Raw genomic sequence first — 72,089 nt, 5'->3', positions numbered from 1 at the left:
ACTTGGAGCATACATAAGGCTTTCCGAAGATGATCTCGGCCGTCATTTCTTCCATTTGATCAGTATCAGGATTGTATGCTTCTGTCTCCATACTAGCCATTTGTTGAACTTTATTACGCCTGAAATTTTGGTCTTTTCTCTGAAGAGAGATTCTAAACATCCAGCCTTGGATGCGAGACTTTCCAGATCTTCTACGTCATGTGTAGTAAGTGCCTCTCTTAACCGTACGTGCATATTGCGGACCACTAAATTGGTTATCTCCTTCTCATTAATCATTGTGGGACATCGCCCTTTCATCAAACACACTCTCTCGATAAACTGCGTAGCTGATTCTTCTGGAACTTGCTTCATTTCCAACAAATCGGTAAGAGAGACTGTTGGTAAAGGGTTGAAGAATCTAGCGTGGAACGCCATCTCCAAACCTTCCCAGGTTTGTATTTGTCCCGGTGGTAAATTGACAAACCACGAAAAAGCTGTCCTAGTAAGAGACAAACCGAACAGTTGCAGTTTATAGAAAGGATTATTACCGATTTCTCATAATTATGCCATGAAACGACCCACATGTTCTATGGTGGAAGATCCATCTTCTCATGAGAAAGCATACAAATCGGGTGGTCGATAATTCCTTAGGAGAGGGTAATCATTGATGATCCTCTCTGGAAAAGGTATTTGGTAAGCGGGGCGGTTAGCCACGTAGGGATTCATGCCGAAATGAACCTTCAGGACATGCGCAATTTCTTCAGGATCCAGACGAGGGTGTTGATGATCAGGAATATGAATAGGCTCATGTATATGTCCTCCTTGCCTATCTTCCCTCACGATGTTCGGCTGAGTATTATCGACTCTTGGCCCCAAAGGAACATTATTTGGGAAAGTTAGAGGGGTCTTTCCCTTATCTGCTCGGTTGGGAGCAGTGGCACTAGGAATTGTACTATCGACGTATGATGGCCCTGCAAATATTGGTCCCGGAAAATTTGCCTGAAAACGAGAGGGTGACAATGCTGGGGGCGTGCTTGAATGCAATGTGACCCTAGACAATGCCTGATCCAGCATGTTCTGTATCAAATTCTGTTGATCCTGCAACATTGCTTGTATGGTAGTCATCTGTTGGTTGTTCATTTACTGAACATAAGTCAACCATTCAGGCTGTACTTGAGATGTCCCTCATGTGGTAGGAACAACTGTAGTTGGATTTGACGTCACCGCAGAAACTCCGACACCGGTGGTGTTGGTTTGAGATTGGCTGCCTGCCATAGTATTTCTATTAATAATCCGCTCGGAACGCAAACGTATGAAGTCGTTGTTGAAAATAGGATTAGCTATCTTGCTTTCACTCCCACTGTGGTCGCTAATTTGTTGAATGGATTTTTCAAGAATACAAAGTAAAATCCGAAAATATTCGAACTTGAATAAATAATTTTTTTGTAGAACAAAGTAGTAAATGCATGAAAATAAAGGTGACCTCAAACAAGAAAATTCTCAATTAATTCTTGTCTGATTGAAGATTCCTGTATCTGAATTTCCCTGAATCATTAAATAATCCCTAAGGAAACGTCTCAAAACGTTACTTGGTCGGTTACCGCAACTGCCCTCAACCGCCCCACGCATTAATCCCCTACTGACACGTGTCTTAACCGTCCCACCAATCGTTCCTGTCAGTTATCAAATTCAACTGCCCAACTGATCATTTCCGTTGGCTAACTTCCACCACCACCTGCCTTCTTAAGACGGACGGCTGACCAACCGACCGCTTTGCTTCCGAACCTTCCGCCCAAAGAAACCCTTGGCCACCTGATGGACCCAATGACGGGCCCACTCTTCCTTCTATTTTGGGCCATTACCTTAATTTATAAATTTTATACTCAACATATATATATATTTTGATAATGTGAGAATTCATAGTAGTCATTAGTCGAACAATTTATGACAGATGGACCTGAAGCGTTTAATTTTGAATCTATAACCTTACGATGACAAATTCACTCTTCACGCTACCAAGCTATTCCTTACGGAACGAAGTGAATATATATTTCAGATAAAAAGATGGAGTATAAAATTTTGAAGAATTTTCATAATATATATATATATATACACGCATATGCTAAGATGAACTCTTTTTTTTTTTTTTTTTTAAGTTAAATAAATGAAAAGAAATCAATATAAAAATAAAACACAGCTTTACAGTAGAATAACATAAAGCCGAGGAGAAAGAAGTAAAATAGAAATGAAAATACGATTTCTACTGTTCCACACGGAGGAGTAAGATAGAAATTAAATGAAAAGACAAATTTCAAGATAATTGATAAAATAATAGTAAATAAATAAATAGGAAAAAGAAAAGGAAAGAAAGTTGAATTGAATCTGGACCGTTTATTTCCTACTCAATCAATCAATCACGAGAAACTTCCGCACACCTTCCCCATTTCTTTCTTAACACGTATATAAATAATTCTTAATCTAAATAAATAAATAAATGATAGTATCGGTTTTGTCTTCTTAATTGACAAACAAGATATATTATTAAATAATAAATATTATTTTATTTGATAACACATATTCAATTTTTTGACGCGCTATATTTTTTAATGGAATAATTTTTTATAAATATATATTTTTTTATCGTTTATTGTAATCATAAAAATTTAAGCGAGATATAATTAATAAATAATAAAGAATATATTAATAAAAATAATTATTGTATAATAAAAATTATTTTATATTAAAATTAATATAACTAATTAATATAATTAAAATAAAAAATTTAAATAAAAAAATTTAAAATAATATTAAATTGTATAATTTTTTTCTAAAAAAATAACAAAATAAGTAAGACATGTGAAAATAAAAAACCGATATAGTAAGTGAGGCAGAGGAAATAATAAAAGAAATACAAATATATACACATTAATATAATAATATATTATACATTCATAAAAAGTCAACCATTCAATATAAAATATTAATTTTTTTATATTATCAGCACAATTTTTCTATAAAACAAAAAATTAATTCATCTAAAAACACTAAGTAAATAGACGGTCTATTAATAATTATATGTGTATTATATATACATATTATTGTCATCGTGATGGATTATCCGGATTATTAAAAAAACAGGATTCTCCAGTTTACTAAAAAAAAAACATTTGGACTTAATCCCACATTTGAAATCAAAGAAGTGATGAAAATTATGCAGGAATTTAAGAAGAAAAGCAAGAAAAAATAAATTATATATATATATAAAGTGTAGGATTTTTTTATGTTGCTATAATTCTACGATGTTGCTGCTCATTTGTAGGATTTTTTATGTTGCTATAATTCTACGATGTTGCTGCTCATTTGTAGAATAAGGATCTTATCCTTATTTTTTCTTAACAATATGATTCAATTCCAATTTTGAATAATTTATATTTTTCTTGAATCAATCAATTTTTATTTCAATCATCATTTATCAAAATATAATAGTTAGGTAAAAATGCGAAGAAGCAATCTCATAATTCTCTTCAACAATTTTAGTGCACCTTTGTCCTAATTACTTGGGCCTCAATTCCAGCGGTATCGATGAATATTCTTTTGAGTTTGCTTTTGAGGCTACAATCTCTAATTTGTGGGTTGCAACATGTTAGACTTTTCTTAGGTCATATTTGCTCTTGAGTTAACCGCTAGTCCTTGGAACTTCACTATTAAGTTGAGCATCGATTCTCCTTCATCGCGTCGGGTTTTGTCATGTAAGGTCTTATTGATTCGAACTGTTTCGAGACGAGGTAACAAATGTCCTCTTAAAAAATGTCGGAGGGATTGAATTCTTCAAGAACATCTGATATTTTTTTATAAGTGGTGTGCCTCCATCAATTCTAAGATTTTTCGTCGTGGTGAAGCACTTGCTCTTTAAGCCGTAAGTTGGCCGTAGCTCGCATCTCGAACTTTTAGATTGTTCGGTTGCCTTTCGGACCATGTCCTAATGTGACACCCCGGTCTGCAAAGCACACAATGTCGGGCATGTCGAGATCGTAAACTAGGCCCACAGGTCAACACGAGTCATTCCAACACGCTTCTGTCTTCACTCACGCGCACCATGGGAGATTTTCCAAGGGGTCACCAATCCTCAAATTACTCTAAAAGAAGCACACTTAACTCAGAGTTCTTCAAGCAGGGTTTTCGAAAAGGAATATTCACATTATTGACATGAGTAATCTATTCAATCCATTTAATCTCTAATAACTCTTGGATGACCTAGCTCCGGCTCATCCATACACGAGAAGTGGTCAAGCAACGGCCCAACTCCGGGGGCATTAAGCCTAAATTCTTGTAGCATCATTAACGGTAGAAACACATTCGGAGAGGCCGTGCATATGCCCTCGTCGTCGAAAAATATCACAAGGTTGACCTCTTTCGCCACAACATCAACTTACGAAATCTATGACTGGTTGTGTAAGGTTAGAGATTCCTTTGATAAAAATCCAATCATATTGACTGTAACATTGCCTAAATATTTCTAGGCTCCAAATCTTGATAGCACACAACGATATTGAGGCCGACTTTGGACAACTTATCATCTTTAAGGATGCGTTCTTCATTTCATGTGTTTGAATTACTTTCCATGTGCAGCTAATCCATGCATCCCCATTACTCCTCGTAATTGTTAATTTTTTTTCATATTTTATAGCCTATATTTATTGAATTAATTATTTATTTTTGATATTATTTATATTAATTTATTCTAATAATTGTATTTATTGTTATTATATGTAAAATAATTAATTTATTAATTTTTAGATATAATTTATAATCATTTTGGTATCTAAAATAAATTTATTGATGTATTTTTTGAATTATATTTTTAGGCATTATTTATGTGTTATTTAAGTATTTAAATTTGATTAAGTTAAATAATTAATATTTATAAGTTAGTATTTTATGTAAATGATTATTTATTGAATGTTTACTTTTCCTTGTAGGTGAATTAATGATTAATAACTTGTTTGGGAGTACAAAATTGGCTTAAAAAAAAAAATGATTTCAGAAGCAAAAATTGGCCGTTGTTGCAAAAGTCAACAAAAGGTTAACGATCAATGGTCAACATGAGCGACAAAAGTCAATGCCAACAACGGCTGTACAAACACCACCGGGCATAGAATCTATGAGTGGACTAGAAATTCCTACATAGTGGTGAACGAAGAGGCGGCTGCATTAATAAGCGCAAAATTCTAGCGGCAGCTGCGCAGAAAGTTAGAGGAAATTAACTTTGGAAGTTTTCAAGCGGCGTACAACTAATTTTGTCTCAATTTCAGAAACAACACATTAAATGAGCGGCAGCTGCACGTAATTCAGCGGTTGTCATTAATCATGCATCAGTTTAAGTAAAACAGCTGCAAATAAACTTTGTCCAGAATTCAACGACACATTTATTTCTCGTTGTATTTATGAGCGCGGAATTCCAGAGGCGTATGAATAGAAAATCAGCGAGCATTCATAGCCAGCTGCCGTATTAAATCAGAGCGTAAAGCCAGCAAACGCGGCAACTTGAGTGAGCGGAATTCTCTATGCGTCATTTACTTCCGCTGGTTTTTACTTCAATCAGCGCATTTACTGTGCCAGCCATCATTGATCCTGCACAAAAAACTCATTCTGCATTTATTTTCTCTAGCTAGCAGCATTAACTCTCTGGCGGCTGCATTCATTCCAACACAAAATTTCTTGCTGACCTGCATTAAATCCGCCCTGCTTCTCCCCCAACTACTGCATTTATTGCCAGATTTTTCCTAGCTGCCTCATTTAATGTCCTGCATTATACTTAAGCCAATTTTTGGTTGTTTTATATATTTTATTCTTGAATCTTCTAGAAGATAGATAGTTTTTAGTAAATTGTAAGTAGTTATTTTAGAGGTAGCTATTTATGAGTGTTGTAACCATCAAGCTTCTAGAAGCTTTCTTCCACTATAAATACCCCCTATTGTATAATGTATATAACCATACACACAGTCTATCATTTTATACACTTTATTTTCTCTATTTCTTCTTCTCCATATTTTTATCTAGTTTAATAAAATGAGATTTTCAATTTTTATTCACGAGCAAGCTGATTTTCTCCCCCCTATTTCTTTTAATTCCTGCATTTATTTTAGCTTATAAAAATTTCTATCATACTTCTCCACCTCACCTTCACCCTAAAATTCCATATTCGTATTTGAGTTGTTGAAGCTATATTTTCGATAAGGTTGTGGAAGGGCATAGAAAGGTTAACTATCCATGCCTATGATCGCATTGTATTCATTAACAAAGATTAGGCAGTTCATAGCAGTTAAGTACGCGGGAGTCTTGTCAACCTGCTTAGTTGTGAGCTGAATTTAACCCCGATTAAAGAGAGGTATCAGAGGGGTAGAACCACTAGCGAAACGGTTGAAAGAATAATTCATTGGACATAGGTGTTTGTCTATCGGGTCACAGAAATATCCGATGACAACGATTTTTCTAGCAAATAATGGTCTTCGCCGGGTGTCGCTGAAGCCTCGTTGTAAATCTCCTAAGGTCAAGTACCAACTGAGTCGAGAATTGGGCTTAAGCGAGCAAATATGATCACAACCTTCCTCCGAATCGCCCCACAATTATACATATATTATCCGCTACCACACCATCATTATCCCCGCTTATTTCATCCACGTAAATCTAGCCATTAAGGAACGCACAAGTCACACACAAACGCCTCATTCTATCATCTCTGATATATACATATATTTTTATCATTTTTTAGTTAGCACCGTGCCACGTCCATAAATCTTGACAATTGAACCATCGTCAAATTTTACTGACCCGATGACACTTGTGTCCAACTCCGCAAAATGATCTTTGTTCCCGGTCATGTGGTTGCTAGCACCTGTATCCATTTCTGATCTTTGTTCACTGCAATACTTTCCTTCACTCCTGAGATTGACTTGGGCACGTGATTCATCGAGCTCCATAGAAATGAGTTGTGGTGTATCATTGTCTTCAGTGATAGAGCATGCCTGCGCCATCAGCAATGTCGGTTCCTCATCATCTTCCTTGATGAGGTGTGCTGCTCTCGCCGTGGCTACCAACAATTTCTTGCCCAATGGCTCAACTTCCCACAATTCGAGCACTTGTCCTTACTGATGTCGCGTTCACGCCTATTATTGTAACCACTATTGGTCTTGGGTGGTCTTTAACCACCTTTCCCACCGCTTATAAAACGGCCACCATTATTTCCTGATGCCTGCTTGGTGCTCTATTTTTCTCTATGGCGAGCCAACCATTCATCATCAGTTAGTAAAAGCTTACCCTCTATGGTTGTAGTTGGTGACAATAGATGTGAAAAATCGATCTTCAACACATTTGAGACGACCAGTGACTTCCTAGATGGACAGGGTGAAGAGGTCAAGCATGGTCTCTATAGTGTAGACGACATGGCCGAACTTTGGTGAGGCAACACATAGGTACTTCTCAACAACCCACCCTTTTTTTGTTGACGGGCTCACTATACTCCGCAAGTTGTCCAACCAAATCGCTTAAGCAAAGTGCGAAATCTTTCGGATCTTTGCCTTCCTTGAATAAGATCACTCAAACTCGGCACATAGTTTATGCAACTTGGCCCGATGTATGTGATCGAATCCAACTCGCACGGACTTTAATATAGTCCCAAGCCTCCTTAGCCGTCTTCTTGCGGACGATTAAAACGCAAAATTTTCTTTGGTACCGCCTTGATGAGTTCTTCAAATGCTGTACGGTCTTCTTGTAGATCGGCATCCCCGTACTTGATGGCATCCCATAGCCACCTTGCTTGGAGCATCACCTTCATCACAAGCGACCAATCAGTGTAGTTGTCATATTCAAGCATTGGATAGGACACCCCTCCAACTTTCCGCAGCATCTTTTGGTACACCATATTACGACCAATAACACGGCACGACAAGGGATTCTCGGTGAGATGGATCATTGTCGGCCACAACCTTGATCCTCATGGTTTTGATAACCGGCTTCCGCAGATATCGACATATTCCAACCAAGCTCTGATACCAGATTGAAGTCAAAACCCAAAAACTCAACAAGAAAGCAAACAAGAAGATACAACTAGAGAATAACTCAAAAGGACTTTGTATTGCTATGTTTTTTTCAAGTGATAATATAAACAATGAAATAGAACCTATATATACACAACCAAAAGAGCTAAGAAAGGAAAAAAACAAGAATTAATCTTAAACTAATGCTAGCCCAAGTCAAGGCATGAAAAGTGCCTAAGGATTATGCCTAACATAGTTTTTGGCCTTAATTTGAATGAAATATGCTTTAATTATTAATTATTTTAACAATGGATTAAACTATCAAAAATCACCAAACACTTTCCAAAAGGTTTAGCTTCTTTACTATAGAGCAGCAACTGTGAATGGCAGCAGCAGTCCAATTTGTGCGACGTCGCAGCGGCAGCTGTGTTTTTCTTTCTTGATCTCATGGTTGCACTCCTTCTATTTTCTTATAATATAATTTTGTGTTTATATATATACATATATATATTTATGCAATACAATTAGGATTAATTATGAACTTTTATTTTTAAATCTAAATGAGTTTAATATTAAGCCACAAAATAATAAATTTTCATATTGGCTTGAAATTATCAAATTTCAAAAAGAAAGAATTTCATAATACTGTTTTTTCCAATGTCCTACTCGGGGAACTAACATATTTTATGAACTAATCAAGTTTATGTAATGTCTGAATTTGAATATCACCAATTAGCTTGCATATCTACCGGATTATCTATATTAGGGAACTTTTCAAAATTTTATGTTATAGTCAAAGAAAAAAAAGATATGATCTCCAATCCTATAAGGTGGATTTATCTGTATCCTCTCTCTGTGAATGAAGGTACTCTGATACTGTTATTCTTGTGAGACACTTGCATGATCAACAAGTTTAATTTGAGTGAAACATGTAATCTTACTGTCAATAATCTGAATTGAAGAACCTTTTTGTACATTTTATAAAACTTATATCTCTAACTTCACCTTCTCACTTACACCATAATTTTGCATATACCATTTTTTCTATCAAACTCTTTCTTTGGATGAAATATAGATTTTTCATCAATGTTGACATTTCTATTGATAAAAAATTTAGGTGAATCAAGCTCAATGTACCAAAATTTGTAACCTTTCACCCTATGTACATAGTTTACATATTTTGTGACTGACGCTCGAGCTTTCCAATATCTATATGAACATTCGAAGGACAACCAAACACTTCTAAGTAGAATTGTCAGCCAGAGTTTTAGACCAACCTCAGTAAGAGTATTCAAATCAATAGAAATTAAAGAAGATTTTTTCACTAGGTAGCAACCCAAATTAATGGCTTCAACCTATTAAACCAGCATTAACAATCATGCAATGAGCTCTATTCCAAAGAGCCTTATTAATCAATTAAATACTTCATTATACCGTGGGATTTCCTCATTGTGTTCTTCGTGTTGTGAATAGAAATTCTAAACCTTACTGAGCGTTGCTTTGAATAGACACAATACTCACATAAATCAAGCTTCCCAATTTTTAGACCTCCAAACAAGTTTGTTTGTTCAAAATAGATATACTTGCCGCACTCATATGTCTAAAATGCATATGCCACAAACAAGCATTATTTGAATTAGAATTTGATGAAAAATATGTAGAAATTGATGCAAAACCTATAATACTGCTACCCTAAAATAAATAGAAACTACTTACCAATTTTTCACAAATCACAAATGGAGAAACTCATAAAACTTCACCTGTACAAGTGTACTTATAGCCAAGTAAATCAAACGTACATAAAGAAATAAGTTTTATTATTATTATTATTATTATTATTATTATTATTATTATTATTATTATTATTATTCAACTTTAGTACATGTCGAACATTAGTCAAAATCCTTACAATACTATCATGCATCTTAATTTAAATCGTTCTTATTTCAAACACCTTACAAAAGATGTTGTTCCTCATCAACACAACTCCACCGTTAATTTAAGGATATGGGGAGAATCAATCTCTCTATTAGAATACATATGGTGGGAGCAATGTGAATAAAGTACCCAATTGTTACCAAGTGACCCATCTAATTCTGCAAGAACTTCTGCATTATCTATTTTTTTTTTTCGAAAAATCTAATAGAATCATTAGCAGTTGAGAAGTCAGTAACATTCTTCTTTCCCTTGAGTTTTAGACATTTATCTTTTCAATAACCTTCTTCTCTGTAATAAACATATTTCTAAATTTATTTAGATCTACTCTATTCTTTTTGGAACTTCTATTTTTTGTTCTACCTTAAGCAATCAAAGCATTAGCTTGATAATTAATAAAGTTTCCATACACCTTATGCTTTAACTTTTAGAATTCAATGATATTTTTACATCCCCGAAGAAATAGTGTACAATTATATAATAGTGTAAAAAAATTTCTGAAACAAATGAGGTAAAGAATACAATAAAATCAATATTTGATCTTTATCATCAATCTTGACATCAACATTCTTCAAAGATATCATAATCCTATTAAAATCAAATAGATGACTCTTGATAGGTTTTCTTCATATGAAGAATGTAGAGTTGCTAACTCAAATAAAGTCGAATAGTCAAAAACTTCATATTATATATTGTTTCCATTTTGGTCCAAAAATCTACCAGCAATGTTTTATCTGCAATAACATGTAAAACATCATCAGTCAAGGACAAACAAAGAATTGAGAGCACATGCTAAGAAGTTCATGTCTTCATATGATATGTCTTTTAAAAATGTCTCTCTGCCCTTCGGTGCATTTACAAATCCTTGTTGAACCAATGAAACACACATATTAATTCATCATAATTCGAAATTATTCTTGCAATTAAATTTATCAATCTCGTATTTTGACATACAATCAGAAGCCCGAACAAATATTTCTAATACAATTTCTTTTTGTAAAATATACATACAAAATACGACAAATCTTCAATTATAAAAGAAAAATTGCAAAAAATGTTCTGTATGTAAGTCTACTTTCACAATTTAGGATATTATGTGTACTCTAGGCATTATTTTGTCCTCCGGCGTCGGAAAAACGCACGTGACCGTCATGTGTGCCTTCGTAGAATTGCCGGCGCATACGTAGACGTCGCCGTTGCTGTGTTGTCTTCCGCGTGGTCGTCGGATAGGTTACGTGGAATCAATTTTTTTTAAAAAAAATTGGCAAAATCTTTGCAGCATTTTATATTCTTTTCGTATTCGAGACGGAATTTGCAAAATTTCTACAACTTTGATGTTTTTTTTTTTTTTTTTGTATCCAGGAAAGCACTTCAGTAAGAGATTTCCTTGGACAAAATTTTTGCAGCTCGTGTTGATAAGAGTGGTAAATGAGCCGAAGTGAGCTGAGCTGGTCATGTTAAGAAATTCGAGTTGAAATTTTTGTTTGAGCTCGGCTTGGTTAGCAATTTTTTTGTTTGTGTTCGACTCGGTTCGTTAAGAGAATTTTATTTAATTTATTTAATTTTTAAAAAATTTAAATTAAACTAAAAATAATTATAATTTTTATTAATAAATTTAAATAAAAATAGAATTAAATATATATTTATAAAAATATTATATCCTTATTAAATATAAAAATATTAATTTAATTTTTTAAATAAATATTGTTGAACGTTCGCGAATAAGCTTGAACTCATTCGTGAACATAAGAGCCAAAATACATATTTATATTTGGCTCATTAAATTAACGAACAAGCTCTTGACTAGTTCAAACGAGTCGAACCAAAAGAAACTTATAAATTGTTTATTTATCTTATCACTTGTGTTTATGATATCTAGTCAAAATATATACTAATATTTAATATAATATATACATGTGGATAGTTATATATATATAAAAGAGAACGGTGTGGGGTTCATCCCTTCAATTTTTTTTTCTATTTTTCTGATTTGTTAAATAAAATAAATACGTGTTAAATATTATTAACTATGTCATAATTAATAAAATTATAATTAATATATTTTCAAAGATAACAAAATACTTCATTTAATTTATAATTAAAATAAATTATAATATAATTTTATGTTCATTCATACCCCTAATTATCCTAATTAAGAGTAGTGAAAATTTAATAATTTTGAAATGTAATTTTTATTATTTTTATAATTAAAATAATTTTATTGATAATCAATAAAATTAAAAATACCTAATTATATTTTGTAATCCTAATATATATATAAAATTTCACAAAATTTCATAATTTTATAATTTTCTTTTTATTTTTAATTCTTAAAATTAATTTTTTGAAAATTTTTTTAATTTTTATTTATACCAGTAATTAATGAATAATAGAATTTTACTAAATTTTCAATTAATTGATATTAAATAATTATATAATTAATATAGTTATAATCGATATAATTAATGAAATTATAATTAATAAATATATTTATTAAAAAAATAAAAATAATAATAATAATAATAATAATAATAATTATTATTATTATTATTATATAGCTATATATATATAAGAGATCGGTGTAGGGTCCATTCCACCAAATATTTTTCTTCATTTTTTCTGATTTTTTAATAAAATGATATGTGTTAAATATTATTAAGTAAGTCATAATTAATAAAATTATAATGAATACATTTGATAACAAAATTTATTTAATTTTATAATTAAAGTAAATTATAATATAATTTTATATTCATTTATACTCAAATTAAGATTAATTAAAATTTAATAATTTTGAAATATAATTTTTATTATTATCTATATATAAAACATATTAATAGACCTGCATAACTATTTTTTTTAATAAATTAAATTTAAATTAAATACTCCCAATTAATAAAATTATAATTAACATACTTCATAATAACATAACTAATACAATTAATAAATATTTTGACAATTAAAGAATTGATAATATTATTAAAACTATTGTATAATACTATATAATAATTCTTTATTTATTTTAAAACTAAATAAAATATTTTAATTTATTTTACAAATGTATATTCTATTATACAGATATATTTATATAAAATTATATAATTATTATTAAGTAATTTTTAATGTATAACTATTATATTATAATTATATATTAACTAGAGAATTTTAAGAGAATTTTGATATTTTTAAATAAAAATAATTATTAATAATATATTTTACATAAAATATTATTGAAATGTTAATTTGGCAATATTATTTGAATAAATTTTTAATTATTAAAATTAAATAAAACTATAATAATTATTATAATATTAATTGCTATAATTAATATATTACCATTAATATTATATAATTATAGTCAATATAATTAATGCAATCATAATTAATAAATATATTTATTAAAATTTAAATTTACAATACTTATAAATAGGGAAAAAATAAATTTTGGTCCAAATATAACCAAAATTTATTAATTTTGGTCCCAATATAAAAAACTCATCAATTTTGGTCCCAATATAAACAATTTCAATCAATTTTTGTCCAATTATAAACAATTTTTATCAATTTTGGTCTCACCGTTAAAAAACTAACGGAAATTGCTGACGTGGACATGACGGAGGTGACGTGGCAGTTGACCTGGAAAGTACACGGCCATATACAATTATACACGGCCATGTTGTTACATGACCATGTATATTTCAGTGTATAATTATACCTGGTCATATTGTTACACGGCCATGTACAATTATACACGACCATGTTGTTACAGGGCCATGTATATTTCAGTGTATAATTATACATGGCCATATTGTTACACGACCATGTATAATTATATACAGCCATGTTGTTACATGACCATGTATATTTCAGTGTATAATTATACATGACCATGTTGTTACACGGCCGTGTATCTTTCTGTTTCGGTCTAAAATTATAACTTTTTGTTATATTTTTAATTTTTTTTTTAATTTAGAATAGTTGATATAGTTAAAATGGAAAATAATAATAATAATAATCATAATATAATTAAAATATATCAATTTTAGTTCAAATATAAGTATTTATTGAGTATGTTCTTTTGGAAGATTTTGTCTAAAATTCTACTATTTAGCAAAAAAATTTCTCTTACAAACATCCAATTAATATATTGAAATTTTTGCTAGTATAATTTTCTCTTATAATTATATATTAACTAGATAATTTTAAGAGAATTTTGATATTTTTAAATAAAAATAATTATTAATAATTTATTTTACATAAAAATTATTGAAATGTTAATTTGGCAATATTATTTGAATAAATTTTTAATTATTACAATTAAATAAAACTATAATAATTATTATAATATTAATTTCTATAATTAATATATTACCATTAATATTATATAATTATAGTCAATATAATTAGTGCAATCATAATTAATAAATATATTTATTAAAATTTAAAATTTACGATACTTATAAATATTATATATTTGTCACATTACTCTATTTTATATTTTTAATTTATTTAATACAATTAATAAATATTCTTAAAGATAAAAATTTTGATATACTTATTAAATCAATATATTATAATATTACTTTTTTTTTCCTTTTTAAAATTAAATAATATGTTTTAATTAAAAAAATCTATTTAAATATAAATAAATTTTAATTATTATGAATGATATAAATTTAAACATTTATGGAAGGAGGTTACCGAATATTAAATATGTGATTACGCTTAATTAACATCGGTATTAATACGAATTTGATGACAAATCTCATTTCAATTGCCTATAAAAAAGGCTTTCTAGACAATCATTTTATACGCACTATGAGCATTTTTTTCCCTCATATTCCTTTATTCTTTTTTTCTCCCTTTTCGGTATTATTTCCGGCAAGTCTCCGGTTGATATTCCGGCAACTCTCACCTCTTGCAATACTCGTTCCCCTTTTACTTCGTCTAAGTTCTAGAATATTGGAATAGCATATAATTTGAAGACGATAAGTTACTATATCTTTGGAATCATTGTGCCACTAATTGAAGATATTACAGAGCATATTTGTTATGTACATTTCGTGGTATTTGATTGATACTAAGATGTTAATTTTTTATTAATAATAATTATATATTCTAAAATTCCATTTTATATGAAATATACATGATTTTTTATTTTTATTTCTAATAGTTTTTGGTCGATTATGGTATTTATCGTATTATTATTAATAGATTTGTTTGATTTTGTGATTGCTTTCGAACATGAACATACTTTTTTTATATGTATATTTTTATAGACTTCAATTTCATATTAATTTTATTTATTTTTCTCTAAATGTATTATTTATGTATTGTACTGTATTGAAAGAATATCCATTAAAAAATCACAGTCTTAAGCTCTTAGAGTTGTGCAAGTTATGATTTTTTTTTTTATTATTTATCGTCTTCTCCACAAATTTAAAATAATTATAAAAATATTTCATACTAATCATTCATATATATATATAATTCATTTATATATAAATTTATTTATATTTTCTGAAGTATATATGAATAATTTTATTTATATTTTTTTTATCTAGATTTTTTAAAAATATAATTATGGAATAATAATCGACTTAAATAGTAGATAATAATAAAGATTAAGTTAAATATAATTATATATAAAATAATGGCTTAATTAAGAAAATATAAAATTTAATTACATAAAAATTATTACTTAAAGGTATTGGATGTTATATACATTAAATAAATTGTGATAAATTAACTAATAAATTCAATTAACGTAAATTATGGAATAATAATCAGATAAATAGTAGTAGATGACAATATAAATTTAAATTAAATATAATTATATAAAAATAGGTTACTTAATAAAAAATCTATAAATATAAAAATATCTTAATACAATTTTATTACATTTATCATGAAAACTGAAAAGTTTTATTTAAAATATGTAGTTACTTAGATAAATATTGATGTCAACGATGACAATATTATTATTCCAAGTACGTTTCGTAGTATATTTTACAACCACGATGAATGGAATGAATTGTGTAAATGAAAGTACATTCAACCTTTAATAGAATGTGTTTATATATCTAAACTATCAATTATCTATTCATGGCAACAAAAATAAATAAATAAGTAATAATCATATAGTACATTTATATATAATGTCATCTATTAAATATTATATTATTTTATTACACATTGATCGTTAATTCGTGTAAAAAAATAAAAATGAAAGAGAACGTACTTATATAATATTTTGTAGTTATGATTGACTTATTCAAAATATATTTGTATTTTTTAATATTTTTTTTATAATAAATTATTTATACGATATAAATTTAATAATTTATAAAATTTGTGCAACGCACGGGTCAACAGAATATATATATATATATATATATATACAAACAAACCCACACATTTCTTCGAGCAAAAGCAGAGAAGTGCAGGAAGAAAAGAGGAGGAAGAAAGAAAGAGAAAAGAAAGGAAAAGATTTAGCCGTTCGATTTTAAATTCGACTTTGGTATTATATTCTTTACTATACGTAGAGTTTAATTATAGATTTTAATATGAATTTAGATATTTGAGATATTAAATTAAAAAATTTTCAAAAATTCATAACTGGCTATTTGGTTATTTAATCGACTAATTTCTTTAGCTAATAGTCTATTCGTAGTCCTAATGTTATATTTTGAGAATTTTGTATCAATCCAAGTCGGGTTGAAAATGACAGCGTATTGCACTTGTCTGTTAATTCATATCTTAAAGTATTTTTATTTAATAATCAGACGATATAAACATTATGAGATATAAGAGTTTTATAGCTAAAATATTGTATTCTACTAAATATAAAGGTTTGAAGCCCTATGAGCTAATTATAAAAATTAACTTTTGAATAAGCAGGTAGCTCCTATGAATAAGCATATAGCTTATTTGTTTTGAGTAAATAATGGGGCATGTGTACATTGGAGGAGATCTGTGTACGATTGCAAAAGCTAGGAAGTGTCGATAAGAGATAAGCAGTAGGGAATTAAATCTAATTTTAAGAAATTAGATATAATGTTGCATGCGATTATGATTAATATGTTAATGTGATATTATGTGAATCATTTTGTCAGTGCATGTTTATATATATGTGTGTGTATGCATGTGGGAGACTTCATGGTTTATGATATTTGATATACGTATTTGATCGCGTTGGTGAATTTATGAAAAGGTAGATAGGTGAGCCGTTTCACCAGTCATTTTCGATAAATTCAGTTATTTGACATACTGCACACATATTGCACGGTTTATCGGTTATGTTTTATGAATCTATCGTTTAGTTGTCATGTGTGGTAGTGCTAGGCGAGGGCATCATCTGGGGTTAGGATATTCGACCCCAATGTACTGTAATACTTTGACGATAGTGGATGATAGTAGTTGGACAACTGGGTGACTTAATCGCACGGTCATTAAGGATTAGACTCATTGTAATTGAGACGTATTTGGTCTAATTATTCGTGTTAGGTGTTGTTCCACTAATAAGGCTGGCCACTAGTGAGGTCAACCAGTTTAGGATCGTATGTCAAACTCCAAACGTGATCCCGTTAGGGCGCACGAGATAGCGACAAACTATGGGGCGTTTTGTGGGGGTTCTGTCTTCGCTATCACAAACTATGGGGCGTTTTGTAATTAATAGCGACAACGTTCGGCTATCCATGTATTGATTGTGGGAGTCGTATGGTGAATATATGAAAGTGACCGGAAGACCGTTATATTATTATGGGTTTATTAGGTCCTTCATTGAGTCGATAATTTTCTGGCTATTGATGATAGTTTAGTGAGCTTGTTATTATGGGGTCGAGGTTATTTCGGTTGCTCACTTAAATAGATGCAGTGAGCCTGTGGAGCCGAGGTTTTTCCGGTTGCTCACTTCGACGGATGTATATATATGTGCATGTACGTTGTTGTCGAGTTTAATATCTTTGTTGCATCATTTCACTATTGGCATGACATGACGTGACACCTATTTAATGATTGACGGATGTTAGACTTTATTTGAAAAAATATGACATAACATATTTTACGTTAGTTCTTAAAATAAATTTAATTTCTAGATTGCTTTTAAGAAAAATATTTGGTTCAGATATGCATGCCCCCTCCGGGACAGGGGACATCACGGGATATAGAAAAATGGACTGAGTGAGTGAACTTACATCTATTGTATTATATGTAATTTTTTAACCAGAAAAACATCTTGTTTAGAAATGTGTTTTACAAATATTTGTAATCAAATTTTGTTATATAATAATGCGCTTTTATAGTTGATTTTAGTTTTAACACTGTATTGTGGGACGGGTCATAATAGTGTGACGGTAACATTTCCAGTACGAGTCAATTGGGGGTGTTACATTTGGTTAGAGACAAAATATTTTAAATAGTGTAGATTATAACTTACTAATAATAAGTTATGATATTATTTTATTACTTTTTTATATGAGTAGTGTTATTTTAAATATTTTTAGGATTATATCTCAATAAAATATATACAATATGAATATTATTTTGTAAATAATAAAATTTTTATATAATACAAGTAAGTTTATTTGTTTATTATAAAATATTTATTTGTTTATTATAAAAAAATAAGATTTAAATATAGATAAAAAATATTTACTTATTTAAGAGAGATATAAATGGTGTGTTTGTTTGAGGGTTTGGATTTTGAGTTTGGATTTGAATAGTTAAAATTTTGAATTTAAATAATTGTATGATGTGATATAAATAGGTGTTGACGTGATATTTTGAATGTAAAATTGATTTTTAGTATTATAAAAAATAAAAAATAATTGTTTAATTTGATAGTTTTTTAAAAAAAAAGAGAAATGAATAGTGTATTATATTCAATCCAATCCCTCAAACAAACCCACACGAAGTATAAATTCTGTATGTAAAAAAATTGAAAATTTGATTAAATTGATTTATATTTATGTTGTGAAATTTATTAAAGATCATAAATTTATTAAAAATTAAACAAATTATCATTTATTAAATAAAAAAAGTGATAATTAAATAAATAATAAATAAAATAGTATTTAAAATGAGACGGAGAGAGAAGTAGCATGACTATTCGTTATTTATAAGGTAGCTCGGAATTGCGGTCCACGGTCAGCGAGTATTACGTTGAAAATTGAAAGGAGTCTTCATTCAACGGGACTGTGGGTCCATGGACTGGCGGCCACGCGGCTACCCGGAGCAGATCATTTACCTGCCCTAATAAAAATAAAAATAATTAAAATGAAAATTCTCCCAACCATCCAAATTAAATCTCTATTCATATTACAAAATAATAACAATCCACTGAAAATCTAATAATAAAATTAAAATTACGATGAAAAAATAAAACGTGATTCGTCCTATTTAATTCGAGGTTAGGTGAATTGAATTGCGATTTTGCGGTTTTTATGACTTCAGTACATATAATTGCAAAATGGTAAGGCCGTGTTTGGTTGTGAAAAAAAAATTGAAAACCCACATTTGGGATTACTCTGTAATACTTTCCTTATAAAAGGGGCATCGGCGCTCATGCATTTCTCGCTCACACAGTTCATTCAGGCGCCGCGAACACGCCGGAACCCTAGCTTCGCTCCGTCGCCGCCGTCTTTGTCGGTTTCATTTCTTCTCGTTCGTTCTCTTTTGTTTTTTCTGCGATCTGCATGGTAGGTTTCGTTCTCGCGGTTTAGAGTTGTGTCCGATTCGAATTCTCCGGCGGTTGCGCGTTTTCCCGTCGCGGTCGATTTCTCGCTTCTTCTGAGGGGTAGGCGTGGGGATTTCGGTGTGCTGTAAGAGTGGGTCAAGCTACCGTGTTGTCGTGACCTAGATCTTCGTTTGCTTCGTTTGAGGGGGTAGCCGGGGCTCCGGCCTCGGCGGGTTCTAAAGCCCCCATCTGATACAACCGTCGCTCAATTACGATTGTTAGAACTAATCCTGGATTTGTAGGTTTCGATTCTTTGATTCTTTTTGTTTCAATTTTTTTCGCGACTCAATCGGAGCGTAACAGAGGAGATCCGTGTTAGATCGGAGAAGCAGGAATCAGAGATGCCTGCCATAGCCTGTTGCGTGGACGCTGCCCTAACCGCCTCTCCCTACGCTTTCTCCAACTGGAATAGCACGCTCCCCGAGCCTCAACCGGCGGTGGCGGCGGCTATGGCGGATTGGTCCCCCGCCCACTCGTCAGTGCTGTACCGCGTCGATGGCTGGGGCGCTTCTTACTTCACTGTAAACCCTAGCGGCAACATCTCCGTCCGTCCCCACGGCGTCAGTACCTTTCCCCACCAGGAAATCGATCTTCTCAAGGTCGTGAAGAAGGCCACCGATCCGAAGCATTCCGGTGGCCTTGGGCTTCCCCTTCCCCTCATTGTTCGTTTCCCCGACGTCCTGAAAAACCGCCTCGAAACTCTCCAGGCTTCCTTCGATTTCGCGATTCAATCGCAAGGCTACGAGGCGCATTACCAAGGCGTTTATCCTGTAAAATGCAATCAGGATAAGTTTGTGGTGGAAGATATCGTCAAATTCGGATCAGGTTTCCGATTTGGTCTTGAAGCAGGGTCCAAACCAGAGCTTCTCCTGGCTATGAGCTGCCTCTGCCGTGGAAGCTCCGAGGCCTTTCTGGTCTGCAATGGCTTCAAGGATATGGAGTACATATCCCTTGCTTTACTTGCTCGTAAGCTGCACTTGAATACTGTTATTGTTCTCGAGCAAGAGGAGGAATTGGATATCGTGATTGAAGCTAGTAAGAGCCTCGGCGTCCGTCCTGTCATCGGCGTCCGTGCTAAGCTGAGGACTAAGCACTCCGGCCATTTTGGCTCCACCTCCGGCGAGAAAGGGAAATTCGGTCTTACAACGACGCAAATCCTTCACGTCGTTAAGAAGTTACAGCAACACGAGATGCTGGATTGCCTGCAGCTGCTGCATTTCCACATTGGATCTCAGATCCCCACAACTGATCTACTTGCCGATGGCGTGAGTGAAGCTGCTCAGATTTTCTGTGAACTTGCTCGATTCGGAGCTTCCATGAGGGTTATTGATGTAGGTGGAGGCCTCGGAATCGACTACGACGGTTCCAAGTCTCAGGATTCCGACATCTCTGTCGGATACAGTCTCCAAGAGTATGCTGCTGCGGTTGTCAAAGCAATTCAGTCTGTCTGCGATGCCAAGATGGTGAAGCATCCTGTGATCTGTAGTGAAAGTGGCCGTGCCATTGTTTCTCACCACTCTGTTTTAGTGTTCGAAGCTGTTTCGGCGACTCCTTATGAATCCCAGCCGCAAGTTTCGGCCCTGGGGCAGCAGTATTTGGCAGAGCGATTGACCGATGATGATGCGATTTCTGATTACAGGAACTTATCGGCTGCTGCACTTCGATGCGATTACGATGCTTGTTTGCTGTATGCCGAGCAGCTGAAACAGAGATGTGTCGATCAATTCAAAGACGGGTCTTTGGGCATGGAACAGCTTGCTGCAGTCGATGGCATATGCGAGTTATTGTCGAAAGCTGTTGGTGTTTCAGATCCCGTCCGCACTTACCATGTCAACCTTTCGGTTTTCACTTCAGTCCCCGATTTCTGGGCCATTGGTCAGCTCTTCCCGATCATTCCGATCCATAAGCTCGACGAGAAGCCTTCAGTCAGGGGAATACTGTCGGACCTGACCTGTGACAGTGATGGAAAGATCGATAAGTTCATTGGAGGCGAATCGAGCCTACCTTTGCATGAATTGGCAGGCGATCGTGCCCCGTACTATCTCGGCATGTTTCTAAGTGGCGCATACCAGGAGTCTCTTGGCGGGCTTCACAACCTTTTCGGCGGGCCGAGTGTGGTGCGCATTTCCCAGAGTGACGGGCCTCATGGCTTTGCTGTGACGTGCGCCATGCCGGGACCTTCTTGTGGGGACGTGCTGCGTATGATGCAGTACGAGCCCGAGCTAATGTTCGAGACCCTTAAGCACCGTCTCGAGGAGTACATCGATGTTGGCAGCGATGCACTTGTCAACGGTCTGACTTGCTCTTTCAACAACATGCCTTATTTGGCTCCGGCCACCTCTTGCAGCCTCACGGCTGCTTCGGGCAACACTGGTTATTACTATTGCAGCGATGAAACTGGTTTTGCTGCTGTGAGTGATTCTGTTGGTGGTGCCGAAGACGAGCCGTGGTCGTACTGCGTTGCTTGAGGTTTGGTTTCTCTTGAAGCTCAAATGGTGTGGTTTGGTGCTTGTTTCATCTACTCGAGATCCTTCTTATTATTGCTCCCTACTGCTGCTATGTGGTTTTTATTATAGTCTTTGCAGAAACTACTTGCTCCTTGTTATTATGATTATGATTATTATTATTATTATTATTATGGTTACGTTGCTGTTCATTGCCATTTTCTAGTTTGTGTTGATGAACGAACGAATATGCTTAGTAAAAGGAGCTGATCTGATCATTACTATGTAATAAATTGGTGATTGATATGCCTGCCTATTTGCTGTCCTTGTGCTCTCCATCTTATCTTATCTAGTAATGTAATGTGTTACTCATGTCTTGGATTTCAATGTGCTGACTGGCTGCTACTCTCATCTATTGTTTGGGTTCTTGAATTTGGATTTTCTTTACCCATATATATCCCTTGGATGTTAGGGTCTTGATTAAAGTTACTCAAGATATGGTAATATTGCAAACAGCACATTATATGATTGATTGATTTCAACAGATGTTATATGTTAATACAGCAATTGGACAACAGGGTTTTGAGTTTTTGTTAAGAGTATGTTGATTTGGTTGCATAAAGTACAATACAATAGATGATTACATTACATAATTGTTGTCATCTCATATCATATGGTAATGTCGTGTTAGTCTGTTGATTAAGGTTAATTGGCACATGATAATGTTGAATACACAATAATAAATCTCATATGATATATACTAATTCCAACTTTGTTCTGGGTGCAATGTTATCATGTGCTAAACAACACTCTGATCAGTCCTTGTAGTAAATACATGTATGTATGTGTGTATGTCTATGCGTATTCGAGTGTTTGGTAGTGAGCTGTTGGCCATAATATAGATATATGTATATATTATTGGAAAGAAATGTGGTGGTCCAATGTGGGGGCAAATAATATCGATGATTCATGCACATGTGTGTTGTGTTCTCCGGTGGGAAAAGCAAAGTGTCTCAAGGCAATTGGGAATTTGGGATATGCATTATTTATTATTGCCTTGTTTGTTGTTCTTTTGTTATTTGTTTTTGCATACAAGAGATGAGTTAATGTGATTGGTGGGCAGTTTGGAAATTAGTTAGTTTAGCAGTGGCCCTTGAATTAATTTGGCTGACATCAAATTGGTTCGTATTAGTGGCAGCCTTATCTCGAAAGTAGACAAAGAATGGTGATAGTGATAGGAGGATAGCTGTGTCTTTGACATGGTCTTGCTTTGTGTGCCATACCACTATTATTGGATTCTGCTCTAACCTCATTTTATTTCTTTATTTTTTAATAATGTTATCTTGAATTCTCATTCTCTTCTATACTTGCAAGATAGTAGAAGCATTAAAATCACCACCAATACACATCTTTCCGCTCTCTCTATTTCTCTATTCGACTTCATTTAGGGGCAAATGTGAGAAGTAAATGTTTTATGCATGAAGGGCATGCTTGTTATCAGCCATGATTGAGTTTGAAGGTTTGATGTTTGTTTATTTATTTATTTTAATAATATTTTCTGAGAAGAGAAAAATGAATGTTTTTAATTAGCGTTTCAATTTAGGTTTGCAATATGCTTTCAGTTTTCTCTCTTATATTATACCTTTGTTTGGACTATATATTTTGAAGGGTTTTGGAGTTTTGAAATAATAAAAAATTAGTAATTTTTGTGAACTAAAAATATTTTGATGATGTTTTTAAAAATGGATAATGGCAAATAAATATATTAATATACATTCAATTTTTTGTACATACGAGATCTATTGAAAATTCTCTATATATTTATAAAATTCATTTATATTATTTATTTATTTATATTTTATTAAAATATAATATCTAAAATATTTAAATACATATTTCAAGTTTGTTTAACTCTCTATATTACACTATAAATTAAATATTAATTAGATGTATTATTTTCAATCAAACTTTCATCTTTAAAATCAACTACACTCTATGTTGCGAATAAAATGTGGAATACAATACTTTTGTTTCAATAGATTTGTTCACACACATTTATCTATAATACAATATATACATTCATTTGTATAACATATACATTATATCCCCTTAAAAATATCAATTTTCAACATAATATATATATATATATATTTCTTAATATGAACAACACTATTGATTAGATAACATAGAACTGATATTGAAATCTGGAGTGTAATGCAAGTGAGTAGAATCTAATTATTCAGAGTATTGGCTTACAATAAAACTTATTATGTGAAAAGTAGTGTGTATATATATATATATATATATATAGTGGAAATACAATCCAAGCATCGGATGCAATAATTAGTTACTCACACTCACGAAGAAACGATCGATCTAAGAGCATCTTTGACGTATACATATTTGAAGGGAAATCCTAATTCCTTAGCCTTATTAGGAACCACTCTTTGCCCTTCAAGAACCTGTAATAAAACCAACTATCATCATCCATTATCGATCACTACACTTGAGCCAAAAAATCTCCAATGTATGTCTTACCACAGTGGCACCTTCTCCCAAGACAGCTTTGAGAGCCATGTCCGGGACAGGCAGCCACGACGGCCGCCCCAAAACAGCTCCCAAATGATCGCACATCTCCGATAGCCTCACAGGGTTAGGCGCCGTCCCATTGATCACCCCTATTAAGAAATTTGTGCATTTAGTGAGAGAGGTAAAAGACTATGGATGGGTAGAATCTCCCAAATTACAATCACCTTCGTACGAGGGGTTTGATAGAGCTTCGTAGATCAAGTTCACCAAATCATCCACATGAATCCACGAAAACCTGTTACATTAACATAAGCCTCGACCGTAAAAACTCTTTTACTCTTGAATAGTATTTGAAAGCTCTAGCTAGTGGTACCATTGTCTTCCCGATCCCAAAGGACCACCCGCAAACAACTTGAAGAGGGGTATCATTTTAGCTGGAAGATAAAAATTGAGTCTTGTTAAATCAATAGAAATAGTGCGCCCCGATTTTCGCTACAAAATATTATGTGACCTAATTCAGATATATTGTGCGAGGAGATAAATGTATTTTTACTCTCATACGTGGATCAACTATCATTTTAGTCACTTAATAAAACAAAGGTCTATATAGAAAATCATAGTACTGAATATTCTCACATATGCTGATACGATGCTTTCGGAGTCAACATGGACTAGCTGCAACAATTTTTAATATCAAATATTGATGTAAATTCAATTCGTTAAGTAGATATACACGTCAATATCTAATATTATGCATTATTACATGACTAATCTATATAAATTTTACTTAAATAACCAAAATGATAATTGATGCCACATAAGGGAGTAAAAAATACATTTATCACTCATGGAGTAATCTAGGTTTGAAGAAAATTGCCCTATCAAGCATGGGTATACGTATGCCCCGAGTATTTAACTAGTGAGGCAATTGAACCTTGTCATATTATAGATAAGCGGCACATATTTCCCGTATAGCTGAAGCTCAACAACAAGATGAACACCAACATGGACAAAAGAATTATACCGTACCCAAAGCACCACCCTCTTTTCCAAGGACAATCCCGATGCGAATTAGCGCAAGTCTCACATCTTTATCGACTCTTGAAGCGGTCGCTTCCCAATCTCTACACACCTGAGAAAAACCATTTTTTTTTTTTTCAAACGATCCTAACAGTGATTTCTGATGACAAGAATAATGCATGTATTTAATTTATTCGGAGCTATTAGAGCGGGATCTACTTTTTGAGGAGGAATATGAGTGGAACAAATAACAATAGTATTTCTAACAGAACATTTTTCAAGGAGATGGTTCACTAATAGACCAAGGGATATGTAATTTGACTCATTTACTTCACCTCTGCAAGGTAATCGTTTCCAGATGGACTTTGCTCATCAAAAACACGCGTTTCACTAGTCCCTGTATCAATAAGTGGTAACAAAGCTTGTGTTAATCAGGCCGAATGACCTATGACACAGATCAATCATTAAAGGAACACAATCGTATCGAGATAATAGAATTGATTCTTGTTTACATAATACATAGATAGAAAAGAATAACTACAGCTATAAGAAAAACTATGGGTATGTTTGTTCTTTTGATCTTGTTTTCACCTTGCATAGTTTATACTATTGTTTTTCCTGACAAAAAGTCCCGCTACCTATTTTCCATACAAAATTTCATAGCTAGCAGCTCTTTTCATTAACTATTTTTTATTAAAAAATATTTCAAATTAAAAATATCAAAATAATCCAAACCACGAAGACACGCCTTTGTTTGCTGTAATTATGCTTCCAAAAGTAGTAATAATAATAATAATAACAAAACAATTTTATATAACTATAAATCATTTCAAGTAAAACAATATATTTCTATTATAAACACATCTTCCCGCCATTATAAACAGAGCCATATTGAGTTTGTTTGGTTTGAGTTCTGTTAGCTGTATGGGAATGTGTAGTATAATTAACGATGTAGATGTTTCCTAGAGACAATGTAAATTGCAGGGAATATTAACTAGCATATAAGGAGAGCTCTAGACTATTCTACTATGAAGTGTATATATATATATATATATGTATGTAATGTAATCTGATACCATGTAGATTGATATAATGGATGAATATTAGTTTATAATTAACAAAGTATCAAAGCATTAGGGCTAAAGACAGCATAATCAGATCCTAAGCTTGGAATTCAAACTCAGTTTTAGGCCGAATCCCATCACACTTCTGGCGAGTGGGGGTCCGATGGTGTCAGGCAACCTCCATGGCAACGGTCTAGTGAGATTCCAGTGAATGTGAGTCACAGCAGTGTGGGTTTTCGTCCAAATTCATGCGTCAGGTGTTCCGGTCGGTGCGGCTGGGAGCGGGTTCTGCTCCGGTAATACTTTGGTGCCCATCTTTGTCTTTGAAATTGCCCAAGTTACATCCAAGATTATCGAGTACAAACTCAATGGATCGAACTATCTAGAATAGAGCAAAACTGTAAAACTATACATACTGAGTATTGAGAAGGACGATAATTTGGAAGAGGACCCCCTATTGATGATAAATAGAGGAGGGCATGGTTCGGAATGACGTCAGATTATTCCTGCAAATTAGAAATTCGATTGACGTTGACATCTACAGATTGGTGAGTTACTACAACACTCAAATAATTGATTCAATTTTTGGAGTTCTTATACTCGGGTAAAGGGAACGTTACCCGAATATATGATGATCGCAAAGCCTTTTATCGGGAACAACTTAATTAACTCATGCACTTTAGCATTGATGTTAGAGAACAGCAAAAATAGCGGGAATAGATGACTATCATGAGTTCTCTTAGCTGGATTGCGAACCAGTAAAATCTCATATACCGAGGAGCTCTGAAATTACTTCTCTATGGGATATGGTCTCTAGAGTCTTTCAAGCCGACGGATCACATCCGGTCTCTTCCAATGGAGCCTTGTTGAGCAAGGAGACAAGTCATTCAGAGGTGAAAATCGACAAAGAGCATATAAGAATAAAGCGGACATCATATGTCACTATTGCAAGAAGCTAGGACATTAAGAAATACTATAGACTTTGCAGAATGATCCATTCGCACGTGTAGCATCTTTCGAAGGTCAGAAAACTTAGTTGTCCATGTCTCAAGAGGACCAAAAACATTCATCTACTACTATCTTGGCTTTGGTCACCCCAGGTATTTCCAGAACATGTCTTGTCACATCCTCCGGTTATTGGGTCATTAATTCAGGAGTCACCAACCATATGGTAAGTGATATTTTCTTGGCTTATCAGTCACATTGTTCCCAATCCCCTAGTTTCGCTTGGAGATGAATCCACTACCTAAGTTGTTAGTCAAGAACTGTAGATATTACACCAATCATTTCGTTATCCACAATTTTGAACCTGCCTAATTTTTCATTTGATTTAATTTATGTTAGCAAAATCACCCATGCTTTATACAATCATTTCAAGACCAAAAACTTGGGACCACTACGGTACTTTTTAGGAATTAAGATTGCCCAATCTAAGAATGATGTTATCCTATCTCAAAGAAAGTATGTTCTTGATATGTTGGAAGAAACATGTATGAATGAATGTAAGGTTGTGGATTCCCCTACGGATCAAAATACAAAATTGCTTCCAAGATAGGGGAGCCATTGATTGATATTGATGTTGGACGATATAAAAGGCTGGTTAGAAAACTTAATTATCTCACTATCACCCGACCAGATATATCATTTCAAGTAGGTGTAGTGAGCCAATTCATGCAGTCTCCATGTGACTCTCATTGGAAGGCACTTATGCGTATTTTGCGGTATATTAGAGGGTCCCCGGAAAAGGATTACTTTACACAAATCATAGCCATTCTGAAATCGTTGGATATTCAGGTGCTGATTGGGCGGGGTCTCCAATTTTTAGGCATTCTACCTCTGGTTATTGCGTGTTTATTTGAGGCAATTTGATATCTTGGAAAAGTAAGAAACAAGATGCGGTTGCGCGCTCTAGTGCTGAGGCTTAATATTGTGCTATAACTTTAGCTATATATGAGCTTCTCTGGATTAAACAATTGCTTTGTGAACTCAAGTTCTGTGATGTGACGAAAATGAAGTTATGAAGTGATAACCAAGCAGCACTACACATTTGTTTTATGAACGAACAAAGCATATCGAAATAGATTGTCACTTCATCAGAGAGAAAGTGTTGTATGTATCTATATATACGAAATGTGTCCTCAAATGATCAACTTGCAGACATATTTACAAAAGCTCTTAGAGATCCTAGATCCAAGTCCATCTGCAACAAGCTTAGATCGTTTGACTTGCACGCTCCAGCTTGAGGGGAAGTGTTAGATTTGATAGATTCATATCCACATCTATATCTATATCCATATTCATATCCATATCCATATCCATATCCATATCCATATCCATCATATCATATCATATCATATCATATCATATTTATGATTTAATTTTTTGGATAATTGAAGTTGGGAGCAAAACCTTGCAATACTCCCATGGTTCCGAACATTCAATTGACAGAGGAGGGAAAACTGTTCAAAGACCCTTAGCGATATAAGAGGGTAGTTGGGAAGTTAAACTATCTTACGGTGACTCGACCAGATAGAATATTCAACAGATGCCGACTAGGCAGGTTCTAAAGAAGATGGAAGGTCCACATGCAGTTATTGCATATTTATGGAGGGAATCTGATTTACTGGAAAAGTAAAAAGGCAAGGCATAGTTTCCCGTTCCACTGCAAAATTTGAATATTGTGTCATGGCTCAAGGTACATGTGGAATAATGTGGATCATCAAACTCTTTAAGTCAAAATGGAGGCTACAACTCCCACTAAGATATATTCTGATAGTCAGGCTACCATGCACATTGCCTTTAACCTTGTTTTCCATGAGCACACAAGACACGTTGACATCGACTATCATTTCGTGAGAGAAAAGATACAACAAAACTTAATTACTATATAGTTTGTTCAGAAAAAAGATCAACTAGTGGATCTCTTCATCAAACCACTACATTGTTCTCGAGTTAATCACTATTGTAGCAAGTTAGGCATAACTAACATCTATGCACCAACTTAAAAGGGAGTGTTAGTTGTAAGGGAAGGTGTAGTATAATCAAGGATGTGAATGTTCCCTAGAGATATTGTAAATTGTAGGGAATAATAACTAGCATTTAAGGAGCGCTCTAGATTATTCTACTATGATGCATATATATGTAGGGTGTGTTTGTTTGGGGGTTTGAAATTTGAGTTCAGATTTGAATAGTAAAGTTTTTTGAATTGAAATAGTTATATGATGTCATATAAATAGGTGTTGATGTGATATTTCGAATGTAAAATTGATTTTTAATATAATATAAAAAATAAAAAATAGGTATTTGATTGGATATTTTTGAGAATTTTTTTTAATGAATAGTAGAAAATCCATCAAAATCTACCAAATGAACACACCAGTAATGTAATCTGATCACATGTAGATTGAGATAATAGATGAATAACGGTTTATAATTAACAAGTTCAAACCAAAATTTTTACTATTCAACCCATAAGCTTCTCAATAAATATACAATAACATTCTTCTTTCAAAATATTACTTTATAAACCAAAATTTAATAAACTCTCAAATATGAACCAAACAAACCCATTCTTTTTTGTAATTAAGATTAAAAATGCTTTTACATAAAATTTGGTGGTGAAGGCTTTATTCCAAGCATTCCAACAATTATTGATAAAATTAAGCTCGGTTTATTTCGAGATTTTCTTAATGCAATCATCACAATTTTCTAGGAAAATACATTATTTCATTTCACATAATAGCAAGAGCCAAACTATGATTCAAACTAAAACCAAAACTATAGAAAATCAACAAGTAAACACAAGTGTAATGTTTCCTATACTTTTTTCAATCTAGGTAACCTATTGTAGTAAAAATGCACAAAACACCATTTGTTTTATTTGTTGCATAAAACTCCTTTGTGTTTAATTAAAATATGCACAAAACACCATCTTCGTCCAAAGCTGATGTTTAGTTGTAAATACGCACCTAACAATGAAAGTTTTATACAAATAAAAGAGGTCAAATATCTTATATAGTCTTATTTGAAAAAAGTAATAATAATAAATAATTGATCAATCTTTCATTTGATAGTTTTTTTAAAATAAAAATTAAGTAACCGTTTGTTTTTAAAAAAAAAAAAACTATTAAATGAATGGTTGATAAATTATGTATTTGTTTTTTTTTTATTAAAAAAACGTCATTTAAAATATTTTATATTTTTTATTTGTATAAAAATTGCATAATTAGGTGCATGTTGACAACCAAATATCAGTGTTAGACGAAAATGATGTTTTGTGCGTACTTTAATTTAACACAAGGAAGTTTCATGCAATAATTAAAATACTAAGTGTTTTGTGTATTTTTACTAAAACGTAAGGAGATATCATATAATTTACCTCTATAAAAGAAAATATAATTTCATTTTCATCACCTAAACTTTGTACAAAACATCACATTCAAATAATTATTTTATACTTCAAAAAACTCAATCCAAAACAACCCAAAACTCTGAAAACATTCCAAAACACAAGTAAGCAAAAGTGTATTAAAATGGAAAAGCAAGGAAAATGCATACCATAATAACCAACAGCTGTGGCACTGACCAAAACCTTGGGGCGAAGTTCATCCGGGGAGTTGTTTATTAAATCTACAACCTAATGAGTTGCATAGAAAACCAACAGTTACTATAGGGGTGGAACACCACCATGGTTTCATCAGAAACAGCTTGCCCTGCAACTAGAGAAGAAACTCGAGTTTCAGTGTGTGCATTTATGATCAAAGGAAACCTTTGAAGTGACTTTGATTCTGCTATCCTTGATCTCTTTCTTGATCTGCAAAATTGTAGTGACAGTTCACACACACACACACATATATATATATATAAAATTAAACAAAGCAGCAAGACATGGAAGCCCTTATACGATGCAAAAGCCGGTATGAGCAGGACAGAGATGATATGATACATACATCGGAAGACCATCTTGTGCTTATGGGCAATCCAGCCAAATTTACGACTGCTGTTGAACCTTGAATGCAATTTCGCCAATCTTGCTCCTCCGCAACCACAAGTCTCGGAAAGTCCCTCCCTACTCGCGGCAATATGTTCCGATTGAACAGAAAGTGAATGATGAAGGTGTTCAATGAAGAAGAGAAGGAATGTGATAGTGAAAGAATTATTATATAAAGTGCTGTTGTTTATTCACATGAAACTAGTGAGAAATGATTGAAGGCCCCATTTGGTTGGAGTAATTTGGGTTAAGATATTTAAAATGAACAATGGATTTCAAAGTCATCTCCTTTAATATTTTAAATACTCTCTAATCTCTAACACTGTTTCATTTCAATTAGAAAAGATTTTAATTGTAAAGTAATTCACATTCGTTCATTTAATATCTATTTTCAAATCTAAATCCATCAAACCAAACAAGCCTAAAGGAATTTTATTAATTAAGGAGGGAGAAAAACATGAGCAAGTTGAGCCATCAATTAACTCCATCATAAAACTTAAAGCATAGTTATATGATGAAAGATAAATATGAAACTCTAGCTTCATTACCTTCTTACCCGGAAAAATTGACAGGGCTTTTGATCTCGACCTTGTCAACACTCGAACACGGTGATTATCTACATTGTACAGGAAAAACAAAGAGCAAAAACCCTCAGCAATTCTTCTATAACTTACACTCTGTTTGCTTATGTTTCAAATTTATTTTCGTACTACTCACCAAAAATAGTACATAAAAAACCTATTCTTCATTCTTATCACATCCAACGTCTATTTATATTTACATCAGAACTATATTTTTTTTCTACTTCTGTTACTATTTTTAAAGCAATCCAAAACTTTGAAACACTTCTAAAATATATCTAAGCCCACTCGTTAACCTCCTTTAATCAGGAACAGAGAATCTGAAGTTCTGAACGCTTATCAAGTTACTGATCGTAAACAAGGATTAACATAAAGTGTGCATACCGGCATGTAACCTCTCGACCAACCTTTTCCCGATGAACCCTGTGGCCCCAGTAATTGAAACAACCATTTCATCTGGCTGACATACAAGAAGAGAACAAGTGACAATGAAACAAAACAGACAGAGACAATCATGCGAGTGAGACATACAACATCATTAATATTACCACTCATGCTCACATATAAACATGCTTGGTAAGCGACGATTCTATTACCATACAGTTAAAAGCTGCAAATAACAATTTATATTCATGTGATGTTGCAACATTAGAAAAAAAAAAAAAAAAAACCATTCAAGATCTATAATCAATAGAATTCTTTTCATTTGGAATGAAATAACAACAGAATGGAATCTGAATAAAAACTTACCAACATTGCCCAAATTTATCCTTGGAACAGCTAAGAAATAAGACCACAAGTTAGCATTCAGGTCTTTTAGGTTACAAGTTGACACTATGCTCCCAATTTTTTTCATCTCAACTATTTATGCAATTCTTTTGGATAACATCTCCTATTTCTATCTCCCTTCTAAATAAACAAATATATATACATTTAAAATTATCCATCATTTACTAAATATATGTTAATTATGTATAACTATATATATATATATATTGTTTGGATTATATAAAATTTTGTTTTCTACAAAATAATATCAATATTGAATATATGTTTTTAAAACCTTCAAAACATAATTTTTTTTAAATCAAATATATATTACATCACAACTAACTTACAACCAAACGACGTCTCATTACTCATAAATACAACCGAATATCGAATATACCTCTCAACTTGCAAATAGGCTCACCCTGATATCTAGCCTACCAATAACAACACAAAATCTAACAACCTCATGGCACCAATCCACACAACATCTGCTGCATTCTTTACTTACGCTTTGTTCACTTGTGTTTTCACGTCCTTTTGTACTATACAATACTATCAATTTTTCCTTTCCTGCCCAATATCATCAATATACAGACTGTGCACAACATTACATCCAACCACATCAAAACAACTTAAATCACCAACAACATTCCACAACACAAGAAAACACACCCTTTGTGATTCTCTTGGAAGCTCCATGAAATTCCAGAAAAAAAAAGGAACAACGAAGCATAATTATATATATATATATATATATATACCTTCTGCCCTGGCCCCGAATTACTGCTGCCATTGCTAACACAGAATGCCTTCATCCTCCTAAACCTCCAAACCTACAAAACAAAACAAAGAGACGACCCCAAGTCAACTTGGAGACACAATTGCAATAGAATTGGTGAAATGGATAATGCATTACAGTGAAGGTTTGGTGAAAACTGATAGTGTGAGAAATAGACTTTCCCCAAGAGAGAGATGGCACTCCACAGAGCTCCATCAAGATTAGTCTTTCTGGAATTCTTTCTTTGTTTCCTTTCCTCTTTTGACTTGATAAAAACACTATCTAAAGTTTATTAGAATCAAGAAACCGAAAGCAATGTGTGAAAATTTGAAGAAAAAAGAAAACAACAGCAAAGCATAAAAGGTTTGATCTTTTTTTCTTTTCTTTTATTTTTATTTTTATTTTTTTGTTGGGCTACAATGAGTCATGTGATTGTGTGAGGTGGAGCCACACATACCACAGCTGAATATCCATCACTAATCTCCCAAATACTCTTTCCCCGTATTCTCCATCACTAATATATTATATATATACGAATTTATGTAAGTAATGATTCTGAAACAATAATAATAGATTACGGGGATAATAGAAGTGAGTGCGAGTGTTTACGTCCTCTAAACCCTAATTCGAGGGTTGTAAAAGAGAATGCGATTCCAAAAAGTAGAAATTAATTAATACGAATATGACAATCACTTCAACTTAGCGTACCTTAGCTGGGTAGGTCGTGTGCATCGATCAATTAAGCATCGTCTCCGTGTTGATTTCGTTGGGTAAGATGAAGATGGAGGAATCACGAACACTGTGTTTGGTCGTCACTTTGTCGTAAACTTTAGGATTTTTTTTTTTTTTTTTTATTTCTTTTTCGCAAAAACCATTTTGGCCTCAATCAATATCATAAATATTAATTATCAATTTTGTACCATTAAAAATTCGTTTTATTAATTTAAATTTTATTTAAATAAAAATTTATCAATTCACTATTGAACACAATAGTGTTGGCTTATTGGCTCAACATAGCATGAACATGTTCATGCCATGGTGATGACCTCATTATGACCGTATTCCATGTTGTAAACTTTGTCATATTTTGCTCATATCTATGTTTTTAATATGGTTATGATCATGATTATATTTTTGAATATAATCCTATGTATTATTATTTTACTTTTTTATTCAAATGATTTGATATATATATATATTTATAATTTATTTATTTTTAATTATTTAATATTATAAAAAATAATCATATTTTAATATTTTAAAAAATAATTGTAAAAATATTATAAATATAATAGTATATTACTATATATTTTTAATAATCGTAATTATAAATATTTTTACAAAATTTATAGTAAAATTTTTAAAATAAATTTAATTTATAATTTTAAAAATTTAAATATAAAATAATTTAGTTTATAATTTAAAATAAAAATTATAAATATCATTTTAAAAAATTATAATATTTTAATTAAAAAATTCTAAAACAAGATCAATAATTTATATAATTAATGCATAACTATAGTTATTTTAGTCAAAATAAATATTTTTAAATTATTTTTTATTCTTAAAATTATAAATTTAAAAATTGTTTTAAAAAAATTTACTATAAATTATAAAAAATATATATAATTATGATTATTAAAAATATATATTAATATTATATTATTTTAATAATTTTTTTGCAATTATTTCTTAGCATATTAAAATTTGATTATTTAAATATTATTAAATAATTATATAAAAAATAATTGTTAAATTATAAAGATAAATCAAATAATTTAAAAAAAGGTAAAAATAATAATGCATATGACCTAAAATATTGATTAACATGACTTTGAGCATAGTCATCTTAAAAATAGAATAGTAAACATAAGAACATGAACACGAATATGAACACGGATAAGAACACAATCGTATTTAAAATATGGCTGTCAACAGGGACATGAATACGGTCATGTTCAAATCAGGGTAATCACACGGTCACGGCCGTATTGATTGTACCGAGCGCCCAATCACTCTTTTAAATCATCAAATACGATTGTGTTCAGTCTTTGTCAACTATGAGATTAAAATAGATAAATTTTTTATTTGAATATGACAAAAATTAATAAAAAAATATTCAATGGAATCGAAATTAATAATTAGGATATTGAAATATTTTAATACATATTTTAAATTTTTTTAATTACATATATTATAAAATTGTGAACCACGTAGGTTAAACTTGATTATATATATTAAATCCATTTTTTTATGTGATTTTGAAGGAATTGTGCTTTCAACTTAATATTTTTTTAACATCATTCCCAATATATATATTATATATTTTATTATTTCACAAATAATTAATATTTAATTTAAAATATTATTTTTATAACAATTATCTATATTTTAAATAAAAAATAAACTCCAAACCAAAATGCTAAACAAACACCCAGTTATCTATATTTTAAATAAAAAATAAACCCAAACCAAAACACTAAACAAACACCCCAAGTATTTAACTAATTAAAAATATAATTAATAGATAGAGAAATTATATTGTAATAGAATGAAATGTGCAGAAATTAAAGCAACCTTCACAAATTATATAGGTGAGGGCTATGGATTTCATTGAAAATATATTTTCAAAAGTTTGTCCTTCATCTTCATTAAATAAAAACAATATTTTATAAAACAATACCAATTTTTTTTTTCGTAAATTCTTTTTTCTTTTTATAAACAAAAATTTTATGTCTAACTTTTTTTTTTTTTTTTTTTTTTTTTAAGTAATGCTTACATTTGGTTCACTACCGAATCTATGGTTTCAAATCAAATCGTTCTTTCTTATAAATCGATCAATGGTGGACCAAATTCATTTTAATAATCTTTCATGTAATGCAAGGCTCGAATATAGTGATTTCTGCCATCTTATTTTTCATATTTTAATTTTCCTAACAACCTTAAAGCAAACTCTTACTGATACTTTGAGATGACTGATGAAATATGGAGATCCGCATCTGAATCGAGAGTGCCTAGATTGTGCCTGAAAATGCTACCATAATTGAGACTATTCATAATGGGGTTGATAGAAAAGCAAAGATGGTGTTCAGATTGCTGCTAAACATAGATGCGGCCAAAAGGGTTGTTGCAAAAAAGGATGCGAAACAAGTCTACGAAAAAGTCTTCAAAGCCGCAATGGATGAGGCACAGCCAGTTGCTGCAACCTTCAACCAGCCTGTTGCTGGACACAAAAATGACATCATATTGATGCCAACATAAGATAACATCTCGTTGTTCTGCCTTATCCACAACATGTGCTTGTAGGACTTCCACAAGGTCTTGTTGTGTCCGCTGGACAACAGTTAGATAAATTGGATCGTTTACAATTTGTTGTTGTTACAAGCCATGTAATGCAACATGTTGTTACTACTTTCAGGCAACTTGTTGCTGCATCGCCTAAGAAATTAGAAAATTTCAATAGACAAAATTTTAAGATGTGGCAGCAGAAAATGTTGTTCTATCTAACAATTTTGAGTTAGAAGGATTGGTTGATTGTGGACACACCTACTGTGCTTGAAAGATCATCGGAAGATTTAAAAGATACAAATTTTCAAAGCTTACAAACGCTCAAATTTTACATGCAAAAAGTATATATTGAACGACTTAAGTGACTCCTTGTATGGTGTTTACCGGCATGATGAAATAACTAAGGAGTTGTGGAAAACATTGATGAAAAAATACTTGACCAAAGATGTTGGTGCAACAAAATCACAGCGGAATGGTATTGAAATTTCAAGATGGTGAATGTGAGGAGTGTTAGAAAATAATTTGATGATTTTCATCTGATTTTGCATGAAATCCAAATTGATGGAATTATGTTGAATAAAGGGCTCCAAGTGGTGAGGATTATTGAAAATTTACCGACTAATTTGGATGATTTCAAGATCTACTTGAAATGAAAACGGAAAAGAAATAGATTTAACAAGACTGATCAGTCGTCTTCAAATCAAATAGAAGCATAGATCAAACTTCACAGGTTGGAAACATCTGATTCTTGAAAGCAAGACTGAATATAAACGTCAAGATTCTCGTTCCAAAATTGCTTAAAGAAACAATGGAAAGCTTGGAAAATCCCGGAAGCCCATAGAAAAAGAAAATTAGAAACTAAAGCTATTTAGACGAATTGATAAAGCGAAATCAACAAGCAACTTCAAGGGAAATTGCTTCAATTGCGGGAAGTTGGAACACTATTCAAAACACTGCAAGGTACCGAGGAGAAATAAAGGGGAGAACCTGGAAAACCTCATTATTGGAGAGGGGGTGTTGTTTGATTTAAAGTGCGTCGTCTCTGAGAAAAATATGGTATAATCAAACAAGAAAAAATTGTGGCACGACACAAGAGCGACACGCCATATCTGCATAGATAAGAACCAATTCTTCATGTTCGAGCATGTCGAAGGAGAAACAATATATATGGAAAATGTTGTTCCGACTAAAATGAAATGAAAGGTAAAATGCTCCTGAACATGACGTCCAAAAGAATTGTGATGCTGACCAATATTCTTTATGTTTTGTTAATGACAAAGAACTTAGTCTCAATGACGCTTCTGATGAAACATGGCTTCAACATCAATGTGAGTGGAGATAATTTTGTAGTGTTTAAATCGGGAATGTATATAAGAAATGGGTATGTAAAGGATAGACTTAAAAAAACTGTATTATGATTCTGATTTAGAATAATAAAAATAAGGCAAAAATACTTATAACTCAAATGTGATTTGAAAAGTATGCATCATTCTCTCTCATATTTTATAAATTGCATTGCTTATATTTTTAAAATATTGAACAAAATCCCCTAATATTTTCAAAAATAAAAAGGAGTTTCATGTAACTTCAAGGAACTTCGTACAATATTTTCTAAAATACGGGATACTCTCATGAAAATTTTAAACCATAAAAGAGAATGGTGCAAAATTTTCAAATCGCAAGTAAGTTATAATCAATTTTACCTAAAAATAATTTTGTTCTTTATATTGCTAAGTCCTCTACTTTATGACATAATTGATTGAGTCATATTAGTTATGATTCAAGACGTCGATTAATAAACCTGAACCACATTCCAATATTTCAAGTACATAAATATAAATGTGAGATTTATGTTGAAGCAAAACAAATTCGATCGTTATTCCAAACAATTTTGTTGGGGAAAAGGTGTTGCACCAAAACTCCTTCGAACATCTAAACAAGGGCCAACTCTCGAAGCGTAGTTATATCACAGTTATAACACCCTACTACCAACCGATTGCATTTAGAAATACAAAGGAGTAAATGAGACAAAGTTTTGTTTACCCGGTTTGGATATAAACAATTCTATATCCGGGGGATACCAATCCAGGAGAAGTTCACTAATCAGTGCTGATTAAAAAAAAGACAATCAAAACTTCTTCAACTCAACCTCCTATCATGGCTTACCTTGAAAATTCCCTCAACAGGTATTAGTTGTCACAAACTCGTGCAGACAATGACCACGGAGCAGAGCTGCTCAGAATTTGGACGTCTCCCCTGATTGAAACTCCGATTTCTCCTTCCTTCAATGAGGACTCCGGTGGATAAAAGTGACAAACACTCACTCAAATATGGAGAAAAGAAGGGTTGGGGTTAAAAGGATTAAATACACTTTCTCTCACTAAAATAATTCTCAAAACCCTTTTAACAACCACACTCTCAATCACAGTAAATAAGATAGCCACTATGCAGGCCATGCAAGACAAACATAATTAAAACCCATTGCACCTAAATGGAATGATGTATCTTTGTATGAAATCTGATATAAGTTGACTAACCTAAAGTATCCATCCTTTTTGTCTTCTAAAGCTACCAACCAAGAGATAAGACAAAACAGGTTGATGTCAGCTTGTTATAGCAACCATACAAGACAAATTACTCGAAAAGGAAATATGTGAAAGAGAGCAGCAGGAAGGAATGGAAGACCCATATGCCAAAATAGGTGAGGGGATTTCTTGTTCCAACATTCTTCCTTTTTTGGCATATGAGACTTCGCCCAATGTGCAGGAGTGAATCCTCCCACACCCAATCAAACAAACCAACAATTCAAACAATAAATTCATCAATTTGTTACAGGCCAAAAAGAGCACAGGCTACTGGCAACCTTTTAAATAAAATGGTTGTGATAGCATCAATCCAACAAACCACTTCACATATAATCAAAACACAAAAACAAGTAACAAATAGCAGCAGCAAAAACAACATAACATACCCTTCCTTAATTTGCACATATATCCCTCTTGAGGAGCAAATGCCAAAAAGGTGAACGAAAGAACGGACTAGAAAACGGAGAGTCCTTATGTTCATCATCAAGCGCAGATCCAATTTTCAGTAGCAGGTTGATGGCACGGGAGATCTTTTATCGGTGATCTCCAAAAGTGATCCGGATTGCAATCTGTTTCTGCATGAATTCTTGCAGCAGATAAAAGAATAACAATCAGTAAAGCAGCGAAAGAAACCTGATTAACTCCCCATGAAAAAATGATCTCCCCTCATTTCCTGCATTACTTCCCCTTTGTGGGAGCAGATGACAAAAATAACTAGGACCTTCATTTACTTGAAAAATGGTTGCAGCAGCACCAACATGAACAAGAACTTCGATTGATTCGGATTCAGTTTTGTTGCACAAGCAACGTCGCAGCATCAACAACAACTCAACAACAACATCAACAATGAGTTGTGCAATGAATACTCACCCTTCCACTAAAATGAGCACCAAATCTGGTTTTCGCAATTGCTAAATCAACTTTCGTTTCAATATTACTTCTTTTTGGATTTTTAAAAAGTTTTTCCAAATTATTTTTATTCTCCAATATTCACCACGAATATTCCAAACATCATTAATATATTGGAGAATTTATTAAGCCCATGCATGCAAAATCAAGTAGGGTACGAATGTATACTCAAATGACGTCGAAACGTTTCAAACCGATTTGTATCCAATGCCTTCGTAAGAATATTTGCCTTTTGATTTTCTTTGGGCATCCACACCAACCTGAATTTAACATTCTGTCTGAGTTCTTCATTAGGCCACTGAATATGTCTTTCATTCATTACATCCCTTGCCAATCTGAAATATCTTTCAGTTGTATGTTCAAGAGATCCACAGTATCCGTAGTCGTTACGTTTTGATGACGTCTGTCTAACACTCTGTGTCATTCTGCAATTTTTCTCCCAATTTATTTTTTTGTTTCTTTTCGAGTTCTGCTTCAGAACTGAGATTTGTTTCTTTCTGGAATTTTGACATCAACAAGAAGTCCACCACGAACAAATGTTGTTGGTTTGATTTCAGAGGATTCACAAAAACCTATTCAATTGTAATCTTCGAAAGGTTTTCCAATGGAAAGAACCTCATCTAATTAGGTTCTTGAACCCTCTCAGGTTTTGCAGACACCACAAACGTTTTCTTGAATCTACCATCAAAATTTTCTTTCGGCTTTTTGTAAGTAATTGGTTTCTGCTCAGGGTATTTTTGTTATGTACTGGATGTATTCATTCCCTGATAACCACTTTTGTTTTGGAAATTCCCAAACTTCATCTTGGCTGCTTGTTTCTTACTTATCATTCGTGAAAGTTTTCAACTCAGAAGTATCATTCCTCATCAGATTCAATTAGTTGCATGTCTTCCACACTCTAATAACTTGTGTCGTCAAACAATAGAGGTCTAGATGTTGAACCACTTTCCTTTCTCATCTTTGCAACTGTGAAAGGATCTACTCAGCAACTTAGATAACACTGCTCTGATACCAAATGTTGGAGAATAGGTGTTGCACCAAAACTCCTTCGAAAATCTAAACAAGGGTCGACTCCCGAAGCATAGTTATATCACAGTTATAACACCCTACTGCCAACCAAATGCATTCAGAAATACAAAGCCGTAAATGAGACAAGGGTTTGTTTACCCGGTTCGGATATAAATAATCCTACATCCGAGGGATACCAATCCAGGAGAAGTTCACTAATCAGTGCTGATTAAGAACAAAGACAACCAAAACTCCTTCAACTCAACCTCATACCATGGCTTACCTTGAAAATTCCCTCCACAGGTATTAGTTGTCACAAACTCGTGCAGACAACGACCACGGAGCAAAGCTGCTTAGAATCTGAACGTTTCCCCTGATCAAAACTCTAATTTTTCCTTCATCCAACGAGGTTTCCAGTGGATAAAAGTGACAAGCACTTACTCAATACATAGAGAAGAGAAAGGTAGGGGTTGAAAGGATTAAACACACTTTCTCTCATTAAAACAATTCTTAAAACCCTTCCAACTACCACACTCCCAATCACGGTAAACAAGATAGCCACCAGACAGGTCATGCAAGACAAACATAATTAAAACCTCTTGCAGAATGATGTGTCTCTGCATGAACTCTGATACAAGTTGACTAACCCAAAGTATCCATCCCTTTTGTCTTGTAAAGCTACCAACCGAGAGATAAGACAAAACAGGTTGCAGTTAGCTTGTTGCAGCAACCAACCAGACAAGAAAAATTACTCCAAAAGAAAATCTGTGCAAGATAGCAACAAGTAGCGATGGAAATAGGCAATGCGGCCTGTCAAGGGCCTACAGTTTGGCATGGCCTGTTTACTAACAAGGTTAAATTTAGATATATTTCTAAGTTTTTTAAATAAATAAAGCATGCTTAGACTTTACGAAAAGCCTTTTTGGCCTATCAGACTGACCTGTTTATATATTTATATAGTATATTTGTTTATCTAATATATATAAATATTATGTTTTTAATTGTTTATAATTTATAAAAAATTATATTTGGCGACAATAAAAACTAAAAAATTAATTTATTTTAATTGACTTATATATAATAAATAATTGTATATATTTTTTACAAATATTAAGTTTAAAAAATAAAAATAAAAATATTATATAGGCTTTTAAATAGACTCGCAGGCCAGGTCAAGCTTTAAAGTAGGCCAGGCCTAGGCCTTAGATATATATTTTAATAGGCCGATAGGCTAGGCTTTAGTTTTATAAAATAGGGTTGGCCTATTTAGCCAAATTCTGGCCTGACTTGGCCTATTTCCACTCTTAGCAACAGGAAAGAATGAAAGTCCCATATGCCAAAATAGATGAGGGGATTTCTTGTTCCAACAAATTCAACGTATCACTGAACCACTCAAACTGATTCACAATGGCGTATATAACTTGAAAATTGTACAAACATGTGATGGTAATAAAGATTTTATTATATTAATTGATGATTGTACAAAATCCTATCATATGTATTTACTTAAAATCAAGAATGAGGCGTTAAGTAAATTCATATCATTCAAAAATAAAGTGGAAATTAGCTTAACAAACAAATCAATTGGATTAGAGTGTTAGAGGTGGAGAAAAGTAAGCTCTAATTGGTGAATTTTTTTGTGCAAAAATAGATCATTCGCAAAGTAATTTCACCCTACTCACCTCAATCAAACGGTGTTGTTGAATTCGAAAATAGCACTTCAAAATATTGTGATATTGTTAAGTTGTGGACTATCCCAAAATATGTTGGGGAAACTATTTTGAGCAATAATGATTTGTTTAACTTAATTTCTCGGAAATATATGAACAAGACCCATTATGAAAATGTCAAAAATCATCTTATAAACACCTCCGAATATGGGAGGTGTTTTGCTAAATTAGTGATATTGTCTCTTAAATATGTAGGATTAGTCATAAGATAATGGTCTATATTTTAAATGGATACGCACATAACATTATTGTTTATCATTTCTTGGTATTTGATTAAAAAATTATGAATATCCCACAGAATACAATAATAGAATCAAAGAATACATTATTCCTTGAAAATTAGTTCCCTACACAGGGCACTGAATCTAGTTCAGCCAATTGAAAACACAAAATCATGGATTAAGATTGAATATAAAGAGATATTTGAATTTAAACCAGGTCAAGAACCTGAGCTCAGAAGAAGCAAGCGAGCACGACTTGAAAAATCGTTTGAAGATGACTACTTCACATACCTTCTTAAAAACTAGTCTCAAACATATGCCGAAATAATGAGATCTTTTAAAATCCTATGTGGAAACAATTTGTAAAACTGAAATTGATTTTATTCTTCATAATTAAATTTGGAAACTTGTGTATCTCCCACATAACTCAAAACCTCTTGAATCAAAGTGGATCTTCAAAAAGAAATTGGAACTAGATGCCACAATAGACAAGTAAATATTATTTTTAAGCTCGGCCGAGTTCACCCGCGCACTAGAAAAATATCAACTATGAATTTTTATGTTATAATATATATATATATAATTATTTATGAGAAAATTATTTAGGATACGTTTCTATTAGCACGATTTGGCGAAATTTACTGTAGAGCTGCTGTTTCCACAGTAATGCCAAACACCCCTTATTGCAAGCAATTCTTTCCCCATGTTACAAAATATACACGTAGCTCATGCACAAATATATATTTTATATGGATGCCTTTAATCAAGGAAGATGCAACATCGTCATGTATTAATTACCTTTACTAGTATATATATGTAATAAGTCTTTGTATTGAATTGAAGAGAAAATAAGTTTTATTTTACAACATCACACTTTATTTTTCTCTCTTGGCTCAATGTCTCCATTATCTCTCTTGGATTTATTACCCTTATATATAATATATATACAGTTATATAGATACTGCATACGGATATATATATCTATACTTACTAATATTTATTATATAACATGTTATCAGCACCAAGGTTCTTATCTATTTTATTTTTGGTAAATTATATTTTTATACTTTCTATATTATCTATTTTTTACGTTATAGAAAATCTTTCAAAATTTTCTTTTAAACATTTGTCTCTCACCGAAAATAATTTTCTGATTTGGTCCCTAGATGTAGAAAGGCATCTGGTTTCTATGGACATTGTTCATACAATTATCTGTGAACATACGGCTACAAGCCAAGATCGGGCCAACGTTGTTATTTTCATTCATCACCATTTGGACATTCCTTTACAATCCGAATATTGGACGGTGAAATATCAACTTCAAATATATCACTCTCCCGAAACCCTGACATGATTTTCTTAACTTGCAGTTTTGCAAGATTTTAAAACTGTTACAGAGTACAACTTTGCTATCCATCAGATTACGTCTCAATTAAAACTCTGTAGAGAAAATATTACTGAGAATGATAAATTGGAAAAGACTCTCTCTACCTTTCATACTTCTAATGTTGTGCTGCAACAATAGTATCGTGAGAAAATTTTTAAAAATACTCATAGCTCATTGCATGTCTTTCATTAACTGAGAAAAATAATGAGTTACTGATGAAAAATCATCAATCCCGGCCCATTGGTTCCAGTATGATCCCTGAAGCGAACGTGACATTTTCTGAATGAGGCCGAGGACGTGGTAGAGGTTGTGGACGTGGTCGCGTTCGTGAGAGTCAAAGTGGTCGATATAACCCTTACAATCACCGCGATTTTGACATTAACAGGAAGCAGAGTAAACCCCAATTTGGGGCTATAGCCGAAAAGGCTAAACAGGAAAACAGGTAAATCGAAATTTGTAATCGGTGTGGCATTGAAGGCCATTGGGCCAATATCTGCAGAACAACCAAACACCTATGTGATCTTTATTAAGCCTCACTGCAGAAAAAATGGAATGAGATCGAGATTAATCATGTTGATAATGATGATGACCCCGATAATGATCTTCTAGATTATGACACAACGCATCTTGATATATCGGATTTTTTCGTAGATCCAGAAAACCCCCTGTGACAGACATACTATATCAGTTTATATTATGCTATTTTATATTTTGTAATCTTTAAATTATCGCATATTATTTTTTTGTAATATTTATATTTGCTTTAATTAATACTGCATTTACTTCAAGAAAATGTTGGAACCGTATAGAGGCAATACTTGATAATGCCTTTCCATATAATTTAGAAGTTGATATAATAGAAGAAAAAAAGGATCCATAGCCAAATCGATTTATGAATGTCGGCAAAGAAATTATTGGCCAAAATAGGAAAATGGGATTCAATCAGAGCTTGACTCATTAAATAAAAGAAAGGTCTTCAGACCGATTGTTCAAACGCCAGATGATATAAAACAAGTTGGATACAAATGGACGCCTGTATGAAAAAGAAATTAGCATAATAAAACTGTGATATATAAAGCCCGTGTTGTAGCTCAAGGATTCTTAAAGACATGGAGTAGATTTTTATGAAATATACTCTTCAGTTGTCGATGGAATAACATTTAGATACCTTGTAAGCCTAGCAGTGCGAGAAAAGCTCGATATGCGACTTTTAGATATAGTTACTGTATATCTTTATGGCTCCTGGGATACTGATATTTATATGAAAGTTCCTAAGGATGTGTTCTTTTGTGGATTTTTTAATTGGGGTTTGGATTTTTGAGATTTTTGGGATAAGATTTTGAAGTTGTGTTTATGGGGGAGTTTTGGATTTGTAATGATTATGTTGAAAAATAATAATAAATATATTGTAGAAAAGATGTATTAATGTGATATTTTATAAAAATATAATAAAAAAAGAAAAAGTGGTTGAAAATGAGTTAAAAGTTTTATGTGATGTTAATTATTGTTTATATTAAAAAAAAAAAAAAGATAAATATAATGGGAAAATTTTTGTGAATAAGGTTTATAAATTGCTTTAGATATATTTACAATTAGCAATTTAAGTAAAAATAAATGTGACGATTTTTTTTTTATGTATATATAAATATATATTTTTTTATGTATATATATTTTTCAATTAAAAAAATATGGATTGATCTTGAAATGCAATATCTTGTTATTTTTCCCTTTTAATAAATCATACATCAAATGCACGGCATCTATGTAAACACAAAGAAAAATATAGCGTGAACAACATTAGTGAATTAGGGTACTGGAAATATGGTTTAGATCCCTCAATACAAACTAAAATACATGACATGAAATCTACGACTCGGAGTTGCTGGAATTGTTGACGTGGAACCGATTGCCGAATAAGAACTCCGTGATGCTATCATGGAAGAGGTTTTGATCCTCCGTGATCCTCGCGTATTACATGGCCACTTGTTCGTGTATGCGTACACGTTGCCAGGAGTTGCTTGGAAGTAGTCCACTAGATTGCAACGTATTACACAGGCTTTCGAAAGTGTGTGCCGAAACCCTTAACAAATTCTTGATATGGGTGGGATATCCATGCATTAGCTCATGTGTGAGTTGCGTCCCAGTTAGCGGCGAGTTGTAACATCTTTGCGTACCCTGGTGATTCGCCAGTAGAGATGCACCTGCAACTCCCATTGCATTTACTGCTCCCAACAACTGAAACTCCTCTTCTTCCTCATCGTCTTGTAAATGTGCTACCATGCTGCATCCATCGGATATGATCATCGTGGCTTGAATTTGCATGTCCTGACAAATCTGCATGTTCTGACTGTGAATGTCCTGACATTGTACAACAAATGAGGATTACGCAAACCTGAAATAGGACGGTTACACAATCATAATCATTTAAGATAGACACATAATCATAAATTTAACAACCAATCAGAAAAACCACAGTTTTTAACAACGAAAAAGTTAGATAGCATTATGAGATAAGTCAACAACGAAAATGAAATGGTCTAAGTAACAAGATAAACGGTGGAAGTAGTGCATAAGTAATATGAGCGAGACAAACATGGTCCTACTGTAAGAACAACGACGTCAGAAAAGCGAGCCAACTCAGCATGCATGCACGTAGGCATCAATCTGAGTATCAATCGGGTATAAACGTGAACACCCACTCTCGCTTCTGGTCGGCTATCAGTCTGAGGAAGGACCCACGTGCATCCGAAATAGCTAGATAGGCGAATGCCCTGCGTAACATATGTTGTGGAAGGTTTGGAATTTCCCTAAACATTGCCTACATCGCGTCGTTGTTGTTAAGACGTCTAGTGTTTCTGTCGTCTAGATTTGCACATGCTCGGTTGTAAAGACGATTCATGTCCTCCAGATAAGCTGCACGCAACTCATCATTCTGCGCCGACAGTTTGCGATGCCGTGGCGGAGGAGGTACCGTCCCAGTGTACGTACTACTATCTCCCTCAGCGGTGCCCTCAGTGGCCTCAGTAGAAGAAGTAGTCCTTGCCTCGAAGGGCTGATCGGAAGATCTACTCCCTGTACGTGCACGACGGCGCAACAGGCCCTGCACCCCAGGGCCACGTCTAGCACTCTCCGGGCCGGTCGATACGCTATGGTTGGATGTAGCATATGTTCTCCGAAACATGTCGTGGCAGTAGTCCAAATGGGGAACGACTTACATACGAGCGAAGCTTCTCTTGGATGGGCCTGAGAACAAAGCTGTAAAGACGATTGTAGAGAGAAAGTTGTGTAACAATGGTACCAAAGACATATATACAAATTAATTATTGTATTACCTGTGCCCAATACTCCTTCAACTCATCATCAGCGGTAATCATACCGGATATAGCGTCCCATCCTAGACCCGTTTGAGTGAAAATTAGGTCCTTCAGTAAGACGTAGTTTCTCTTGAAGCGCTTCAGTTTTTTCTTTAGTTGTTTAATTCTAAATCGTTGACCATTTTCTTCATTGAATTGTTTCCGTATCTCTGTCCATACCGATGGATGAAAGCTCGTGGTCTTGCAGCCGTGTGCCATTGAAGCCAAAGTAAATGGAGAAAACCCTCTTCCAGTGGGACCGACGATTTCGCGTTGCGGTCTCAACGCTCCTCGGTACCTTCACTTTCTTTGGCCATCCTTTGCGTTACATGGTGGGATTTTTACACGCATGTTAGAAACAATGAGTGATAACAATATAAGAACGTAGGTTTGGGTGAGGCACCTTTCTTTTGCGCATTGCTCGTAGGGGTGCATGGTTGCTTCTGATAGAACTGTGGGCATCTGCCGCCGCAGGATGCAGTTTTAAAACGACGACAAGACAATCTACAAATCAAAGGAAAATAATATTCAAGTTCCACGAAAACATAGTACCAACACCTATAACTGGATGCTAAGTCATGCAACTTAAAGCGCATCCCATTGGTATGATGTTTTCGAACTTAGTGTCATTTTGAGCACGAAAATTGTTTTTTCTACATAACTATTGTTTACGTAACTATGAACACCTGGCAATCCATATTTTCTCGCTCAGTGATTGGGCCAGGCTACCCCCTTAGTGGGACGCAGGTCTGGACTTGCCTAAATGGTTCATGACAATAGTTCACTTTGTCGAATGTCAAATAAAAATGGGACATTCCAAATGATCATCATGGTTTCGAAGTTATGGTCAACGGTTTTTATATTTTTTAATTATAATTGTGCAAAAACTACGTAAATAATTCAAGCAATAAAATTAAGTATTTGAACCGACTTTCGCTGGTTTGACAATTACAAAAATGGAAATTTGAACTGTCCGAATTAATAGTTCGATTCGGACCAACACCGGTTTCGGTGTGGATCGTAACCGTCCTTCCGAAATCCGGCAAACAAGTGCTTCGAACCGGCGGCTAGGAAGCACATGGACAAGTTTATGCCGGCTTATTGCCAAGCCGGCATTTCTCTAACGAGAACGAAAGAAGACGGCGCATTCCATAGGCATTGACAGCCACTCGGAATGCATCTCATTCGTGTAATTTTTTAGATTATACTTCATCCAATCACCAGAAAATATAGTGAGATATGCCAACAATATGAATATCATACATTCTGTTAAGAAAAAATTTGATTGTCAACGGGCTGTACTCCAACAACCAAGCTCGTCTCCCGGCCGAGAACTTTACACCGCATTGAAACGAAAGTTCAGGAACCTAACAAGGAACTTGTAGGGGTAAAATTGACGATACATGAAGATCTAACTCTATAGGAACCTAACAAGGAACCGGCCGCCTGGGGACACTATTGACGACAAAATCGAAAGCGTCCCCCTTAGCATTCTGCTGTTCAGCTTTTTCAAACTAATTTAACCTGATCCAACTGGAGTAAACCCAGATCGGGTACCTGATTAGACAAATGGAACAACGAACGGAGTGGATTTACCTTCTTGCACTGTTATTCCTCCGCCGGTGAGCTACCTCTCTTCTTCGCCAAGGTATGACATCCGGCTAACTGCCGTCCGTGACCAGAAGAGATCCCTCCAACTTCTCGACACGTTATACCCTTAAGAGAAATGGCTTCTAATAGCTGGTTATACTAATGATCCAATATGCGTATGCGTCTTTATAAAGAAAATGGATCAAATTTTATCATTATTGCAATATATGTTGATGTTCTCAATTTAATTGGAACTTCTGAAAAAATCCAAATTGCAGTTGAATATCTAAAGAAAAAATTTAAGATCAAAGAGTTTGGAAAGACAAAATATTATTTGGAATTACAAGTGGATCATTTTAATAATAGAATATTTTTTCATCAATCCGCGTATACCAAAAGGTATTAAAGCAATTTTATTTGGATAAATATCACTCTCTAAATACACTAATGGTGGTCAGATCTCTTGATATCAATAAATATCCATTTAGGCCAAGAGAAGAAAATGAAGATATACTTGGCCCCGATGTACCATATCTGATGACTCCAAATATAAGCATATTCTTTGCTTGACAAAACTACATATTACTTGAATTTTTGTATAAAAACCATCACAATAACTGATTAGTGGCATATTTTATTGGTCTATATCACTTGGCATGATCCAAGAGTTGGTTTCTTGAGATTGTTAACGATTTTTGTCCTTTTTAAGCGGTGTTTTGGTACCAGAAAAGTTAAGGCAGATGCCACAAGCAACAACCACCTCCGGTCGCAAGCGGCGATTACATCGCCCAAAAAACTAAGGCAAGAGAGGCGAGCGGTAGCTTTCACCGCTCACAAGCGGTAGTCTCTCCCGCTCGCAAGCGACAGCCCAAACACCCACCGCTGCAGAGTGACAGCAACCCAACTCAAAATTGACTAAGTGTCCCAACTGCAGCGGTACAACCATTCATTACCTGCCAGCACAAGCAAGCCCGCCTAGCTGCGCTGATGCCCTCCAGCCGTCCGGCAAGCGAGGAAAATTTGTGCCCTTACAACCCTATGCAAGCAGACCGAGCACACTAGGAGTTATGACCAGCAACTGCCTCAACAGAATAACCGTCATCAACTGCCTAACTGCCTAGCGGTTAAAACCACTTTATAACTGCTTGTAACCGCTACTTCTATCTAATATAAATAAGGCCATATATCTGTATGTAGATATACTTCGACTAGAGTATACTAGCGATTAATTTTCTGTGCATTCTAGTTGTCTTTCTGTTCTCCGAGAGCTCCAACCCTGTAAAGGAGTTCTCCACAGGAATAGCTAAGGGAGTGGGGATTCCCCTTCTCCCTTGGCCAAGACTTTACTGCTTACTTAGTGTAGTTTTATTGCTTTCATTTACAGTTTTGTAGAATTAGAATTTCCAGCTTTGGTAGTAAGTAATGAAATATCATTCAATACTTTCATACTTTTTCATACTTATATAAATCTTGATTGTAAAGAATTTTGTTTAACTGGTTTAGAGCACAGAAGAATTGTTTATCTAAGCCTTATTTTTTGCCACAGGCATTTTCAAGGTAGTTCAATGTATTAATTATCTTTTGCCCTACGCAGCAGGAGCCTTGTCGACCTGCTTAACTACTGGGTTGAATTCAATTTTGATTAAAAAGAGGTAACAGAAGGGTAAAGCCACTAATGAGACAGAATTTGGGATAATTAATGGGGCATAGGCGGTGGTCTATTAGGTCGCAGAAATTCTTAGTGACAGTAGGGTTTCTTTTTTATAATGTTCCAATTCTGGGTGTCATTGAAGTCTTGTTGTAAATCCCTTAAGGTCAGATACCAGTGATAAGAATTCTCCATAATCTGGTTTATATAATTACATATACATCCGTTAATACACCATCATCGCCCGCTCATTTCATCCAGGAAAATCTAGCCATTAAGTAACGCACAGTTCAAACACAACACATCTCCTTCACTCTTTACCGCTTATTATATATATATGTACATTCATTGTGCCACTCGCTCATGTCCCATCCGCTTGTCCTTCACTGGCACTTCACGCTCACCTCCGCGCCGCTTGTCTCCGCAACACTTTACCACTTTACTTACCGCTTTCCTTAGAATTAAAAATTTGATCCGCTGCAAAACGGGTCCCTTACTGCATTTCTTCGCCGCTTTCAAAAGATTTATACTTGATTTTAAAATTCATGATTTAAAATCCCTGTGTTCGACCTGGAAACTCACCAGAAAAAACATATAAATAATTATGATAACTACTTAGGGTCTACAACCACAACTTTTTACTATATCTGACCGCTTTCTATAGTCATTCACCTCAACTTTCAAATATAAAATTCCTTGTGAATATATACATATATATAATTACAAATATTAGTTATCAATATCTTAACGCTATTGGGCATTAATGTACCTTGCAAATTGTACCAGGCCAAATATATCTTTTTCGGTAAATTTACTAGTCAGGTTTAGCGCATCCCCCACAAAACGCTATTGAAATGGTATCAAACACATTTTTTGTTATCTTCAGGGGACTCATGACCTCGGTCTATTTTATTCGAATGAATTAATTGGTTATACTGATGTTGATTATCTGTCTGATCCACAAAAACAAAATCTCAAACTGACTATTTATTTACTTCAAGTGGAACAACAATCTCTTTGAGATATGCTAAACAGACGATAACAACTACTTTTTCAAAACTTGCTGAAGTTTTAGTAATTCACGAAGCCAGTTGTGAATGCGTTTGGTTGAGGTCTATGACTCACCATATTTAGAAAAATTGCGGCTTGATTTCTGATAATATATTACCTCCGCAATATTATTTGAAGATAATGCAACTTGTATAGCTCAGTTAAATGAAAGATATATTAAAGGTGATCGGACAAAGCACATATCTCAAAGATTCTTTTTCACTCATGATTTTCAGAAGAGTGGTGAAATTAATGTACAACAAATTCTATCTTCTGAAAATTTTGCAAATTAATTTACAAAGGCGCTACCGACTGCAACATTCAACAAATTGGTACAAGGAATTGGAATGCATCGGCTGAAAAATATCAAATAAAGTTCAAAATAGAGAAAACATATTAATACAAGAATATTGTACTTTTTTCCTTCACTATGATTTTTTTCTACGGAATTTTTTCCTAATAAGGTTTTAAAAAGACAAATTTTTTGTATAAAAGCATTCGAAGGAAAGTGTTACGAAATATACATATAACTTATATCCAAATGTATATACTTTATATGGATGCTTTTCATCCAACAAGATGCAAGGTGGTCATATAATAATTACATGTACTACTATATATATATATATATATAATAAATCTTTGTATGGAATAAAAGAGAATAAAAGTTTTTATTTTATATCACATTAATTTTCTTTCGCGGCTCAATTTTTCCATTATCACTCTTACATTTATTACCCTTATATATAATATATAAATATATATACACTTATATAAATAGTCCACACGTGTGTGTATATATATATTTATTTTCTTTTACTCCAAATCTTAGTTTTTTGCGTTTTTCAAAAAAAATATTTATTTATTTTTTCACAAAACATCCATTCATATATTATTTTAATATTAAATTTAAACCATTTTTTTTGAATAAATTTAAACCATTTTTTTTTTGAATAAACTCATATCGAACCTAATACCCTGACAAGGCAAGACAACCATGTGTAGCATGTGGATATAAAAATTTATCAATAACTCCTTTATAATTTCAAAAGTCAGTGTAAATACTCTGAAAACTTGCATTAACCCCTTGTACTTTAAAAAATTTTCCACGAAACTCATTTTTATATATTTTTTTGTGATGAAAAGATAACTTTTTATCTATATTTTTATATAACATTTATTAAAATATAAGAAAGCTTTACACAATTTATAAAATATATGAAAAATTTATTCAAATTTTTGAAACTAAGGGCGTGTTTGGCAATTAGCTGATAGTTGTTAGCTGTTAGCTGATTCAATTAGCTGATAGCTGTTAGCTGATTCAATTAGCTGGTTTGATTAGCTAATTCGATTAACTGTTTGTATTAAAATGTTTGGTAAAACAACTGTTTGATATTAGCTTTTTATACGTAAAATGACAATTGAGGACATTTCTATTTTATTCTTATTTCTAATATATTCAATTATGTTTTTTTGAGTTTAGAATGTTTAAATTTTTTTGTTATTAGTTATTGAAAATTGTAAAAGTGTTATAAAAATATTTATTTTTATTACAGTTAAATTTAAAAAATAATATATTTTTATTAAAATATATAAATAGTTTTTTTTTTATTGAAAATGATGTAAAATATAAAATAATAAATTTTTTGTGTATATATTTATTATATTAGTTATCGATTAGTTCATTATCTTTAAAATTTTCAATAAATTTAATTTATTTAATTTATTTTTAGTATAAAATATATATATATATATATGTAATTTTAATAAAAAATAAATTATTAATAGTTATATTTTTATTTTATGTTGATTTTAATAAATTTATATATTTTACAATTAAAATAATTTTATATAAAAATTAATTATTTTAAATTTATAAAAGTAAAACTATAATATAATAAAATATTCTAATATAATTAATAAATAATCAAAATATATTTATTTGTGTAAAATGTATAATAAATTTTGAAGGGTATATAAGGAATAAAAAAAATTTATAGAAAAAACTATTTTAAAACTTTGGGTAAGTTAGCTTTTCAACTTTTTGGGTCAAAAAGTTATTTCAAAAAACTAATTTACCAAACATCTAACCAGTCAAAAAGCTAAAAGCTATTCAATAAGCTATTTGTCAAACACCCCGTAAATTTATACTAAAAAAAGATGTTTTTTTTTTTATTTTATTTTTTTTATTTATATTTTACTATAAGTAAATATATATATATATATTTAAGGGTTAGAACTTTTATTTCGCCGCGACTTTCGAAAGTAAGGAACGATGGTGGGATCGACAGTGTTTCTTATTACCGGCGGTCGGTGAGGCGGCGCTCCGTCGTGCTTCTGGTGAACGGCGATAAGGTAGCACTGGTTTTGCAATACTCCTTCGATTCCGCTTGTTTTGCTGCGTTTAAATTCTCAAATTGCATCCATTTATTTATCTATTTTCCTTTTAATTTGAACTTACGTGCAATTTTGTCCACCTTAATTTTGTTTCGTTTTATGGCGTATATTCATTTGCAGATTCTGTAGATGATTTCCAAGACTCTAGTATGTTTTTCAATTTTATTTATTTTTATTTTTCATATATATAATTTTGCAGTAATTGGTTATTGTGATGGTTTGATTTTCGCGTCTCCAGATTATCTATCTATCTATCTATCCTGTTTAGTCTTTTGGTTTTGATCTTATCGGTAGTTTCTGAAGATGTTTTCCGCTAGTGTGAGATTGTTTTGTAGTAATTCGTTATTTTATTATATTATATTGATTGAGTGTTGAGTCAGTCTCCACAGATTATGTATTATGTTTAGGCTTTTACCATTGATCTCTGACTGTCTATCGTAGATTGGAAAAGTATACATATATATATATAGTTCATCTGATCTTCAAGTATTGAAGCAGGGGATATGCATTCATTAGATTTGTCTGTTTGACGCTGTAAATGACTTCTCGTTTTAGATTCTCAATTGCATTCGTTGATTCAGAATTATACATACTCCTTTTCTTCCCTTCCATTCCCTTCAAAGTTTGTATGGTTTGTGTTGATTTGTAGTTTCTGTAGATGGTTTCTACGACTACAATTGTAATATGTTAATACTTAGTCATGATTGATGCTTGTGATGGTTATGCTGATTATTTGATTACTGAAGAGTTTTTCAGATCAGATCAGATCATCCTGTTTAGCATTAATCTGCCATTGATCTACAACAAACTAGTTTCATATGGAATTATTTGGAAAGGCAAATATGCATTCACACTAGTATCAAATCACCATCACACCACAAGTCCTGAAAAAAGCTGAATATACCACCGTGCCTGCTGCTGCTGCTGCTGTGTTCGATACAGCTAGCAAAGCAAACTAATTAATTAAGAAGCTAGCTCTCATCAGCATTCGTTGATAATACTCTCCATTGCTAATAACATATGCATGGATGGTAACTCATTGTTGTATCTGTTCCTCAGTGTAATGAGCTTAGTAGCTGTAGCCCTTGACAAACATTCCCTGCTTGGCTTCCTCAGATTCTCCCTCGCCGGTGTACTTACCGAGCTGCGCCAGGGAGTTAGCCTTGGCGCGAACAAGGAGCACGTCTTGAGCAGCCTTCACATTTTCCGGAAGGCCTCCCCACGTCTTCAAGCAGGTGTTCTGGAGAGCCCTTGCATAGGAGAACGACACGTGCCATGGGTTCGGAGATTGGTTCATTGCATTCAAGTTCTGTGTGGCTTCCACCTCAGATTGCCCGCCGGACAAGAACTGCTCAAAAGGTCGGTACAGGTTAAATCTCAGGATGCTTTATATGCTTCCAGTTTAGACTTTACTTCACCATGTGCTTTGTGAATGTATTTTATGTTATGAAATCAATGGTCGTTATATACTGCACTTGAATTAATATTAATATAAACCATGTGGTGTTAGACTTATATTTTATATGCTACTTGTATATATTTGATTTTGTCATCACTATGCTGAAAAGTGCCGTCTAAGCATTAGAAACAACATCCAATTAAATTATAGCCAAAATTGCTTATAACCTACATGTAGTTTGAAGAATTACATGCTATTTGTAAATATTTTGTGTGCTATGTTTCAAAAAATACGAGGAGGGAGTATCATGCCATTTCTAAATTATAAAAAAGAATTATGCAGAATTTTCAATTCACAAGCAATTTTGCCTAAATTATATATAATCCTGTGAGCAAAATGTTTAGTGATTTGAATTGAGGTTGCAGAAGTTACCATAATTCCAGGAACAGCAGGGGGAATCCTCCTGTGGAGGAGTCGGAGAGTGTAGTCGGCAACCTGGTCTGGTGTGGCGCGGTCCTTCGATTCTGCGCCGGGAGTGACCATGCTCGGCTTCAGGAGAATACCTTCAAACATAACATTGTTCTCCGCCAGGTAGAAGAACACCTCAGCCCAAACCTTTTGAGCAACCTCAAACGTCCTCTCAATGCCATGCTCGCCGTCCAGCAAGATCTCCGGCTCCACAATTGGGACCAATCCATTGTCCTGAGAAATGGCTGCATAGCGAGCCAGCCCCCAGGCAGCCTCCTTAACCGCCAAGGCCGATGGTCCATTCGGAATGCTCACAACGGTACGCCTAATTAATTCATCCACTCATTAATCCAATCACAAGATTTTAGCCATTGATGATCATTGCTACGTAAAGTATGGCAATTCATCAGCAGTTAAAAATACCATTTGGCGAAGCGAGCACCCTGCTCGTAGTAAGAAGCGGAGCGCGAAGCAAGGCCGTCAAGACCTTGGCACCAAGACTCGTCGTTGGAGCCAGCTAGAGGAACCAGTCCCTGCTCGAATCCAATGCAACCGTAAGAGTGTTTCGGTTTTTTTAGGCAAATTGCTTATAACTATATGTAGTTTGGAAAATTGTTATTCTTTATAATTTAGAAATTTCATTGACATATGGTTTACAAAATATTGCTGTTTTTTAAAATACGAGAGAGACTTGTGTAGTTTTGAAGGTATTCTTTATATTATTTTCTAGAATACTTTTTTTTTTTTTTTCTTTAGTACCTTGTCGACTTTGATTCCAGGAACAATGTTTTGCTCAACAAGAACATCAACTATCTTCCTGCCATCAGTGGTGGATTGGTACAGAGTCTCTTCGAAAAGAATCGCCCCAGAGATGTACTGGCCGAGGCCGGGGGCAGTCACCAGGAGGGTTCGGTAGGCTTGCCGGTTGGCCTCAGTGTTCTCCAGCCCGATCGACGCCAGCCGCTTTCCACAAGTGGCGTTGGATTCATCCATGGCGAGAATTCCACGCCCGGGCGACGCAACAGTTTTCTGGATCAAACAGATTTTTGTTTTTATAGTTAAAGATTCATTCTCACTATGATTATTAATTTGAAGATAAAGTGATACTGACTGCAGTCTTGACGAGCTCATCGGCATAGGAGAAGGCGCGAATGGCGAGTGACGGAGCTGCGTTGGGGCTGCATCGCGTGGAGGCTAAGGGCTGCCGTAGGAGGCCGGATTTTCCCTTGATGAAGTCGGACTTTTCGAGCACCGCCGGAGATGGCTTGAGGAGTGATGCTGCTGAAGTCATTGTTGGTAGAGACCGCAGATAAGCTCAAGGCTAGCTGAGGTTCTTTTTTCACAACCTTATCACTCTTTTGCTACAAAAATAATACACACCCTTCACTATGCATGAGCCTTGTGTGTGGTCTCTTTCTATATATATATACACACATCGTGGTTAGTTAACGCGCTGATTTACGCTGACAACACATAAAATATATGGTTTGAATAAATACAATATATGTTATATTATATTCTCTCCGTCCAGCTAGAAACTATACAAACTTATATTTTGGGACATCTAACAAAGTAAATATTTTATTAAATACTTTATTTTTTTTTTTCGCAAATACTTTTATTTTACATCACATCGTTATTTTTACACCAAAAAGTAAGGACAAAAATGTCTTATTATTTCTTAAACATCGCGCTAAAAGTAATTGTTTACTTTATGTGTAGATGAAGGGAGTATTATGTATATCAATTTATATGCTCTATATTGTATTTATATTATGTTAAGCTATGTTAAATTTATTGACATGGAGACATTGAGTCCTCACACCACCATGTCATCCTTACGGAACATGTTAAATTGTATTTATATTATGTTAAGCTATATTAAACTTATTGACCTAGAGATGTCGAGTTCTCACACCACTATGTCATCCTTACGGAACTTGTTAAATTGTATTTATATTATGTTAAACTTATTGACCTGGAGACGTCGAGTCATCACACCACCATGTCATCCCTACGGAATATGTTAAATTGTATTTATATTATGTTAAGTTACATTAAACTTATTGACCTTATATTTATATTTATATATATATATATCCATTTTTTATGTTAAATTTATATATGAAGTAAGGTAAGGTTTAAGCTGGTGCTATAGAGGTTGAGCGAGAGTAATGTGTGTACAAAGATAAAGATGTGCGCTGGGGCTTGAGGCTATAATTAGTGGACCAATGAGGTGAGGCCAGGTGGGCATGATATTTTTGGATGAGTACAAAATAGAGATGTTTAGAAGGTTTAACTGAAACCGTATGTATGTATGTATGTGTGTGTGAGATTTGAGGCTGTTGGAGAATGAGGTGAGCATCAGCCAATAATAATAATAATAATAATAATAATTAATATTAAATTATAGTAATTGATTCGAATTTTGACGGCCATTGTTATTTGTTGGCTTTCGTTCCTATTAGAGGATTCAGATTCAGTGTGGTAAGGTGCACTGGTAAAATCATACCGTACCATACCATACAGTGGAAGGAGGAAGCCTTTCCTTCTGCAGCCATACAATACAAATCCTACTAACTTCAACTATACAATACAAGGTACGAACTAATAACAGCCATTGATTTCGTCACATTATTATATTTATATATTAGAATGCTTTTTATTTATTTATTATTATTATTATGTATTTCTTTTATACACTAAAATTATTTATACACAATTTATTTATAGTAAATATTTTTATTTATTAGCAATTTTATTAATTTAATAAATATATATTATTTTTTTACTTATCACATAATTTTTTATTAATTATTTAAAAATCTTTTTATAATATCTTCATTTAAATTTTTATTTATCTTATTTTTATATAGAAATATTATCTTTTAATTTCAGTGCCCAAATAAAGTTACACAATTAGCTAGATGGAGAAAATAATTTCAAGCATTTGTTGATCTAAAGTTTGGATCTGGTCTATTATTATTATTATTATTAAACATCAAATGATGTAAGTGTGTTTGTTTGAGGAATCTTGTCAAAAATCTATTATTTATTCAAAATTTTACCTCCAAAAAATGTCACATCAAATACATATTTTTCATTTTCTATATTATTCTAAAAATTAATTTTATATTCAAAATATCACATCAATACCTATTTATATCACAACATACAATTATTTAAATTCAAAATTTTTACTATTCAAATCTCAACCCAAAATCAGAACCTCCAAACAAATACACTTAAACTAGATGAACTTGCGATTTCGAAAATATATATATAATTTTACAAAATATAACATCAAATATTATTTTAATATTAAACTTAAAAGATTTTCTCATCCAAACTAAAAGGAACACATTTCATATTTTATACTCTATCTTAATCGCTCGTTTAAATTGACTTAAAAAATAAACAAGACATTAAAAGCAAAAGTAGAAATATTTTTAAATTGTTAAAATTACTAAATAAGACATACTAATATAAATGATTTTTTTGTTTAAAATTTTCTAATTTATTGGAAATTTTTATAAATTATATTTTTAATTTAATTTAATTTAAATATAATAAAAAATATAATTAATTTTAAATAAATTTATTCTACAATTTATTAAAAATAAAAATATTAAATTTTATAGTTTTAAATTTTGATTTTTCAAGCGCATCTTTAAAATTTTCATTCAAATATAATATTTCATTCGTCCGGCTCTACGGATCTCATTTACTTTTTACGTGTTAATCTTTGAATATTAATTATTATATGAAAATATAATACAAATTAAGGGAAAATGACAAAAATACCTCTATTAGTGTCTTATAATACTATTATAATGACATTTGTGCAAAAAATTATATAAATATAAGAATATTTTCAATGTTAAGTACAACGACGCAAAACGTAAATGTGACTCTTAGAGCCGGACGAAACGGAGGAAGCATATAAATTAATAATTTGAATATAATTATATTTAAATTATAATTTCAATATAATATATAAATAATTATTTATATTTATATTTAATTATTGTTATTATTATTATTATTATTATTATTATTAGGAATAAAGTACTTTATTCATCCTGATGACTTTTTTTTTTTTTTCTGTTAATCCCATAAAAGATGGTCCTTCTGTAAATTTATTTAATTTTAAATATACTTAACAAATATTCTTTTTGTTCCGCGACATATGACCACTTTTCCTATTTTATCCGTCCCATAAAAAATGATTCATTTTTATTTTTAATAAATTTATTTATTTTAAACATATTTAACAAATATTATAAATCAATTTAATTATATTTCTAACCTGTTACATGTGAGGCCCACTCAAAATTACTTTATTTTTATCTCTCTCTTCAGTAAACAAATATTTTTATCTATATTTAAAACTTCTTAACTTTTTATATATAATTAATTCTAAGTTAATTATAAATAAATATATATATTTTTATTTATTTGTATTATATAAAATTTTATTATTTATAAAATGATATTCATATTGCATAGATTTTGTTGAAATATAATTTTAAAAATATTTAAAATATCAACACTACTCATATAAAAAATAATAAAATAATATCACAATATTGTAAACGCTAGTGTCTATGTATATATTATAGTCGACGATACGTGGATGTTGCTGTATCATTTTAGTGGCAAATCTGTACCTACAAATATATGTATGAATCCATGGAATAAAAACCGAAGAATTCATCAATTAATTCTCATACTTTCTCTGACTCTTTCTCTCTCCCTGGTACTTATCTCTCCACATCATACATATATATATATATATATATATTTCACGGTAGAAAAGATTGCTCCACAGTGAATGCATGGGGGAACATTTGGAGCAATCCATGGTATTTCTGGCAGAGGAATTTCTCTTACGTATCAAACATCGTCGTACACTCTGCAAGTTTGGATGTTGCGGCATTGTTGGGAGTAAATAATGTAAGCAGGTTAATGCACCTTCGGGAGAAGGTGTGTTGCTTTCTCTCGGATTTCTGGTTTGACAATTCAATTTTAGAAAGGTAATTTATTAATTAGTTTGTGCTGCGTATAAGATTTCTTTTAGGTAATTAGGAAACAGTGGATGAAGTGTTTTAGGTAAAGATTGTATATTCATTCATTTACCAATTACCTAAAGGTCAAATAAAACTGCCTCTAAACGGTTGGACTATGTAAGAACGCACGAATGCGGAGCTCTGTGAACATAAAGGCAGATTCTGGTTAATAGATGTGTACCTTGACGTTAAAGAGCTTTCCGAGCTAATTTCAATGGTGACGGTAGAGGAGAGCGATTGTTGAACAAATCTCGGTGGAGGGTTTAAGGAGGACTCCTTCAATGTACAGAAATTAAGTGATTTAGGATTGTAATGCTTACGTCTATTTAGTAAAAAGTTGAATGGAAATATAGAATACCTTGGGAGGAGTTCGCCGACGGGAACTGTGAGTCCGATTTGGAGGAGTAGAGTGAGGAGGTTACAGGACTGAAATGGGTAATATAAAACAAAAGTGTTGACCAATTTACAGCAAGTATGACTGATGTTCCTGCTATGTAAGCACACACAAAACTATAAACTTGTATGAATTTCTAAATTAATTATCTTCTTGTCATAGATTAAAATAAAGTAATTGTATGAATTTCTAAATCAATTATCCAAATATAATAAACGCCCAAAAATTCCTATAAATTTACAATACGTAAATCATTATACATAGTAAAATTTATAGCTGGTATTTATAGAAAATTTTAAAATAATCTCAATAGTGTGTATAGACAGTTATTGTGAATATTAATTTTTTGTAAACAACAAAAATAATTATATATTATTTTAGAATAAAGATATTAGATATTTGTTTTTTGAAGTTCAATTCAATTAAAAACTCAACTATATTACTTTTAATTGACTTGGATATTTTATATAGTATATATTTAACTTGATTTGGTTTCTTTGAACTAAATGGAGGAATTCTTTGTTTAAAAATATAACTATTAGCATATAAAGACAAAATTGTATTTGCATGATTATTATAATAATTGGACACAGTTGATGCAGAGATTTATATAAATTGTAGAAAGATGCAAACCAAGACAATATAAAATAAATTGAATCCCTGAAGTGGTACCACATGATATATAAATAACTAACAGATAATATAGGCAAATATTATATAGTTATTATGTTATGAAAACTTAAATTCAAAAGATGAAAAAAAATTAGTTAAAATGTAAAGAACATATTGTGTACTACAGCACAAGTTCAAACCATTCTCTGGAAAAAAAATGAGGCTGAAATGTTCATTGGTAATTGATACCTGTTTCAGAATTTCATTTTGTTGAGAGTCATGATCTTGGGGTGAAAGCCCAACCACCTCTTGTTGTTGGATAGATGATTGATGAGGCAAACTTTGTTCAGCCTGATTCAAGTCCATCACATTGAAATGAAGGTTTTCCAAAATTCTAAATGTATAAGAAGTGAACCCACTACCAAACTAAAATTTTTATTATTGATGCAAACTAAATGTAATAATTCAATTAAATCACCACAATAACTGTACCTTCAAATCCCAAATCTGTAGATGTAGGAATTTGTTGTAAGACTGTGCGAGGTATAGCAGTAGGTGCAACTTCTTAATTTCTGGAAAGGTGGAGGGTGGTCCAAGATTGCTACAAACGAACACATGAAAAAAGTTTGACATCAATAAATCATTCAACTATGAGTTTGTAAGTATATATACTACATTGAAAGGTTAAACTGAAGTTATTAATGGAAAAGAATTTGAACCACCTCCATACATGAGATTTCATGTAGGTCAAATGCATAGTCCGTTCAATAACATTATTGCATGTCATTGACTGAAGCGGAAAAGGTAATTGGACTAAGAAACTGTACATTTTGGACTCCCTATTAACAATGCAGGTAGACAAATCAAGAAAGAAAGAAAGAAAGGTACATTGTCAATGGTATAGACTCAAATTCTCTCAGCTATCTACAAGCTGCCAATACATGGTTATCTAGAAGCTGGAAGTACATGGTTATCAAGAATCGATAATACCAACTTGTTCTTTGGAACAACCAGAACTCATAATACAATAGAAACAAAAAGGAAAGAATATTTAATTTGTTAAGGCAAAATACAACATACCTGTCATTACAAACAACGCAATGAGTGCACCTCATAGAACATTTGATTTCAGGTGGCACATTTCCATGAGATTGTTATGATAAAGCTTGCATATCTAAACTTGCAGTATAATTGAAATCATACAGTAATTGGTCTTTGGTGTTGAATTCAAAAAATACAGAACTAACCAAAGCAATTTATTTCCTGTAAAATCGAACTATAAACAACCACAATGTCCTGACCTCTAACTACCAGCAAAAGCAGTAAGGTGAAATCAATACAAACACATCTTCTTGATGAGCAAATAGAAGAAAGAAACGGAATATAATCAATCTACATAGCTCCCACGCTTCGAATTCACCAAAATATTGCAAATCTAAACCCCAGAAGGCATAATTCCATACCTCTTCCTGCGAATCCAAGGTATACATTCCGAAGCCATTATCTCGGCATAGCTTGGTGTAGGCCTTCGGATAACCAAGGCATTGACCGATCCCCACATCATCACCGTCTAGCGGAATTTCGAAGGCGCGAACATCGCTGAAGACCTCTAACGAAACAGAACCAAAAGCATTGGAGCATTGACGAATCGGCCGAGAAGAAAATTGCAAAATACAAACAACTACCTCACCGAGGCACAGGCGAGAAGGAACGACGGAAAGTAAATATGGTGGTAGTGAGGCGGAGCAGGGCCGGCGACGGTGACGGAGGAGAGAGTTGCCTCGGAATAGAAATCAAAAATAGAAGAAACATTGAAGGAAATAGGTCTACATTCGGTAAATGGGTCTTGATTACATGCTCTTGGAATAAACATTGAAAGAAATCAATCCCTTGTGTTAAATGACGTATTTAGACAATTATGAGGTGGAGATCACAAAAATAGACAAATAAAAATCAAACTATTTCTTACCAGATGGGTGAAATAGTCATTTTAGCTAATATCTAGGTGTTAGGATATTATAATATATGTGATTACTAATTATTATTATAATATTTATATATGAGCATATCTAGGTGTTAGGATATTATAATATATGTGATTACTAATTATTATTATAATACTTATATCATATATAAATATATACAATTATATACCATCATATAAGCATATATATTTATATGTATATATACATGCTGCGCATATGTATAATATTATATATAATATATTACATAATATAAAATAGTAGTTAGTGGTAGAGATAATTAATATTTTTATTGATTAATCTTATAATAATATTACAACACGTTATAAGCACGATTATATATTTTAATTTCCACAAGGTAATATTTTATCTTTATCTATTTATTATGTCTAACCTTGCCAAACATGAATTTTTCTCTCTCCTCATTTCTGGCTAAAATTATATGACATGGGCTCGCGACGTGAAAATGCATTTAGCATCAATGAGCTTGGAAAATACCATTGTCCGGGATAAAACTTCCCCGAGCCAAGATCGTGCAAAGGCCATGATCTTTTTATGTCATCACATCGATGAGGCACTGAAAATACAGTATGTCACGTTGGAATCCCTACTTGAATTGTGGGAGATATTAAAAGAAAGATACAATCATTTGAGGTTGACATTGTTGCCATGTGCACGAAGCGAATAGCAAAGTCTACGGCTTCAGGACTTTAAAACTGTCCAAGAATATAATTTTGCTATGTTTAAAATAACATCCACTGTGGCGAAAATATATTTGAATCTAATATGATGGAGATAACATTCTCTATTTTTCATGCCTCTAACATGGTTTTGCAGCAGCAGTATCGCAAAAGAGGCTTCCAGAAATATTATGAGCTGATCACCTGTCTTTTGTTGCCCGAACAAAATAATGAATTACTATTAAAAATCACGAATCTCGGGCAACAGGTGCAAATCCAGTTTCAGAGGCAAATGCAATACAACCGGCAAATCCAGTGCGTGGTCGTGGGCAGGTTAGAAATCAACGAATTGATCGTGATCGAAATCAGAATCGCGGTCGGGGCCGAACAAATGCATACGGTCATAATAATTATCAAAACAGGCCCCGATATGTGCGAAATCGGCATTATAATGACAGAAGACCGTACAGACCTCAACAATGGTTCAACACCGGGAGAAATATAAACAATGACAAGGAATGCACCCGGTATGGAATCAAAGGCCATTGGGCCCACGTTTGTTGCACAACCAGTCACTTGGCTGAACTGTATCGGGCCTCAAAAGAAAGACAGGGAAGAGATGTTGCCGAAACAAACCATGTTGCCCACAATGACACATTTGATGATCTGATGAATGAAAATATCACGCACCTGGATGCCGATGATCTGCTTGATATAGCTGATTATATTAAATGATAAAATGTTGTCGTATCTCTTTTTCTATTTTGATGCTTTCTACCCCATTTTTGTATTACCCCCTATAATATAAGTTTATTTTGATTATGTTACTACTACATGTCTTTTATTATTTTTACCTTTTTGAAAAGATATGGATGCCAAATATTTTGGAGCCGATGACAATATATGTCTTATCGACAGTGCTACGACTCATAGTATTCTGAAAAAAAATGTTATTTCTCCCACTTGAATATGGGAAAGACCACTATTGTTACTACCAGTGGTGCATCGAAAATAATTGAAGGCTCAAGAAAGCTACTGTATTTCTCCCTAAAGGGAAAAAAATGGCAATTGAAAATGCCCTGTTCTCGAGCAAAGCTCGAAGAAATTTACTGAGCTTCAGTGATATTTGGAAAAATGGGTATCATATTGAAACATTGAATGAGGCAGAAAACGAGTATCTATTGATTACTCAGATTGTGAATAGCAAAAGAATTGTGAACGAAAAATTGCCATTATTTTCTTCCGGTTTGTATTATTCAAAAGTCAGTGCCATTGAAACATATCACCTAGTAGACCAAATGACTACTAGCGAATTTAAAACTTAGCACGATCGACTTGGGCATCCTAGCAATGTAATGCTGAGACGAATTGTTGAAAATTCAAATGGCCACCCATTGAAAAAGAAAAATATTTTGAGTCCGAATGAATTTGCTTGTGTTGCCTGTTCCCAAGGGAAGTTAATAATCAGGCCATCTCCAACAAAGGTTGGATTTGAATCCCTAACTTTTCTGGAAAGAATTCAGGGTGATATTTGTGGACCTATAGATCCTCCGTGTGGACCTTTCAAGTACTTTATGGTACTAATTGATGCATCAACGCGATGGTCACACGTATGTTTGTTATCTACTCGCAATCTAGCTTTCGCTAGACTACTTGCACAAATAATTAAATTGCGAACACAACATTTAGATAATGCTGGAGAGTATTCATCACATACATTTGATGATTACTGCATGTCAATTGAGATTATGTGGAACATCCTGTTCCCCGTGTACATATGCAAAATGGCCTGGCTGAATATCCCTTATCAAAAGTTTGCAATTAATTGCTAGACCATTGTTAATGAGGTCTAAACTTTCCGTATCAGCTTGGAGATATGCCATATTGCATGCAGTAGCCCTCGTGAAAATAAGGCCGACAAGTTATCACTGTTATTCCCCTACTCAATTGGTATCTAGAAAAGTACCAAATATATCTCACCTGCGAATTTTTGGGTGTATTGTTTATGTGCCAATTGCGCCACCCCAACGTACGAAAATGGGACCTCAAAGAAGGTTGGGTATATATGTCGGATATGAATCATCCTCGATTGCAAAATATCTTTAACCAACAATGGGTGATTTATGTATTCCAAGGTTTGCAGACTATCACTTTGATGAAATCTCATTTCCCGACATTAAGGGAGATAATAATCAACTGAAAAAAGAAATTTTGTGGAAAACGCCACTTGAATTTGATCCTCGTACGAAACATAGTGAACTCGAAGTTCAAAGAATTGTGCTTTTGCGGAAAATTGCAAATCAGTTGCCTGATGTCTTTAATGATGCTGTCAGAGTTACGAAATCATATATAGCAGGAACAAATGCACCGGCTAAAATAAATAGCCCAGAAGGGAAGGTGCCAAGTGCTAATGAGCATACTACCCGCGTAAAATGTGGCAGACCGTTGGGTTCCAAAGATAAGAATCCACGAAAGAAGAAAATTGTAAATAATTGTGAAGATATCAACAATGATTAGATACCTGAAAAGGTCAGTACAACCCCTGGAGAGGTTGATACTAAAAATTATGATGAAAGTGAAGATGAAGTTATTGAAACTTCCGTTAACTATACCACCAGGAACATTGGAACAAAAAGAAAACAAATATTGGTAATGTATTTGCATATTCTGTAGCACTCGATATAATGAAAGATGACGAGGATTATGAACCAAAATAGTTGATGAATGTCGGAAAAGAGATGATTGGGCAAAATGGAAAGACGCAATTAAGTCTGAATTGGACTTATTGAATAAATGACAAATATTTGGCCATATAGTCCAACACCTGTAAATGTAAAACCTGTTGGCGACAAATGGGTGTTTGTGAGAAAAAGAAATGAAAATAATGATATCACAATATATAAAGCAAGACTTGTAGCCTAGAGTTTTTCCCAGTGACCGGGCATTGATTTTGAAGATACATATTCGCCGGTCATGGATGGAATAACATTCATGTATCTGGTGAGCCTAGCAGTACACTATAATCTTGATATGCGATTAATGGATGTGGTTACTGCCTATATTGACGGCTCTTTAGACAATGATGTTTATATGAAAATTCCAGAAGGGATTAACATACCTGAATCATTCAAATCAAAGCCAAAAGAATCATATTCCATTAAATTGCAAAAATCTTTGTATGAGCTCAAGCAATCGGGCCGAATGTGGTACAATCGTCTCAGCGAAAGCTTAACAAAAGAAGGTTACATAAATGACCATATCTGTCCATGTGTTTTCATAAAGAATAATGGGTCAAAATTTGTAATCATTGTTGTATATGTCGATGATCTCAATTTAATTGGAACTTTTGATGAAATCGAGAAAACTGTTGAATATCTGAAAAAGGAGTTTGAGATCAAATATTTTGGAAAAACTAAATTTTGCCTTGATTTGCAAATTGAGCATTTCGAGAGTGGAACCTTTATCCACCAATCAAATTATACTGTGAATGGAAATTCCCCTAAGTTATTTTGGCATATGAACTAATGGTGTCTTAATTTATGCAGCAAAGACTTTCCAAAAGACAAAAGACATATTTGAGGAAAGATCAAAATATGGAAACTCACTCATTCCATTTCGGTGCAAAGGGAAATTAATGTGAAATCTTTTATTCCAGGAATGTGAGTGATTTACTCAACCGAATAGAGTTGAAGATTGGTGATAAGTGCTTTGGAGATCATACTTTTAGAGAGATGAATATTGAGTGAAGTTCTAACACTCTATCCATATCGATTCTCTTTAGTTTTGAATGAGTTTTTGACAAAAAAATTCGCCGAAGAGGTCGACGTGATCGGAGTTAAAGGAGTTCTAACCGGAGAGGATAATCAAACTCTGAGCGGCTATACTATATGGTCGTTGTCAGTACGCATTTGTGACAACGTGAACCTGTGGAGGTATATTCCAAGGTAGACCATGATAGGAGTTTGAGTTGAAGCAGTTGTGATTGTTTATACTCTGTAATCACGATTAGTAGAATGTCTCATGGATTGGAATCCCCCGGATGTAGATTGGTTGATAATCGAACTGGGTCAACAAACACCTTTTTCTTATTGTTGTTTTATGTTCTGCATTATTTTTCGTTGTTGAAACATAATTATAACTGTGAACCGCCCACGCTTCGGGAGTTGGCCCTTTAAAGTGTTCAAATGTGTTTTGTTCGATAAATCACTTCCCCAACATCTGGTATCAGAGCGGTGTTCTCTAATTCGTTGAGTAGATCTAGTCACAGTTGCAGACATGAGTAAGGAAGGACGTTCAATATCAAGACCTCCATTGTTCGATGGGACAAATTACCAAAGTTGGAAGAACAAAATGGAAGCCTTTCTGATGCTTCAAGGTGAAGACGTTTCTGATGCTGTTGAGTGTGCATAGTCTCATTCTATGAAAACCATCCAAGATGAAGATGGTTTTACTACTCTTATGAAGAAACCGAAGAGAGAATGGACGTTGAATGAAAAAAGCTGCTGGAATAGCAAACTCGAAGGCCCTATTTTCGATTTTTAATACTGTGGATGAAACTCAGGTGAAGCTTATATGAAACTGCAAAATTGCCAAGGAAGCTTGGGACATTATGGAAAATGCATTCGAAGGTTCAGAGCAAGTCCAAGAATCTAAACTAGATCATGTGGAGACATTGTTCGAATGAATGAAGATGAATGAAGATGAAACAATCGTTGTTTAGTATAATCACTTTATGGATGTTGTCAATCAAGCAGAAGCTCTTGGAATGCATTTTGAAGAAAAGAGGGTGGTGAGGAAGATGCTTAAAAGTCTCACAAAAAATTTCAGGCCAAAGGTGATTATGCTCGATGAAACACCAAAGCTGAAAAATATGACGTTGGATGAATTATATGGTACGTGGTGAGCTATGAAATGAATTATCTTGAAGATGAAACTCCAAAAAGTATGGCCTTAAGTGTGGAAGGCATGGAGCTGATCGAATCTGATGAGAAAATGGCTATGTTGAGTAAAAAACTTTCAAGAATGATAAGTGAGAAATGAGCAGCCAAGCTGAAGTATGGGAAGTTCCAGAACATAAGTGGTTATCAGGTTGTGAGTACTTCTAGCTCACAACGGAAATACTTTGAACAGAAACCATCAAATTACAACAAGCCAAAAGAGAAGTTCGATGTTGGATTCAAGAAGAAGTTTCCTGAATCAGTTAGAGCCTACCTGCTATGGATGTGGAGGAGTTGGTCACATTAAATCTGAATGTCCAACGGTGAAGAAAAGAGAGAAGAAAGCATACCAAGCCACATGGAGTGACAATGATGATGAAAGGTCTGTTGGAGGCGAAGAAAACTCTGAAAATGATGAATTTGTTGCTTTCATGGCCGATGAATCTGAAGCTATTAAAGATGATGGTGCTTCTACTGATAAAGCTTCAGAGGAATCCATAGAACTTGATGTCGATGAATTGATTGAAGCCTATTAGGAGATGGTGGCATAACAAAAGAAATCACTGGTGAAAAATAAAGAACTTTTGGACACCATTTACCGGCTGGAAACTCAAAAGGAAAAATTGGATGATGAAATTGAAATTTTGAATAAGGATGTTCATGAGAAATCAACTGAAGCTGATAGATTAAAGGCTGAAATTGTGTAGCTGAAGCAAGAGAATGATAGACTTCGTAAGGGAAAGGAGAAATTGGATGAAGTACTTTCGATTGGAAAACATTTTGGTGATCACAAGGGAATAGGTTTTTGTGAGTCCTCACACAGAAAACCTACTACATTTGTCCGGGGTGGACTTCTTGCTGATGTTGAAATTCCAGAGAAAAAATCAGTTCCAATGGTGAAGCAGAATTTGAAGAAGAACAAAAACAGAGATTGGAATGAAAATCGCATGACACAGGGTGTTAGACAAATGTCATAACGACGTAATGACTGCGGATATTGCAGATGTCTTGGACATACAACTGAAAAATGTTTCAGATTGGCAAATGACATTATAAATGGCAGAAATATTCAGTGGCCTACTGAAGAACTCAAACAAAATATTAAAGTCATATTGGTGCCCAAGATAAATCAAAAGGCAACTATTCTTACAAAGGCGTTGGATGCAAATCGGTTTGAAAAGTTTGGACGTCAATTGGGTATGCATTCGTACCCTACTTGATTTTTCATGCATTGGTGCTTAATAAATTCTCCAATATGTTTATGGTGTTTGGAATATTTGTGGTGAATATTGGAGAATGAAAATAATTTGAAATTTTTTTTTTGAAAATTCCAAAAAGAAGAAGTGTTGCGAAGAGACTTTTACTGAGCAATGGCAAGAGTCAGATTTGATGCCATGGTTGATGTTTTGGTTATGGATTAATTCGAAGTGGAGGACATTTCAGTCCTACACTAGATTTTGAAGAATTTACAGGCCTTGTGATGTTGCACAAATCATTGTTGATGCTGCGAAGTTGCTGC

At 33.1% G+C, this 72,089-nt stretch overlaps 3 protein-coding genes and 1 long non-coding RNA gene across 11 annotated transcripts; 2 read left to right on the top strand and 2 right to left on the bottom strand.

Annotated features, from left to right (window-relative positions):
* The first annotated feature begins 19,474 nt into the window (after positions 1-19,474).
* LOC127253720 (arginine decarboxylase-like) lies at positions 19,475-22,455 on the top strand. Its single transcript, XM_051278449.1, has one exon. It carries the CDS (start codon positions 20,028-20,030, stop codon positions 22,152-22,154), a length of 2,127 nt encoding a protein of 708 aa, XP_051134406.1. The 5' UTR covers positions 19,475-20,027; the 3' UTR covers positions 22,155-22,455.
* Positions 22,456-24,208: 1,753 nt separating this feature from the next.
* On the bottom strand, positions 24,209-34,704 carry LOC127253727 (epimerase family protein SDR39U1 homolog, chloroplastic). 3 transcript variants are annotated; one of them, XM_051278467.1, is made up of 14 exons: positions 34,572-34,704; positions 34,002-34,141; positions 33,847-33,918; positions 32,699-32,774; positions 32,290-32,349; positions 31,693-31,811; positions 31,512-31,556; positions 31,301-31,379; positions 26,015-26,076; positions 25,689-25,791; positions 25,033-25,093; positions 24,884-24,954; positions 24,669-24,808; positions 24,209-24,592 (listed from the first exon to the last, which is right to left on the bottom strand). In XM_051278467.1, exons 2-14 carry the CDS (start codon positions 34,077-34,079, stop codon positions 24,488-24,490), a joined length of 1,071 nt encoding a protein of 356 aa, XP_051134424.1. In that variant the 5' UTR covers positions 34,080-34,141; positions 34,572-34,704; the 3' UTR covers positions 24,209-24,487. The 3 variants fall into 3 exon arrangements, with proteins under 3 accessions (XP_051134424.1, XP_051134415.1, XP_051134433.1); XM_051278458.1 differs by having other exon boundaries at positions 34,002-34,145; positions 34,572-34,703; XM_051278476.1 differs by lacking the exon at positions 34,002-34,141.
* A 20,268-nt stretch (positions 34,705-54,972) lies between these two features.
* On the top strand, positions 54,973-58,251 carry LOC127253465 (uncharacterized). The gene is made up of 3 exons (XR_007839258.1): positions 54,973-54,987; positions 55,150-57,450; positions 57,676-58,251. It is a non-coding gene; the product is annotated as an uncharacterized LOC127253465 (long non-coding RNA).
* Positions 58,252-61,518: 3,267 nt separating this feature from the next.
* LOC127252151 (uncharacterized) lies at positions 61,519-64,845 on the bottom strand. 6 transcript variants are annotated; one of them, XR_007839028.1, is made up of 6 exons: positions 64,435-64,845; positions 63,464-63,572; positions 63,221-63,322; positions 62,324-62,475; positions 62,147-62,241; positions 61,519-61,905 (listed from the first exon to the last, which is right to left on the bottom strand). XR_007839028.1 is itself a non-coding variant. In XM_051276217.1 (6 exons), the coding sequence occupies exons 2-6, from the start codon at positions 64,533-64,535 to the stop codon at positions 62,229-62,231; spliced, it is 477 nt and encodes a 158-aa protein (XP_051132174.1). In that variant the 5' UTR covers positions 64,536-64,580; positions 64,662-64,845; the 3' UTR covers positions 61,519-62,228. The 6 variants fall into 6 exon arrangements, 3 of the variants coding, with proteins under 3 accessions (XP_051132174.1, XP_051132166.1, XP_051132180.1); XM_051276217.1 differs by having other exon boundaries at positions 61,519-62,241; positions 64,435-64,580; positions 64,662-64,845; XM_051276209.1 differs by having other exon boundaries at positions 61,519-62,241; positions 64,435-64,580; positions 64,657-64,844.
* Positions 64,846-72,089: the final 7,244 nt, after the last annotated feature.

Source organism: Andrographis paniculata, unplaced genomic scaffold (assembly GCF_009805555.1).
Source record: "Andrographis paniculata isolate CXL003 unplaced genomic scaffold, ASM980555v1 Contig12END, whole genome shotgun sequence".
Lineage (NCBI taxonomy): Eukaryota > Viridiplantae > Streptophyta > Magnoliopsida > Lamiales > Acanthaceae > Andrographis > Andrographis paniculata.
This window is presented reverse-complemented; position numbering and strand designations above follow the sequence as displayed.

Excerpts from the sequence above, each read along its gene's own strand:
- LOC127253720 (XM_051278449.1), top strand. The coding sequence starts at position 20,028 with ATGCCTGCCATAGCCTGTTGCGTGGACGCTGCCCTAACCGCCTCTCCC.
- LOC127253727 (XM_051278458.1), bottom strand. The coding sequence starts at position 34,595 with ATGCACACGACCTACCCAGCTAAG. Across the intron at positions 32,775-33,846 it reads ATTCGGGGCCAGGGCAGAAG|CCAGATGAAATGGTTGTTTC; the intron begins GTATATATATAT and ends CTTGTATGTCAG. Across the intron at positions 31,557-31,692 it reads GCACAAGATGGTCTTCCGAT|ATCAAGAAAGAGATCAAGGA; the intron begins GTATGTATCATA and ends ACAATTTTGCAG.
- LOC127252151 (XM_051276217.1), bottom strand. The coding sequence starts at position 64,535 with ATGATGTGGGGATCGGTCAATGCCTTGGTTATCCGAAGGCCTACACCA. Across the intron at positions 63,573-64,434 it reads CCTTGGATTCGCAGGAAGAG|CAATCTTGGACCACCCTCCA; the intron begins GTATGGAATTAT and ends GTTCGTTTGTAG. Across the intron at positions 62,476-63,220 it reads AAAATGAAATTCTGAAACAG|TTTTGTGTGTGCTTACATAG; the intron begins GTATCAATTACC and ends ACAAGTTTATAG.